At 36.9% G+C, this 72,089-nt stretch overlaps 1 protein-coding gene and 1 long non-coding RNA gene across 3 annotated transcripts; one reads left to right on the top strand and one right to left on the bottom strand.

The window, feature by feature from the left end:
- Positions 1-37,196: 37,196 nt before the first annotated feature.
- LOC107782379 (uncharacterized) lies at positions 37,197-46,146 on the bottom strand. Its single transcript, XR_001647226.2, has 2 exons — positions 46,005-46,146; positions 37,197-37,434 (listed from the first exon to the last, which is right to left on the bottom strand). It is a non-coding gene; the product is annotated as an uncharacterized LOC107782379 (long non-coding RNA).
- A 709-nt stretch (positions 46,147-46,855) lies between these two features.
- On the top strand, positions 46,856-61,299 carry LOC107782380 (LRR receptor-like serine/threonine-protein kinase FEI 1). 2 transcript variants are annotated; one of them, XM_016603260.2, is made up of 14 exons: positions 46,856-47,169; positions 47,738-47,970; positions 48,680-48,815; positions 50,517-50,588; positions 50,659-50,730; positions 53,802-53,873; positions 54,963-55,034; positions 55,137-55,208; positions 55,779-55,870; positions 56,873-57,037; positions 57,151-57,483; positions 58,571-58,816; positions 59,441-59,574; positions 60,590-61,299. In XM_016603260.2, exons 2-14 carry the CDS (start codon positions 47,874-47,876, stop codon positions 60,806-60,808), a joined length of 1,782 nt encoding a protein of 593 aa, XP_016458746.1. In that variant the 5' UTR covers positions 46,856-47,169; positions 47,738-47,873; the 3' UTR covers positions 60,809-61,299. The 2 variants fall into 2 exon arrangements, with proteins under 2 accessions (XP_016458746.1, XP_075086723.1); XM_075230622.1 differs by lacking the exon at positions 50,659-50,730 and having other exon boundaries at positions 46,858-47,169.
- Positions 61,300-72,089: the final 10,790 nt, after the last annotated feature.

The following is a 72,089-nucleotide window of genomic DNA, read 5'->3' as shown; positions in this document are numbered from 1 at the left end:
TGTCATGACTTGGGAGATTGCATCAGGTGCTAGGTTCGATGAGGTGGTTGATATTGCTAGACGCCTAGAGCAGGTTCGTAGTCAGGAGCGTGGAGAGAGGGAGTCCAAGAGGCCTCGTGGTTCGGGTAGTTTCAGTAGTGCCTCATCTGGAGGAAAGTCCTATCACAGTAAGGGTCATCCTTGTATGCCCGCTCAGATGGCTTATCCGGTTCATCGTGGTGCATCATCTATCCATGGTTCATACAGTTCTCGTCCGAGTCAGTCATCTCTCAGTGCCTTCCCAGCTCAGAGTTCATCTCGTGCTCCATTAGTTCAGGGTTCATCTGTACCAGGTCCTTCTAGTAGTTATTCTGGTTCTCGGGGTACAATTCAGTCCTCGCCGCTATTGATGGATCGTAGTTGCTTCGAGTGTGGAGAGTTTGGACATGTGAAAAGGTATTGTCCCTATCTTTTGGGAGGTCTAGTTCAGTAGAGGAGTTAGGTTGAGACTTCCGCTCTAGTTACTTCACCACCCACTTAGTCAGCTCGGGGAGGGGCTCAGGCAGCTAGAGGTCACCCTAGAGGGGAGGACAATCAGATGAAGGTCAAGTTCGATGTTATGCCTTCTTTGCCAGGCCGGAGGTTGTTGCTTTAGATGCACTAATCACAAGTATTGTTTCAGTGTTCCACATGGATGCTTCCTTATTATTTGACCCTAGTTCCAATTATATTTATCATCGTATTTTGCTCGTTATTTGGATATGCCCCGTGAGTCCTTAGTTTTATATCTATGCCGGTGGGCGATTCTATTATTATGGACTGTATGTATCGGTCATGTATGGTGACCATTGGAGGATTGCAGACGAGAGTTGATCTCTTATTACTTAGTATGGTTGATTTTGACGTGATTCTGGGCATGAATTGGTTGTCCCCATGTCATACTATTATGAATTGTAACGCTAAGACCGTGACCGTGGCGATGCTGGGGTTGCCTAGGATCGAGTGGAGAGGTTCTTTGGACTATGTTCCTAGTAGAGTGATTTCATATCTGAAGGCCCAACGGATGGTTGGGAAGGGGTGTTTGGCATATTTGGCTTTTGTGAGAGATGTTGGTGCTGATACTCCTACCATTGATTCTGTTCTGGTAGTGCGAGACTTTTTGGATGTGTTTCTTGTAGACCTGCCGGGCATGCCACCTGACAGGGACATTGATTTTGGTATTGATTTGGTGCCGGGCACTTAGCCCATTTCTATTCCTCTATATCGTATGGCACCAGAAGAGTTGAAGGAATTGAAAGAGCAACTTCAGGAGCTTCTTGATAAGGGGTTCATTAGGCCTATTGTGTCGCCTTAGGGTGCATCGATTCTGTTTGGGAAGAAGAAGGATAGTACTATGGTGATGTGCATTGATTATAGGCAGTTGAACAAAGTTACAATTAAGAACAAATATCCTTTGCCGCGCATTGATGACTTATTTGACCAGCTTCACGGAGCTAGAGTGTTCTCTAAGATTGATTGAGGTCTAGGCTCACCAGTTGAAGATTTTGGACTCTGATATTCAAAAGACGGCATTCAGGACCCGTTATGGTCATTATAAGTTCCTTGTGATGTCTTATGGGCTGACCAATGCCCCAGTAGCATTTATGCATCTGATGAACAGTGTATTCCATCCATATCTTGATTCGTTTGTCATAGTATTTATTGATAATATACTAGTGTACTGTCGTAGCCAGGAGGAGCATGCACATCATTTGAGGATTGTACTACAGATGTTAAGGGAGAAGAAACTTTATGCTAAATTCTCCAAGTGTGAGTTTTGGCTCGGTTATGTGGCATTCTTGGGGCACATGGTGTCCAGTGAGGGGATCAAGGTATATCCTAAGAAGATTGAGGCGGTTCAGAGTTGGCCAAAACCGTCTTCAACTACTGAGATTCTGAGTTTTCTTGGCTTGGACAGATATTATTGTCGCTTCGTGGAGTGTTTCTCGTCCATTGCAGTGCCTTTGACTAGGTTGACCTAGAAGGGTGTCCCATTCAGGTTGTCTGATGAGTGTGAGGAGAGCTTTCAGAAGCTCAAGACTGCCTTGACCACATCTCCAGTTCTAGTTTTGCCTTCAACATCGGGTTTATATACAATGTATTGTGATGCTTCTCAGATTGGTATTGGGTATGTCTTGATGTAGGAGGATAGAGTTATTGCTTATGCTTCATGCCAGTTGAAGCCCCATGAGAAGAACTATGGTAGCCATTGTCCATGCATTGAAATTTGGAGGCATTATCTCTTCGGCGTCTCTTGTGAGGTATTTATAGATCGTGAGAGTCTACGGCAATTGTTCAAGCAAAAGAATCTAAATCTGAGGCAACGTAGATGGTTGGAGTTGTTAAAAGACTATGATATTACCATTTTGTATCATCCCAAGAACGCCAATGTGGTGGCCGATGCCTTGAATAGAAAGGCGGTGAGTATGGGTATCCTTGCTTATATTCCTATTGGTGAGAGACCGCTTGCATCAGATGTTCAGGCCTTGGCCAATCAGTTTGTGAGGTTAGGTGTTTCGGAGCCTAGTCGGGTTCTAGCTTGCGTGATTTGTCGGTATTTTTTATATGATCGCATCAGAGAGCGTCAGTATGACGACCCCTATTTGCTTGTCCTTAAGGACACGGTTCAGCACGGTGATGACAAAGAGGTTTCTATTGGAGATGATGGAGTGTTGCAGATGCAGGGTCAGTTTTTTGTGCCCAATATGGATGGGTTGGGTGAGTTCATTCTTGAGGAGGCCCACAGTTCGCAATATTCCATTCATTTGGGTGCTGCTAAGATGTATCAGGATTTGAGGAAGCACTATTGGTGGAGGAAAATGAAAAATGATATAGTGGAGTTTGTAGCTCTGTGCTTGAATTGTCAGTAGGTGAAGTACGGGCATCAGAGGACAGGCGTCTTTCTTCAAAGGCTTGATATTCCTGAGTGGAAATGGGAGCGTATAACCATGGACTTCGTTGTTGGACTCCCACAGACCTTGAAGAAATTTGATGTTATTTGGGTGATTGTCGACCGGTTAACTAAGTCCGCGCATTTTATTCCAATTGGGACTACCTATTCTTTGAAGTGGTTGGCTAAGATCTATATCCGTGAGATTGTTTGCCTTCATTGTGGGTTGGTGTCCATTATATCTAATCGGGGCACATAGTTCACATCGTAATTTTAGAGAGCAGTGCAGCAAGAGTTAGGCACATGGGTTGAGCTGAGTACAATATTTCACCCTCAGACGAACAGATAGTCCGAGCGCACCATTCAGATATTGGAGGATATGTTACGCGCTTATGTCATGGATTTCGGGGGTTCTTGGGATCAGTTTCTCACTTGTAGAGTTTGCCTACAACAACAACTATCAACTGAACATTCAAATGGCTCCGTATGAGGTCTTATATGGGAGGTGGTGTCGATCTCCAGTTGGGTGGTTTGAGCGGGGGGAGGCTAGGTTGTTGGGCATGGATCTGGTTCAGGATGCCTTGGAAAAGGTCAAGTTGATTCGGATCGGCTTCGCATGACACAGTCTAGACAGAAGGGTTACGCCGATCAGAAGGTTTGTGATGTTGCCTACATGGTGGAAGAGAAGGTATTGCTCAGAGTTTCACCCATGAAGGGTGTTATAAGGTTCGGGAATAAGGGAAAGTTGAGTCCTCGGTATATTATCCCTCTTGAGGTGCTTGAGAGGATTGGAGAGGTGGCCTACAAGCTTGCATTGCCACCTAGTCTATCGAGTGTTCAACTGATGTTTCCTGTTTCCATGCTCCGAAAGTATTTTAGTGATTCGTCTCATGTTTTGGATTTCAGCATGGTTCAATTAGATGGGGATTTGACTTATGATGTGGAGCCGGTGGCCATTTTGTATCGGCAGGTTCGAAAGTTGAGGTCAAAGAATATAGCTTCAGTGAAGGTGTAGTGAAGTGGCCAGCCAGTCAAGGAGGCTACTTGGGAGACCGAGCAGGAGATGCAAAGTAGATATTCACACCTATTTGAGACTCCGGTATGATTCTAGTCCCATTCAAGGATGAACGTTTGTTTTAGAGGGGAGAATGTAATGACCCGACCTGTCATTTTGAGTATTGTAGCTACGTTCCCCTATTTGTTGCTTGTTCTATGTTCAATTGTGGTTATGTGACTTGTCAAGGTGGTTGATTTGGTTCCGGGGATACTTCGTAATGAATAGGGACACTTAGTCCCAAGGTAGGAAGCCTAAGTTGAAAGAGTTGATCGGATGTTGACTTATGAGTAAACGATACCGGAATGGAGTTTTGAGGGTTCTGATAGATTTGTATGGTAATTTTGAACTTAGGAGTATGTCCGGAGTTTGATTTGGAGGTCCGTAAGTTGTTTTGGATTGAATTCGCGAACGTTGGAAAGTTAAAGGTTTGAAAAAGTTGAGAAGTTTGACCGAGAGTTGACTTTGTTATTACCGGGCTCGGAGTTTGATTTCAGGAGTTGGAATAGGTCCCTTGTATTATTTATGGCTTGTGTGTAAAATTTGAGATCAATCAGAGTTAATTTGGTGTGTTTCGGCATTGGTTTTAGAAGTTGGAAGTTCAATAGTTTATTAGGTATGAATTGGGATGCGATTCGTACTTTCGATGTTATTTGATGTGATTTGAGGCTTTGACTAAGTTCGTATGATGTTTTAGGATATGTTGGTATGTTTGGATGGGGTCCCGAGGGCCTCAGGTGTGTGTAACAACCCAGCCGATCATTTTGAGTATTATAGCCTTGTTCTTATTTTGTGTTCATTTGTTGTTATATGACTAGCCGGGTGGTTGGTTTGGTTCCGGCGATATTTTGGAATGAGTTGGGACACTTAGTCCCAAGGTTAGAAGCCTAAGTTGGAAGAGTTGACCAGATGTTGACTTATATGTTAATGTCTCCGAAATGGAGTTTTGATAGTTCTGATAGCTGCGTATGGTGATTTTGGACTTAGGAGTGTGTCCGGATGTTGATTTGGAGGTCCGTAGATGATTTTAGCTTGAGTTGGCGAAAGTTGAAAAAGTTGAAGTTTAGAGAGTTGAGAAGTTTGACCGAAAGTTGACTTTGTGGTTACAGGGCTCGGATTTCGGTTTCGAAAGTTGGAATAGGTCTGTTGTGTAATTTATCACTTGTGTGCAGAATTTGAGATCAATCAGAGTTGGTTTGATAGGTTTCGGCATCGATTGTAGAAGTTAAAAATTCATTAGTCTCATTAGGCTTGAATTGGGATGTGATTCATATTTTTGATGTTGTTTGATTTGATTTGAGGTTTCAACTAAGTTCGTATTGTGTTTTAGGACTTGTTGGTATGTTTAGATGGAGTCCTGGGGGACTCGGGTGAGATTCAGATTGAAATTTATACTTACAGGGATGATGTTATTGCTGAAGTCTGGTGTCATCGCATCTGCAGAGGGAGTGGCCATAAGTGCGGTGAGTCGTCGCAGGTGCAAGATTTGGGGAGAAGGCCTGGGAGTGCAGGTGCGAGGAATACCTGCGAGGTCGCAGATGCGGAGGAGAGGCCGTAGAAGCGGAATTGGCCAGGATGGCCTAAGGGCGCAGAAGCGGATTTTGTCCGCAGGTGTGTGTGCGCAGAAGCGCTCGTTGCCCGCAGAGGCGGAAGCACATGTGCGCTATTTGGACCGTAGAAGTGGAGACTGTTGGCTTGAGTTGAAGCTGCACATGCGATGGAGTTTTTGCAGGTGGGGAGCCACAAAAGCAGTTGTTGGTCCGCAAAAGCGAAGACCGTTGGGCAACAATAGAAAGTTCGAGGGTTTTTGATTCATTCTTTATCTTTTGACCTAAAGAGCTTGGTTTGTGGAAAATTTTAAAGGGGTTTTCAAGTAAATTATCCACGTAATGATTCTAACTCAGATTTGGCTAATATATATGAATCCATCGTTATTTTTGTCATTTAATTAGTGATTTGAGTTGAAAAATTTGGGGAAAAATTGTGAAACTTCATAGACCGAATTTTGGGGATTTGAAAGGCGATTTGAGGTTCGATTTGAATAATTTTAGTATGGTTGGACTCATTATTGAATGTGTGTTCGGATTTTATAAATTTTATTGGATTCCGAGACATGGGCCCGGGGTTGAATTTTGGGTTGACTTTTTGACTTTGGTTAAAGATCTTAGCTTTTTTCATTTGGAATCAATTCATATATCTTATATTGATAGTATTATGTTAATTTTGGCTAGATTCAAGCCTTCCGGAGATCGATACACATGGGAAGGGCTTGCTAGCGGAGTGATATTTTTGCTTAAGGTAAATATCTTACCTAAACTCGGTTGAGGTACTAGTTGTCTGAATTTTTGTGGTAACTACGTTCTATTGGGTGTGCATATACGTGGGGATGGACCCATGTGCGGGCACCGTGATTGTTTATTCATGTTCGAGTTGTGCTCGGGCTCTTATAAGCCCGTAATTTGACTGTTAAACCTTAAGCTATGATGCTTCGCACATTTGTGACATTGTTGTGAATTATTTGAGGCATATTTGAGGCTATATAGGGGCTTGATCCCTAAATGAACTTATAAATGCTATTCTTTGATGAAATTGCCGGTTTGAGTTATGATAGTACACTTTCACATGCCTACACTTTAGCATGCCTTTTATACCAGTCCAGGAGCATGAGATTTGTTATTCACTCGTTTCATACATGTATACCTGTTTATTTTCTCCGGTATGATATGATTGGACTGGGTGCCTGTGACCCCGCCAAACGGATTGTGTTGTTGTGCTTGTGATCATGTCGGGCGAATTGTGTTGTTGTTCCTGTGACCACACCTGGCTGATTGTGCTGTTGTGCCTGTGACCACACAAGGCGGATTGTGTTGTTGGTACTTGAGTTGTCTGTGCGGATCCAGATATCGATATTATTAGCACATGAGTTGTCCGTGCGGGTTCTATTATTAGCACGTGAGCTATCCGTACAACACATGAGTTGTCCGTGCATCGATTTAAATTACTTATACATATTAATTTTATTTGCATAATATGTAACTCAATTACTTAATTATGTAAATCATCATTATATAATAAATTTAATATACTTAATGTAATGATCCAAACCATGATTTAAAAGTGAATTTAAATGTGTAATTCATTATATATGTCATATTTGATCAAATATAAGATGGTTGATCTCGAGTGATCGCGTATTTTATTCTTTAGCGGTAGACCAATACTTATGTGATCCACTACTCAGTGTAATTATCCAAACTATGACTTAAAAGTGATTTTAAATATTTAATTCATTATATATGTCACATTTGATCAAATTTAATATGGTTGATCTCGAGTTATCGCGTATTTGACTCTTCAGCGCTAGACCATTGAGGAAGTGCTTATGTGATCTACTGCTTAACATAATTATCCAAACCATAACTTAAAAGTTATTTTAAATTTGTAATTCATTAGATATGCCATATTTAATCAAATTTAACATGGTTGATCTCGAGTAATCGCATATTTAACTCTTAAGCGGTAGACCAACACTTATGTAAAAATTCACTACTTAATGTAATTATCTAAACCATGACTTAAAAATAATTATCCAAACCATGACTTAAAAGTTATTTTAAATATATAATTCATTATATATATCCCATTTGATTAAATTTAACATGGTTGATCTCGAGTGATCGCGTATTTAACTCTTCAACGGTATACCAATACTTATGTGATACACTACTTGATGTAATTATCCAAACCATGACTTAAAAATAATTTTAAATATGTAATTTATTATATAAGTCTCATTTGATCAAATTTAACATGTATATATATATATATATATATATATATATATCTTATGTTCAATCACTACTTAAAATAATTATCCAAACCATGACTTAAAAGTAGTTTTGAATATGTAATTTATTATATATGTCACATTTGATAAAATTTAATGTCACGACCCAAAATCCATCTAGCCGTGATGGCACCTAACTCAACTCGCTAGGTAAGCCAGTTAACAACAAACCAGTTCAAATGATATTTATTAAGAGAAGAAATGATAATACAACTGAACTGTTATACAAGAATTCCCAAGGACTAGTAGTACAAATCATGAACTTCTAAGATATAGAGTTTACAAAGTTGGTTTACAAATACACCATCTGTTTGAAATATACATGAATAGATCTGAAATACTAAAGCTACCAAGATCAAGAGGCAGCTATGACTGGAACGCAGGTACATCTTCAGATCCAGCTCCCGCTGTACACAGCTACATCAGCATCTAACATCTGCACGTAAGGTGCAGAAGTGCAGTATAAGTACAACTGACCCCATGTACTCAATAAGTAACAAACCTAACCTTAGGTTGAAAGTAGTGACGAGTTGGGATAAGGGTCAGGGTCCAACTACAATAACCAGCAAGAGTTCATAACAATATAATAAAGATGGTACAAGAAATAGCTCAGCTCATTCACAGTTACAAAAAATAGGCATGCTTTTCAAGTACAACTGTAAATCTCAAATCTTTCACCAAAAACACCAAAGATATGTGTACATTTGAAAACTGTGATTTTTTCCCAAAAACTTTCAACAACAATTAAGAAGTCTCATCATCAGGTGGCATAAGGGAAGTACATCTCTATGCCTACATGTCCATATGCATGTGAATGTCATAAATATCACAAAACCGTGTAACATGAGAGAATACATGTCTATGCCTGTGTGCCAAGTATACATGTCAATGCAATGCACCACAGTGATGAACTCATGTACCCACACTCTCAGAGTACTCCATCTAAATATCTCACACTCCCACTCATCACATTCAATCACTCAACACACTCGGTCACTCAGCACTGTATGGTACCTGCTGCGGTACGCAACCCGATCCCATCATGAATCAATAGAACCTGCGCTCACTGTGGGTGTGTAGATTCCGGAGGGTCGGATCCTACCTAAGCGCTAATATAACCTGTTGCGGCGTGCAACCCGATCCACATATATCCATAAGGCCTGTTGCGGCATGCAACCCGTTCCACATATAGCCATAAGGCTTGTTGCAGCGTGCAACCCGATCCTCATATATATAGCCATAAGGCTTGTTGCGGCGTGCAACCCGATCCTATATATATAGTCCTGTTGCGGAGTGCACTCCGATCCCACAATATCACTCACAATTAGGTCTTCAGGTTCCAACTCAGTCATCAATCTCTCTAGTCTCTCGGGCTCACAAATCTCATGCCAATCAGCCCAAACAATGATAATATGTTGTGACAACAAATGATAATAGAGACTGAGATATGATACTCAAATGAATGAATATGACTAAGTATGTAACTGCAATTTAAGTAAATATCTCAACAACATAAATGACCTCAGTGGGACCTAACAGAATAAGCATATAGCCTAAACATGATTTCTAACATGGATCACAGTTCAATTAATCTATCACGTAGAAACTTCATGGATAAAGACAAGATTAATTAACTACAAAGTACCACGGAATTAACCAAGCAATAATTCACACGGTGCACGTCCACACGCCCGTCACCTAGCATATGCATCACCTCACACTAAATACATATATTTAGGGATTCATACCCTCAACACCAAGTTTAGAAGTGTTACTTACCTCGAACAAGTCAAATCCAACACCAAACAAGCCAAGCAATGCTCCAAAAATATCATCCCGTGCGTACCGACCTACGAACAGCTCGAAACTAGCCAAAAGCAAATCAAATACGTCAAATAAAGCCTAAGGAAATAATTCCAATTGATAAAGGTCGAATTTTTACTCAAAAGCCCAAAATCAACCAAAAAGTCCAACCCAGGCCCGCGCCTCAGAACTCGACGAACTTTATAAAATCCGACAACCCATCCAATAACGAGTTCAACTATACTAGTTTCACTCAAATCCGACTCCAAAATGATGTTCAAAACTCAAAAAATCACTTTATGAAATTTTAGACAAACCCCCAAATCTCACTTTTGAAATCATCAACTAATTACCAAAAACGAAGATAGATTCATAAAATTTAATAGAAAATGAGTATAGAACACTTACCCCAATCCATGTGGTAAAAATCACTTCAAAAACCGTCCAAATCTGAGCTCCCCAACTCAAAATATGACCAAATGAACAAACTCTTGATTTATATGCTTCTGCTCAGCTGTTCTGCAATCCCAAAATTCACATTTTATGCCTCCAATGGATTCCTTGTGAAATTCCAGTTAAGTTAGGCTTTTGAATCACTCCATTTTACCTTATAATGAAGGAGATATGTTGGTTTCAATATTTGTAAATAGTGAAATTTTTTAAATACGAATTCAATGGCAATTGCGTAACTAATGTGAACAATCTAACAACCCAATTCTTAGTAAAATTATCATAAATTTCCCATACGATGTCGAAACTTGATGATTCTAGTTGCTATAGTTCCAAAATTACGATATGGATCTAATGCTTCAATCAAAATAAAAATTGGAGCTTATTTGCTTAATGTAGTACCATTTATGCTTGAAGAAACGATGTCGAAATATAAAATAGCGCAACACAACTCGGAATGAACCCAAATTTTGCATAACGAAGATATTCCAATTCCCGAAACCACAATTCAAATCCGATATCATCAAAGTCAACTCTCAGTCAAACTTATGAACTTTCCAAACCTTCAAATTTCCAACTTTCGCCAATTTGCACCGAAACCTTCTAGAAACATACAAATGCAAATCCGGGCATACGCCCAAGTCCAAAATCACCATCCGGACCTAATTAAACCATTAAAACTCCAATCCGAGATCAAATACTAAAAAAGTCAAACTTGATCAACTCGTCTAACTTAAAGCTTCAATCATGAAATTCATTCTTTCAAATCAATTTCGAATAACCTGAAAACGAAAACCGGCGATTCACACAAGTCATAATATATCATACGGAACTACTCATGCCCTCAAATAACCAAGCGAAGTGAAAATGCTCAAAACGACCGGTCGGGTCGTTACATCTTCCCCCACTTAAATATACGTTCGTCCTCGAACGTGCCGAGAGTCGTTCCAAAGCCATTAACCACCGTGTAACCTTACCATGCACTTACCCGGGGGTGATCCCACGTCACCCTATTCCATATAGGCCCGACAACACAACATAACTGAAGATCATTACTTCAACCTTAGCCCGTAAACCACAGAATCCAATTTCTAACATTCAAAATTTTCCTACAAGACCCGAACCTCCCATCTACACACTGTAAAAGTCTGAACAAGTTGTATTAAGCAATAACCATAACCCAAGAGATAATCACATGACATACCCCATGACTCGCATACTCGTAGCAAAATCTCCGATCATAGTAGTTGTTCAAAACAACCCAAAATTGATAATAAACCTCGTATCAAACAAAACCTCGTTCTAAAACCTTCGTACACTACCGATGATGAAAGAAACATGTAGAAACTCATAATCATTCATAAGATCAACAAGTCATGGAGCCCCCTCTCCTTCGATAGGAACTAAAGCCAATTCCTAGGCCGATCAACGACATTATCCTTTCTATACAGCAATCAAATCTGATAGCACCTATTCTAGGTCCGACGACCTCCTCTTATCAAATACAAGCTACTCTACTGACACGCGACACCAATACTACACAGAGCCACAAACCGTGCATTTCGTGCACCAATACGCAATAATTCAGATATACTCAATCGTGGAAAATGACTCAAATGAGAGAACCATCCCATAAGTTCAACAAATACTACCACAACCACAATGCCATGAGTCCATCATACAAAGTTGAACCACGACACACGAATCTGACACAAAGGATCATATCTCAACTTAACTTTTTTGCAATGCATGACCCCGTCTAAACACTGTCCATATGGAATACCTCAAGCCACCATTCCCAAAATCAACAGCCACGCGCAATTCGACGTCAAGTACCCAAGGTGCATGATCATAACCACGGAGGAACCAATAACACAATACCACAGTCCAGAAAGAACATAACCAAATGTGCAATTAATCATTCAACACAAAACGATCACCCACAAACAGTCCAGAAAGAACATAACCAATGTACAAATTGGGCCTGCCAATGGGCCCCAAATCCACTCCGATCACCCACAAATAGATATATAACCCTTCGAAACTCCACATCGACTTAACCATAACACTACTATCACCTGGCTAGCTTTGGCCACATCTTCACATTCCGCAATCACGAAACGATCTGTTTCTGAGAACTTCTGGTCTCCAAGTCTATAGAACATATGAATCACCATATCCGATCCCAACTCCACCGCCCGAATGTCTAACACATCTCTCATACACGATTATCCCATGAGGAATACTTCTATAATTTTTCCGTGCCACATAGCAAAATCTGAATATCAACAGTCGATTAACTAAGCGAGTACCTTACCAATGAAGCATCCGTAAGTCTGAACACAGTGCACCTTCTAAAATGTGCACCCTTCCCAAGAATTACCAAATAGTTATAGCATTCATCTAAACTTTGGAAATCATCCATACTGTCTAAAAATTTATGATCTTCCCTTCAAAATTGACCCGTGACCTTGCACATACAAATCTCAATCCCACACAACACGCCACATCTATCATGCCATCATAGGAAAAGAATGAGAATCTCATAATCAACTCTGAGTCGCAAGCAAACTACATACTCAATTGGCCAGGAACCTTCCATTTGATCTCATCCAAGAGAAAATCACAACACACAACATGATCCTTACACCAACAGGAAATATACACCTCGAATTGTGGTAGAAACCATTAAGAACACTTTGAAATCCATTTGCACAAAACCCAACTATCCAAACCGAATCCCTCTAACTCAACTAAGCCATGCAGGTTGCCAAAACCCAAGAGCATTTTCACAAAATACCTGTAGAGACTCACCACATCATAGGTACCCCAAGGAACCAATCGTATCTATTACCTTGATGATCCAACCTAATACCAAGCTGTATTATTCCTCTGAGTTCCTTCTAAATTACCCTCAAGGTGACACTTTTTATTGCCAGAACACCATGATCCTTAACTAAAACTCACCGCGCGAGATCCTAAAATAAAACCGCACCGCCCTAAGGCCCATAAGCCATTGTATTCCCTCTTAAGTATCCCAAAAGTACCACAACCGAGATACCCATTTTGAAGAGACCTTCTGTGAATCTAAAGTTGTTTTCCTCCACCTTCCTGATACCAAAATGTAAAATCCATAATGACATAGAAATACCGTGAGTCTCGACACCATCCAATGTAAATCTCAGATCCTAGCCATATGCTAATCCGGAAAAATTCACAATTGCTACATAAAAATCTTGAATCCATTAGAACTTTCTCGAGAGTAATCTATTCTGCTCAAATCACAATTGTGCCACCCAAACGGGCCAAACGACATGTGCCCTATTAGAACCCAAGGAAGTAACCTTGCCTTAACACAACCGATCAAATTCATACTCCATGCACACTACATCCTTTACACATAACAACTCAATCATTTCCACGATTTTCATATACCCATAAAGTGTAATATAATCTGTATTCAGAAATTCCCTAACTCGAGTCATCCTCGATCTCGACCTCTGCAAGTCATAACTGATTCATAAGTATGCTTCAAACCGAAACCAGCACAATACATAACCATGCAATCAAAGAGTCGATACTAGACTCCCCCACTTGGCTTAAAGCCATAGATCAAAACACTCGATAACTCGCAATATCCATATTCTATTACTACCATAATACCGCAGGGAGATTCAACTAGATCCTTCATAAGCTCACATAACACAAACCATATAGTACCTCAAATCATCTACTAAGCTCACATACATCCACTTGACGATCAGATCAACTTTCTCAACCAAATTCAAATTCAAATTCAAATATCAATAAATATACCCCGCTGGTAGAAAGGAAACTCTCCACATGACATTATAAGGATCACACCTCCGTAGATTACTCTGTAGGTGATAACCCACCTGCTTAGCCTCAAATTGGCATCTTTCTATACTCTTGCAACCGCGATTACTACTCCATTACTTAATCTTCCTGAGTCTAAACTCACCACAAGATATGAAAATTTACTTCGTTCCACAATTTAACAACATGAAAAATCTTTCAACACACTCAACTCGAGATTATATATCACATCAAGACAGAAATCAAGTATCTGATAGTCCTTTTTACATCCCAAGCAAACTCTTCCCGTCACATTCAAACCATATGAACATATTCTGCAGTCACATCATGCTCATCATATAGCCATCCAGCCACTCATCGAGTTACAAATTCCACTCATAGGGACGCTACTGGACATATAAGTCTAAAATCATGTGCTCACACAACCGAAATCGCCGTTCTCAAGCTACAGTCATAACCCGGCCTCAAGTCCTCCAAACAGGCCCATCATCGGCACATAAAAATCACATCTCACACCTCATCCATGGAATTACAAGCCGACAATGCACGACTGATACAGAGCGCTCACATGCGGACACAAATGAGTGGAGGGAATTCAAATAGTTATGTTTCAAGTAGAATCAATGCCGCACGTTAAGGAAAGAAAGATGGGAAGTTTATCCTAAATGCCCTGTAGCCTCTCAAAGATAGGTATGGACGTCACCATACCGATCCGCAAGACTCTACTAGACACTTGCTCATGACTTGTAGAACCTATGAACCTAGAGCTCTGATACCAACTTGTCACGACCCAAAATCCATCTAGCCGTGATGGCACCTAACCCAACCCGCTAGGTAAGCCAGTTAACAACAAACCAGCTCAAATGATATTTATTAAGAGAAGAAATGATAATACAACTGAACTGTTATACAAGAATTCTCAAGGATTGGTAGTACAAATCATGAGCTTCTAAGATATAGAGTTTACAAAGCTGGTTTGAAATAAAATACACAATCTGTTTGAAATATACATGAACATATCTGAAATACTAAACCTACGAAGATCAAGAGGCAGCTATGACTGGAACGCAGGTACATTTTCAGATCCAGCTCCTTCCGTACGCAACTACATCCAACATCTGCACGCAAGGTGCAGAAGTGCAGTATGAGTACAACCGACCCCATGTACTCAATAAGTAACAAACCTAACCTTATGTTGAAAGTAGTGATGAGCTGGAACAAGGGTCAGGGTCCAACTCCAATAACTATCAAGAGTTCATAACAATATAATAAAGATGGTACAAAAAATAGCTCAACTCGTTCACAGTTACGAAAAATAGGCATGATTTTCAAGTACAACAGTAAATCTCAAATCTTTCACCAAAAATACCAAAGATATGTGTAAGATTGAAAACTGTGATTTTTTCCCAAAAACTTTTAACAACAATTAAGAAGTCTCATTATCAAGTGGCATGAGGAAAGTACATCTCTATGCCTACATATCCATGTGCATGTGAATGTCATAAATATCACAAAACCGTGTAACATGAGGGAATTCATCTCTATGCCTGTGTGCCAAGTATACATGTCAATGCAATGCACCACAATGATGAACTCATATACCCACACTCTAAGAGTACTCTATCTCACTGTCTCATGCTCCCACTCATCATACTCAATCACTCAACATACTCAGTCACTAAGCACTGTACAGTACCTGCTGCGGCGTGCATCCCGATCCTATCATGAATCAATAGAACCTGTGCTCACTATGGGTGTGCAGACTCCGGAGGGGCGGATCCTGCCCAATCGCTAATATAACCTGCTGCGGCGTGCAACCCGATCCACATATATATCATAAAGGCCTATTGCGGCGTGAAACCCGATCCATATATAGCCATAAGGCTTGTTGCGGCGTGCAACCTAATCTACATATATATAGCCATAAGGCTTGTTGCGGTGTGCAACCCGATCTACATATATAAATATAATAGGTGTTGCGACGTGTAGCCCGATCCCATCAATATCACTTACAATCTGGCCCTCATGCCTTAACTCAGTCATCAATCTCTCCAGTCTGTCGGGATCACAAATCTCATGCCAATCAGCCCAAACAATGATAACATGTTGTGACAACAAATGATAATAGAGACTGATATATGATATGCAAATGAATGAATATGACTGAGTATGTAACTGCAATTTAAGCAAATATCTCAACAAAAGAAATGAACTCAGTGTGCCCCAACAGAATAAGCGTATAGCCTTAACATGGTTTCTAACATGGATCACAGTTCAATTAATCTATCACGTAGAAATTTCATGGATAAAGACGAGATTAAATAACTACAAAGTACCATGGAATTAACCGAGCTATAATTCACACGGTGCATGCCCACACGCCCGCCATCTAGCATGTGCGTCACCTCACACCAAACACATAACATGTATATTCAGGGATTCATACCCTCGGCACCAAGTTTAGAAGTGTTACTTACCTCGAACAAGCCAAATCTAACACATAGCAACCTAAACGATGCTCCAAAAATGTCATCCCGCGCGTACCGACCTTTGAACAGTTCGAAACTAGCCAAAACAACTCAAAGCCTAAGGAAATAATTTCAATTAATAAAGATCAAATCTTTACTCAAAAGCCTAAAATCAACCAAAAGGTCCAACCCGGGCCCGTGCCTCAGAACTCAACGAAACTTATAAAATCCGATAACCCATTCAATTACGAGTCCTACCATACTAGTTTCACTCAAATACGACTCCAAACCAATGTTCAAAACTCAAAAATTCACTTTATGAAATTTTAAACAAAACCCCCCAAATCTCACTTTTGAAATCATCAACCAATTGCCAAAAATGAAGATAGATTCATGAAATATATTTAAAAAAATGAATAGAGCACACTTACCCCAATTCATATGGTGAAAATAACTTCAAATATCGTCCAAATCCGAGCTCCCCAACTCAAAATATGACCAAATAAACAAACCCTTGATTTACTTGCTTGCGCCCAGCTGTTCTGCCTCATTTCTTGTGCCAAACGATCCCGAAACTCAATTTTGATGCCTCCAATGGATTCCTTGTGAAATTCTAGTCAAGTTAGGCTTTTGAATCACTACCTTATAATGAAGGAGATATGTTAGTTTCAATATTTATAAATAGTGCAGATTTTTAAATATGAATTTAGTGGAAATTTCGTAATTAATGTGAAACATCTAGCAATCCAATTCTTAGTAAAATGACCATAAATTCCTCATACAATGTCGAAACTTGATGATTCCAGCTGCTATAATTCTAAAATTATGATACGGATCTAATGCTTTAATCAAAAAAAAATTAGAGCTCATTTGCTTAATGTGGTACCATTTATGCTTGAAGAAACGATGTCGAAACATAAAAAGACGAGTGCAACACAACCCGGAATGAACCCAAATGTTGCATAGAAGTCCCAAATGATATAGCGAAACTATTCCATTTCCCTAAACCACAGTTCGAATCCGATATCATCAAAGTCAACTCTCAGTCAAACTTATGAACTTTCCAAACCTTTAAATTTTCAACTTTCGCCAATTTGCGCCGAAACCTTCTAGAAATATCCAAATACAAATACGGGCATACACTCGAATCCAAAATTACCATCCGGACCTAACTAAACCATCAAACCTCTAATACGGGGTCAAATACTAAAAAAAGTCAAACTTGGTCAACTCTTCTAACTTAAAGTTTCAATCATGAAATTCATTCTTTCAAATCGATTCTGAATAACCTAAAAACCAAAACTAACGATTCACACAAGTCGTAATACATCATACGGAGCTACTCATGCCCTCAAACTACCGAGCGAAGTGTAAATACTCAAAACGACTAGTCGGATCGTCACATTTAACATGTTTGATCTCAAGTGATCGCGTATTTAACTCTTCAGCGGTAGACCAATACTTATTTGGTCCACTACTTAATGTAATTATCCAAACCATGACTTAAAAGTTATTTTAAATATATAATTCATTATATATATCCCATTTGATTAAATTTAACATGGTTGATCTCGAGTGATCGCGTATTTAACTCTTCAACGGTATACCAATACTTATGTGATACACTACTTGATGTAATTATCCAAACCATGACTTAAAAATAATTTTAAATATGTAATTTATTATATAAGTCTCATTTGATCAAATTTAACATGGTTGATCTTGAATGATCGCGTATTAACTCTTCAGCGGTAGACAATTACTTATGTGATCTACTACTTTACGTAATTAACCAAAAAACGACGTAAAAATAATTTTAAATATATAATTTATTGTATATGTCACATTTGATTAAATTAAACATGGTTAATCTCGAGTAATCACATATTTAACTCTTCAGTGGTAGACCACTCAGGCAGTGCTTATGTGATTCACTGCTTAATATAATTATGACTTAGAAGTGATTTTAAATATGTAACTTATTATATATGTCACATTTTATCAAATTTAACTAGTCTATATATTTATCTACTTAATTACATGTATTAAACTTAGTAGATAATTACCAAAACAAAACTGGATAAATATTGCTTGAGATAACAATTCAATACTAGTCAAATAAGTTAGGTGAATTAATAAAGTACCAACCTACTAATTTGACTTTCAACCACCAATTTATTGGTGGAAGAAGGAATTTTTAAATGAGAGGGAATTTTAAAAGATTTTCTAATTTCGAAAACCCACTATTTATAGTTGTTCGACTCTAACCCTAAGTTCATTCATCAAATTTGCATAAATAAATCTCACTTACTATAATGACCCGACCGGTCGTTTTGAGCTCTAGTATGTCATTCGGCGGTTTGAGACCATGAGTAGCTTCATTTCATGTTTTATGACTTGTATGTGTGGTCGGAATTGAATTTCGGAAAGTTCGGAGTTGTTTCGGAACAAAAATTCTAAATTCGAAAGCTTTAAGTTGGAAGAGTTGACTAAGGTTTGACTTTTAAGTAAACAACCTCGAAATGAGGATTTGAAGGTTCCAATGGGTTCGTATGATGATTTAATAGTTGGACGTATGTTTGGGTCGAGTATTGGGTGGTCCGTGAGCATTTCGACGCTTATTATGGAAATTTGGCATTTTGAAAGTTTAAGAATTTCTTAAGTTTGATTTGAAGTGGACTTTGGTGTTATCGATGTCCGTTTGAGCTTCCGAGCCTTGGAATAGGTTCATATCATGATTTATAACTTGTACGTAAAGTTTGGCGTTATTCTGGAATGTTTAAGTATGAATCGGACGCGTTCGTCGAAGTTTGAATGTTTGAAAGTTGAATGAAGGTTTCGATCGTCGATTCATAGTTTTAATGTTATTTTGTGAGATTTGAGGCCTCGAGCAGGTTCGTGTTATATTTTGGGACTTGTTGGTGTGATTGGACCGGGTCCCGAGGGCCTCGGGTGTGTTTTGAGATGGTTTCGGGTCATTTCTCCCTGTTTTGCTGCTGTTGTTGCTAGTTCTGGTTTTGTTCTTCGCAAACGCGAAGGGAGTCACTCGTTCGCGAAGAAGGAAAATTTGTGGCTGCCTTTTTGTGCTTCGCGAACGCGAAGGAGAGCTGGGGGTTAGGGGGACTTTACCCTACGCGAACGTGACAAGGTAGTCGCGAACGCGGTGAGTTGGTGGGCTTGCAGTGTTCCCTTCGCAAACGCGGAAGGATAACCGCGAACGCGAAGGAGGAGTTCTAGGATGGGGGCAAGTTAGCCATCACAAACATGTGGGCTTGGACGTGAACGCGATGTTGTGGACTGTCACGCCTTCGCGAACGCGGCCATGGGAACGCGAACGCGATGAAGGACGGGCATGGGCATAATTATTTTGAATCAGGATTTTTGCTCATTTCACTCATTCCCCTCTTGGTTAGGCGATTTTTGGGGCGATTTGGAGGATCCATTTTCATCATCAATCTTGAGGTAAGATATTTCTACACATTGTGAGTTAAATACATGGTTTATATATGGATTTAAAGATGAAATTTTTGAAAAATTGTGGGATTTGGAGGAAAACCTAGAATTTATTATTTTTGGATTTTGACCACGAAATTAGACATGGAATTAGGAATAAACTATATGTTCGAGTTCTTTGGGCTATGAGTAATGATTATCTTCAAGAGTTTTCGGAATCCGTACACGTGGGCCCGAGGGTTAACTTTGTTGACTTTTCAAGCGGAGTTGAGAATTATTATAAATTGTTAAATTATACGCATTGGAGTATATTTTGATTGATTTGCACCTTATTTGACTAGTTTCGGATCGATGGGCATTGGTTTGAGGTGTTAGAGAGGCGTTGGAGTCGGTTATGGAACTTCGGATGTAGGTAAGTCTCTTGTCTAACCTTGTGAGGGGGAAACTACCTCTAGGTGATGTAATTATTATGTGCTAGTTGTGGATTCTATGTACGCCAAAAGGTGATGAGAGTCTGTACGTAGCTGAAACATGTTTATGCCCGGGTAGACTTAAGACTTTATCATGTAATATTTGAATTGTTTGGACTCATTTTGCTAGCTTAATTAATTGGAATTAATTGAAATTGATTTAGAAACATATTTATATTAGGCCGAGTTTTATCACCTTGAGTTGTTACCAAGATATTTGATAAACGTAAAGGGCTGGATTCACTACTATGCACCTGTATCTGTGTTGTAACATGTGACTCGTAATTTGATAAGTTTTTTCCTTTCTAGTAGAGCGGGCCGAACGCCTCGCCAGTATAGTAGATGCATCTATGGTTCGTGCCGCTCGACCCTCGGCAGTGTACACATTATTCTGGATCGGTCTGTATGATCTTGGCATAATCGTGCGTTATATCGCTAGACGTCCGAATATTCACATGATTTTCCTTCCACTGATGCTTGGCATTTTATATGGTATTCCTTATCCGTTTGATACTGACACTTGATACCTTTGAGCTATTGAGATAGAATACGAGACTGAGAAATTTATATCTTTAAAAGAAAATTTTGGAAGGTTATGTAACTAACAGTTTTGCCCCATTATTGTTGTTGTGCTTCATATCTGCTTATGATTTGTCATATTACTTTATTGGACCTCTAGTAAGTGTCGATGTCGACCCCTCGTCACTACTTCTCCGGGGTTAGGCTAGATACTTACTGGATAAGCGTTGATTTACGTACTCATGCTGCACTTCTGCACTAAATATGCAGGACCTGACATGTTCAATTGGTGGTCATCTTGGTGCGTAGGCACAACTGTTGAGGAGACTTTATGGTGAGCTACATTCCATGGTATGTACCACAGCCCATAGAATCTCTATCGTATTATTTACTTTATCCTGTCTTATTTATATTTCGAACAATTATTGTATTGGTATTGTACTCCTTAGTAAATGCTCATGCACTTGTGACACTGGGTTTTGGGATGATTCTAGAATTTGTTTATGGTTTGTTTAACCTCGATACACTTTTACAAGTATAATATTTAAATTGTATTAATCTACGACTTTAACGCATTTATGTCTCCACCTATCAAGATTCATGATTTCATAATTAATAAAATGAATAATTAAGTTGTTAGTTCACTGTTGGTTTGCCTAACGGCGACATTGGGTGCCATCACGTCCTATAGTGGGTTTTGGGTCGTGACAACTTGGTATCAGATCTCTAGGTTTATTTGGGTCTCACGAGTCTTGAGCAAGTCTAGTAGAGTCTTGCAGATCAGTAGAGAGACGTCTGTACTTATCTTCGAGAGGCTACATGGCATTTAGGAGCACTTCCCTTCTTGATTCCTCTTCGTGCGATTTGATTCCATTGAAGCTTATGCCTTCAAATCCTTCATACTCAATCTTATGCGACGTGGAGCGCTTGTTACAAATTGGGCATCGAAGAGTTGTAATGGTACTGTAGATGTGGTGCAGGATGTTTCTCCCTACATATTTGATTGGGCTATTGTTGTCGCCTCATGGAGGGATGTTCTTTCATTTCAGCGCAATGTTAGTGTTACCTACGGTTTCGCAGCTATGCGCAGTGCATTATGATGTTCATGAGTAGTTATCGCACGATGTTGGTGTAAATGGTAAGGTTCTTATTTATGTGCCGCGGCAATGAATGACTCGAAAGAAGGACTACTCGCTTCATGGTTTAGAGGTTCGGCATTTAATTCCAGCGGAGGAGAGGCATTTGGACTATAGATGTTCAGGCCTTGGTTGACGGAGTAGCGAGATCGGATATTTTTGAACTTGGTGGAAATTCTCATTTGTGACGTGGTGTAGTCGTCCTTGTTGGAATGCATTGAGTCTCCTCAGTGTTATGGTTTCCTTTGAATTTCCTTCGGGGTAGGGTAATTCGGTATGGGGCCTGAGGAGCGATTATTAGATATGACAGTGTAAGGTGGCTTCAGGGACGAATCAGTGTTTCTAGTGTTGATGGCTCGGAAAGATGATCTTTGAGGAGGCTTAGAGTTGGTAGCAATTTATCCGTTCGTGTGCTACAAAGACGAATTATGATTTGAGGTAGTATTTTTGGCAGCAAAGGAGGAGGAAAGACATGGTGGGAGGTGTATCGCGGTGATTGAATTGCTAGCAGGTCAAGTATGAATAGCAGAGGCCGAGGAGTTGCTTAAGGGGATAGTTTAACCGAAGTGAGAGTAGAAGAGTAGCGTATGGATTTTGTGGTAGGATAGCCACGTGCCTTGAGAAAGTTTAGAGCGATTTGGGACTCATGGTGGAAAGTGACTAGGTTTACGGATTCTATTTCGGATGGTGGCTACTGTACTGAGGAAGATTGAATATGGCAGTGAGGAGTTTGCTTGAAATGAAGAGCGGTGTGAAAACTTGATTATCATTTTTGGATGCAACGTGACTTAGAGTTTGGTGCGTATTGTCGGACTTTCAGTTGATGTCAATGGGGAATGAACAGACTTTTACAGCTGGTGGACGAGCATGGGCTCAGGAGGGTTTACTGATTTCGTGGTAGTTGTACCCAGTGCAACGTCATTGGGAGATGTCAGTTTGGGATTCCACATGTGGGCTATCTCCTGTGAGTAGGTTAGCTATTGCGTGATTCTTGATGAAGTTTCTACAAAGTGTTCTACTTAATACCAAGCAGGAGGTCTAATATGCGATTGTGGCTGATAATTCGAATGCTCATGAAAAGTTTAACAAGAGATTATAAGAAATTTGGCGGGTTAACGGTGCGAGATCATGGTGATTGAGAAAGAGGAATCTTTGTGGGTTCAAGATTTATGTTCTTGTAGCTTAAAGCTAAGTGGGGGAGCCCACCGTCTACAATTGGATCATGTGGTTGTCTGCTTGTGCGGTTTCTGGTTATCAGTTCATTAGTGGATTAATTATAACTAAGAAAAGCAAATATCAGGGGTAATTCGAGAAAAGAACTTGATGAATGTATGATATATTTCTCCTTATCGATTCATGTACAGGTTTTGGGAAGGCCTAGAATTTATGCTTCTTGTGGATGTGATGTACAATGAAAAGAATCCATCAGGTTGCTTCCTTGGGAGTGTTCATGTGTTAACAGAGCATTAAAGTTTGGTTATATTTGGGACCAGGTCATGGTGTGTAACTCTCAACAGTGGTTCTAATGGGTTCAAGAATGTAAGCGCTATGTCTAAGGATTTTTGGGTTTGTTATATGACTAAAGAACGGGATTTAACAGCAGAGTGTGAAGAATACTTGGGAAATATTCTATGTTACCATCATTGGGGGTGCAGTATTGGGGAAATGGGAGAAAACAACTTTGAATTCGCGAAAGGTCTTTCAGAATGGGTGTACCAGTTGGAGATGTCATTGTGCGCACGAGGAGGGTATGAGATGGTTCATGGGTATTGAGACGATGTGGTTTTGGGATTTGGGTTACTCGGGATGAGTGTTGGTTGAGTTTCGTTATGTTTTTGAATGGAGCTATTATTATTTCTAAGGCAAGTAAAAAGTAAATTGGAAGAAGTGGGGTCGGTTAGTAATCGTTTGAATCAGCATGATTGTGGCAATGATCAGTTCCTTTGACGTGTTAAGTTATATAGGTGATTTGTGGTTGTACCTGCGGGGTTGACAACCACCATAATTTGATTGATTTGGGATTTATTTAATTCAAATAGCCTTGTTATGTGTAAATGGTTCCTGAAAGAGTTATGGCGCTTTAAACCACGACTGGAGGTTTGTATTTTCTACGGTTATGGGAATTCAGTTGCGTGTTGTGATGGTTCTTCTTAAATGAGTTAACTGAAAGGTTTCTAGCCAATGAAGTGTTTATTCTACTAGTAGTTCAGGGGTTATGATGAATTTTTGTACTCTTAAGTAGCGGCATGATAGGTGCAGTGAGCGGCATGGTGATTGGAAGTTGAGGATCAAAGTCGCAGCTCGGTGTTGATAAGAATGTCACGAGCTCGGAGGGGTAGGGAAGAATTCAGATACTTAGAGTAAGATGGCATTATCTTAGTGTCGCCTGAGAATGGTATTCTATGGAAGAGGCGTTGTGTATTGATTTGCGGATCCTTGATTCGCTTTACAAAATTTGTACGGTTGGAGGTATGGATGTACAAGCCTTGCTACCTGGTGCGGAAGGTCGTGGGAGTATAACCCATGGGAAGATCGTATGTTCGTGACATGTTAGTCACTTGATTGTTAAGGATTGAAACCAAGTATGGAGATTCTGGTACTATTGCTAATGTGAGAGTTTATTCCTGAAAGGTGCTCTATTCATTTGGTTGTGGACTGTGGGAGTTTGTTCCAGATTGGACGGCTGCTCGTGTGTGTCATGAATAGGGCCATTGTGGATCCTTGAAAGGTTGTTGGCCTAGTATGGTATGATCAGAATCAGTTTGAGGGCCGTTTGTGGGTCTAATGTGAATATGTGCTCTACGTCAGGTCGGATGTGTTCATTCGGCATGGCATTACTTATAGAGGAGTCTTCGGGCGTTGGATGTTATTCTCGTCGTCAGCTATTCCATGTAATACTGTATTGTGCCAGGTGGCTTGTGAGACGGCTTGATTATTCGCACATGTTTTGGGATCCCGTGTAGCTTATGGTGTTATATGAGCAAGATGGCTCTCGAGATGCAGGTCATTTATTGCACCTTGGTCATGGTTGGGTTTTGTAGTGTATGGCACTATCCGTCTCCCTAGGGGTCGTATTATGCACTTGGCGTGCTTGGGGTCGATATTCAAGCATTTCGTAACTATAAGCGTTATGACTCGATGGGTGTTTCTTTATAGATTGTTATGTGTGGATCGGGTGGCACGCCGCCACGGGTGCATTATTTAGATCGGGTGGCATGCCGCCACAGGGATGTTGTGTGGATCATGTTGCATGCCGCAACAGTGCCATGTTTGGATCAGGTTATATGCCGCAATAGTGCCATGTTTGGATCAGGTTGTATGCCGCAGTAGTGCCATGTTTGAACCAGGTTGCACGCCGCAACAATGTCATGTTTGGATCGGGTTGCACGCCGCAACAATGAGGTGTTAAGTACATTTTCTTATTTTTATTTTGAGTACCTTGTTTCCCCTCTCTAAGATAAAGCCATAATATCGTTTTAGCCATTTTATTAGTTACGCGGGCTGGATGATGCTTTGCCAAAGTTCGTTCTTCCCTATGGGTCATATTCGAGTTGTAGCTTGTTAGCTCTTTGACGGGGCTGTATGATATTTTAGACGGTGTTTGAGGTGGCTTATTGCCCGAGAATCTTGTACTGGGTGAGACGAGGTTATTGGACCTGAGATCAACGCGATCAAATTTATGTAGGGTTTATTAAAGAGAAAATATCGTTATTCAGTTCAAAATAAGGTAATGGTTCTTGTCAGGCGAAGGGACTCCATGATTTATTGATTTGGTTAGGTGGTTATGAGTTTCTACACATCGCTTTCGTCATGGCAATATTGCGAGAGTTGGAACAAGGCTTATATGTATTATGAGGTGTATTACGGGCATCAGATTCGTGAAATTGCAGCTATTGTGGTCGGAGGATGTTATTATGGGCAAAAGACTTATGTGGTGCATCGTGTGATTTCAATATAGGTGCATGGTCATGTTTTGGTACAGTGTGTAGTGATTGATGCGGTGTTCGTATGTTAAAAATCGGGTCTCGTGGAGAATTCAGGATGTTGGAATTTGGTTCTAAGGCTTGTTAGCTAAGATTATAGGGAGGATCTTCAGTCTGGCTCGAGCTAATATTCTCACATGGGTTGTGGTGGCACTGGTAGGTGCATGAGGTGTTAAACAATGATTTTGGACAATTCCAAAATGGTTCTTGGCACGTTCGGGGACGAACGTATGTTTAAGTGGGGGAGAATGTAACGACCCAACTGGTCATTTTGAGCTCTAGCACGTCGTTCGGCGGTTTGAGGCCGTGAGTATCTTCACTTCATGTTTTATGACTTGTACGTGTTGTCGGAATTGAATTTCAGGAAGTTCAGAGTTGTTTCGGAACGAAAATTATAAATTCAAAAGCTTTAAGTTAGAAGAGTTGACTAAGGTTTGACTTTTGAGTAAACAACCTCGGAATCGGGATTTGAAGGTTCCAATAGTTTCGTATGATGATTTCAGACTTGGACGTATATTCAGGTTGAGTATCGGGTGGTCTGGGAGCATTTCAGCGCTTATTATGGAAATTTGGCATTTTTAAAGTTTAGGAATTTCTTATGTTTGATTTGAAGTGGACTTTGCTGTTACTGATGTCCGTTTCAGGTTCCGAGCCTTGGACTAGGTTCATATCATGATTTATAACTTGTACGTAAAGTTTGGCTTTATTCCGAAATGTTTAAGTATGAATCGGATGCGTTCGTCGAAGTTTGAATGTTTGAAAGTTGAAAGAAGGTTTCAATCATCGATTCGCAGTTTTGATCTTGTTTGGTGCGATTTGAGGCCTCGAGCAGGTCCGTGTTATGTTTTGGGACTTGTTGGTGTGATTAGACGGGGTCCCGAGGGCCTCGGGTGTGTTTCGGGATGGTTTCGAGTCATTTCTCCTTGTTTTGGTGTTGTTCTTACTGGTTCTGATTTTGTTCTTCGCGAACACGAAGGGAGTCACACATTCTCGAAGAAGGAAAATTGGTGGCTGCCTTTTTATGCTTCGCGAATACGAAGGAGAGCTGGGGGTCAGGGGGACTTTACCCTACGCGAACGCGATAAGGTAGTCGCGAATGCGGTGAGTTGCTGGGCTTGCAGTGTTCCTTTCGCGAACGCGGGAGGACAACCACGAACGCGAAGGAGGAGTTCCAGGCAGTGGCAAGTAGGCCATCACAAACGCGTGGGATTGGACATGAACGCGATGCTATGGACTGTCAGGCCTTCACGAACGCGATCATGGGCACGTGAACGCGATGAAAGACCGGCCTGGGCAGAATTGTTTTAAATCAGGATTTTTGCTCATTTCACTCATTCTTCTCTTGCTTGGGCGATTTTGGGGCGATTTGGAGGAGCCATTTTCATCATCAATCTTGAGGTAAGAGATTCCTACATATTATGAGTTAATTACAGGGATTATAAATGGATTTAAACATGAAAATTGTGGGAAATTGTGGGATTTGGAGGAAAACCTAGAATTTAGTATTTTTGGATTTTGACCACGAAATTGGACATGGAATTAGGAATAAACTATATATTCGAGTTCATGGCGCTATGAGTAGTGATTATCTTCAAGCATTTTCAAAATCTGGATACGTGAGCCCGAGGGATAACTTTGTTGACTTTTCGAGCGGAGTTGAGAATTATTATAAATTGTTAAATTATACGTATTGGAGTATATTTTGATTGATTTGCACCTTGTTTGACTAGTTTTGGATCGATGGGAATTGGTTTGAGGTGTTAGAGAGGCGTTGAAGCCAGTTATGGAAATTCGGAGCGAGGTAAGTCTCCTGTCTAACCTTGTGAGAAGGAAACTACCCTCTAGCTGATGTAATTATTATGTGCTAGTTGTGGGTACTACGTACGCACAAGGTGATGAGAGTCCGTATGTAGATGAAGCATGTTTATGTCCGGGTAGACTTAGGACTTTATCATGTAATATTTGAATTGTTTGGACTCATTTTGCTAGCTTAATTAATTGAAATTAACCGAAATTTGATTTAGAAACATATTTATATTAGGCCGAGCTTTATCACCTTGAGTTGTTGCGAAGATATTTGATAAACGTAAATGGGTGTATTCACTACTATGCACCTGTATCTATGTTGTACATGTGATTCGTAATTCGATAAGTTTCTTCCTTTCTTGTGAAGCGGGCCGAACACCTCGGCAGTATAATAGATACATCTATAGTTCGTGTCGCTCGATCCTCAGCAGTGTACACATTATTCTAGATAGGGTCGTACGACCTCGACATAATCGTGCATTATATCGCTAGCCGTCCGAATATTCACGAGATTATCCTTCCACTGATGCTTGTTATTTTATATGGTATTCCGTATCCATTTGTTACTGGCACTTGATACTCTGAGCTATTGTTATAGAATACGAGACTGAGAAATTTATGTCGTTAAAAGAAATTTTTGGAAGGTTATTAACTTACAGTTTTACCCTATTATTGTTGTTGTGCTTCATATTTGCTTATGATTTATCATATTGCTTTATTTGACCTCTAGTAAATGTCGATGTCGACCCCTCATCACTACTTCTCCGGGGTTAGGCTAGATACTTACTGGGTACGGGTTGATATACGTACTCATGCTGCACTTCTGCACTAAATGTGCAGGATCTGACATGTTCAATTGGTGGTTATCTTGGCGCGTAGGCGCAACTGTTGAGGAGACTTTATGGTGAGCAGCATTCCATGGTACATACCGCAACCCACAAAGTCTACATCGTACTATTTACTTTATCCCGTCTTATTTATATTTCAGACAATTATTGTATTAGTATTGTACTCCTTAGTAAATGCTCATGCACTTGTGACACCGGATTTTGGGATGATTCTAGAATTTGTTAATCGTTTGTTTAACCTCGATACACTTTTACTAGTATAATATTTAAATTGTATTAATCTATAACTTTAACGTATTTATGTCTCCACCTATCAAGATTTATGATTTTATAAATAATAAAATGAATAACTAAATTGTTAGTTCACTGCTGGCTTGCCTAACGGCAACGTTGAATGTCATCAAGTCCTATAGTGGGTTTTGGATAGTGACACTTACATGTGGCGGCTCCCTTTGATCCTCATTCATTGCATAACCCTCATTTCACCATTACTCTCACTAAATTCGATGTTACTCATGATAACTATGTATTATTTATGAACTCTTACTTCTTTTCATAATGAATCTTGTAATTTGCTTTTTATTTTATTTAAGTAGATTAACAATTTTGTTATCTTTTTATAGAATTTGCCAACACATGTTTATCAGTATCTTCCGGATGTAGAGTTGCCCGATACTATATTATGTGAAGGTCATGCTTATCACATAACTATGAAAATGGGGACAAATAAGAGGTTGAACAAAGGATGGAAAGATTTTATTGATTACAACAATCTTGTAGAGGGTGATCGTCTTGCGTTTGAAAGAATTCAAGATTATGAGGTAGAGACCCTTAATCCACAAGGGCGAAGGCACATCACAGAATCCGGTTGAGATTGATTAGGGAATTATGTAGTTTTCCTTACTTTTATTTATCTTTCGTCATTAGAGATTGCCGGTATTGGTAATCTCCTTTTCTTTTTCTTTTAGTCTCTTCTATGTCTATGTACTTCCCAAGCTAAAATACTTGTCACGACCCAAAATTTAGCCCGTCGTGATGGCGCCTAACATGGTATTAGGCAAGCCGACACCTCAAAATATTTTCAACACTTTTAAATAAAAAATGAACCGGACAGAAGATCAAAACTTAATACGGAAGTTCTCAAAACCAGGGTGTCGCTGAGTACATGAGCGTCTATACAACACAAGTATAAAATATTGTCTATGAAAAATTAAAACTAAATATATAAAGCTAAAAGATAAGGAAGCAGGGTCAAGGTCTGCAGACACCGGGAAGCTACCTTGAAATCTCAGAATGACTAAGTTGCTAAGATAATCAGCACCCACCGTGTCCGAAAATACCTGGATCTGCACACGAAGTGAAGGGTGTAGCGTAAGTACAACCGACTCAGAAAGTAACAAAACTAACTATTGTATTGAAAGTAGTGACGAGCTTCACGACTACATTTTGATTACAGAATTACAGTACAGAATAAGTAGGCATGCTTTCAAGTTCGACAATTCAAGCTAAAATAGTTAAATCATGTCAAGTTCAATTGAAATAGGATATTGCACATCTCAGCAACAACATGCCAGTTATATATGCTAACTGATGTACAAACAATAATGTAATCATGTGCATACTCCCAGAGTATCAGTCACTCAGGCCTCACAGTCACTCCATCCTCACAACCACTCAATCCTCCCAATCGCTCGACACTCGCGCTCGTCACTCGCACTCCCACTCAATAGGTACTTGCGCTTACTATGGATGTGCAGACTCCGGAGGGGCAATTTCAGCCCAAGCGCTAATATAAGCCAATCATGGCATGAATTAATAAACATGTTGTGGCGTGCAACCCGATCCCATAACTATCCTCACAATCAAGCCCTCGGCCTCATTCAGTCATCAATCTCTCTAGTCTCTTGGGCTCACAAGATTTATGATAATCATGCCAAACAATGATGATATAATGTATGAATAAAGGATAACAAAGACAGATATAATATGCAAGTAAAAGTTGTGACTGAGTACAAAATAGTAATTTAGCAAATAATTCAACATGTATCACAACCTCTGTTGGTTCCTACGGTACCAACACATAGCCTAAGTATGATTTCTAACATGACTCGCAGCTCAATTTCTCTAACACGTAGTAAAAATACGGGTAACAACACAATTATTCAACTACAGTCACACATCTCTATAACAACATCCCTATATAACATCCATTCACTATAAAAGTCAAGTTTTTCTTAGAACCGATTTTTAAGTTTGTAAAATTACCCCTCTATAACAGCCATATGGTATCATTAAGATTACTAATGATAAATTTTAAAATATGCACACAATCTTTTCCATTAAACAAAGTTTCTATCTTGCATAAGATATACGTAAGATTTAAAGATTTGTACATGATATCTTTTCCAATGGATAAATTTTAAAAAATATTTAGATAGAAAATTTAATTGCTAAGGTCTTAAATTGTCTTCAAGGAAAAGCTATTGGATACCCTTTTGCTGAAAATTTGGATACGAATCTTCGCCAATTCAAGTGTTATATCGCTAGTAAGAGAAATAAATCTACAAAACAAGCTATAATTATAAATTCTTTCATTAATCTTGAAAGAATTTATTTTTCTAGGTAGTTTTAAAATGTCTGCCTTAATGTTTAAATCTTTATACGTTTAGTTATGAATTTATTAATAATGTATTAGTTTTCTTCAATATTTAACTAGTGAAATATGCATATCTTTTATGATTTTAAATTTAATAATATATTTATCTTTTATATGTAACATTAAAAAAGAAAAAATAATTGATTTTTGGATAAATTTTATCTATAATAGCCAAAACATATTTACACGTCAATTGTTGTTATAGGTGTCTAACATCCATTCACTATAAAGGTCAAAACATATCGGAACAAACGAGGTTGTTATGGAGAGGGTTGACTGTATACAGTTCCACGAAAATAATTATGTCAAAATTTCTATGGTGCACGCCCACACACCCGTCACCTAGCATGTGCATCACCTCAACTCCAATCACATAATACGTAATTTGGGGTTTCATACCCTCAGAACCAAGTTTAGAAGTGTTACTTATCTCAAACCGTGCAAATCCCTACTCCAACAAGCCTTTGCCTCGCGAATCGGCCTCTGAATGCCTCGAATCTAGCCACAAACAATTCGATACAATCAACACGAGCTAAAGGAATCAATTCCATATGAAATTAATACGTTCTTAATCAAAATCAAACAACCAACTCAAAAGCCACCCCCATGACCACGTCTCTGAATCCAATAAAAGTCACAAAATCCCGAAACCCATTCAATCACGAGTCTAACCATACAAACAACAACAACAACAACAATAACAACCCAGTAAAATTTCATTAATGGGATCTGGGGAGGGTAGTGTGTACGTAGACCTTACCCTTACCCCGAAGGAGTAGAGAGGCTGTTTCCGAAAGACTCTCGGCTCAAAAAAACAAAAAGACAAAAGGATAAAAAAGAGACAATATTAGTATCACAACAGCAATCATAGGAAAAATAGGAACACCATGAAATCCAGAAGAAAGATGCAAAGCAAAAGGAGATAATATTAGTATCACCACAACAACCATAAGAAAAATAAGAACACCATAAAATCTAGAAGAAAGATGAAAAGCAAAAGCGATAGCTAGTAAATAGGACCTGCACTGAAAAGCGAAAGAGTCTAACCATACCAAATTTATCAAAATCCTACATCAAATCGTTACTCAAATTAAACTCTCCAAATCCCTAGCCTCAAACTCCCAAATTTCACCTCAAAAACACACAAACTAGGTGGGTAATTCAATGGGAAAACATAATTATAGAATAAAAATAAGCACACGTGACTTACCTCAAGAATCCCTTCGAAATCCTTCTCAAAAATCGCCCAAAATCCGAGTTTGCAAAGTCAAGAAATGATAAAACCCTCGGAACCCAACGTTTATATTTTGTCCAGGCTTTTTCGCACTTGCGACAACTTACCCGCACCTGCGGCTTCGCGGAAGCGACAACTCTCCCGCTTCTGCAGTAATTCACTGGGGACAGACCTTCGTACCTGCGGAACATTCTCCGCTTCTGCGCAAATGCATGTGTGACTTACTTTCCGCTCCTGCGCTGCCCCGTCGCTTCTGCGCTCAACCTCACCACATCTGCGACCACACAGGTGCGGACAATTCTTTGCACTTGCGACCACTGCACTCCTCTCTCTTGGCCGCACCTGCGCTCCACTGCTCACACTTGCGAGCTCGCACCTGCGATCACGCTCCGTAGGTGCGATTGCACAAGAAGACTCCCAGCTTCAGCAACCCTCTAACTCCAAACCTTGATCCGTTAACCACTCAAACTCCACCTGAGGCCCCAGAAACCTCAACCAAATATACCAACAAGTCCTAAAATATGATACGAACTTAGTTGAGCCTTCAAATCAAATCAAACAATGCTAAAACCACGAATCGCGCATCGATTCAAGCATAATGAACTTTTGAACTTCTAACTTCTACATTCGATGCCGAAATGGCGAAACCTATCAAATCACGTCCGATTGACCCCAAATTTTGCATACAAGACACAAACGATACAACAGACCTACTCCAACTCCTGGAACCCCAATCCGAGCCCGGTAACCACAAAGTTAACTCTCGGTCGAACTTCTAAATTTTCAACTTTCACCATTTCAAGCCTAATTCAACTACAAACCTCCTAATCAAAAATCCGGACACACTCCTAAGTCCAAAATCACCCAACGGAACTAACGGAACCATCAAAACTCCATTCCGGAACCATTTACATACAAGTCAACATCCGATCAACCATTTCAACTTAAGCTTCCAACCTTGAGACTAAGTGTCTCAGCTCATTCCAAAACCTTTCCGGACCTGAACCAATTGCTCCGGAAAGTCACATAACAACAATTAAGCAGGGAATAAGCAGTAAATGAAAAAAACGGTGCTACAACTCTCAAACGACCGGTCGGATCATTACAAATATTATCTTGTTTTCATCACTTTTTTTCTATGCAAAAGTGTGCTTTGTTATTTTTAATCCATTTTGTTGTATAAAATATAATTGTTAACATAACCATCAATTCCAATTAAGAACACAAACCACTCACATACATCGTAACATTAATGACAAATGTTATGTCCAAAGCATAAAACATCACTTCAATTTAATATACACCATTATCAACCGAGTCATATTCCCCCTATATTAACACATCACACCACTCAACATCCCCTCATATTCTCAAGACAGTTTCTTTTCTAAAATTTATTATTTCTCCTAAAGCAAAGAAAATACCTCCAAGAAGAGAAAACCCTCCCTCGTTGAATCAGATTGCTCAAGAACTACACACTTAACGTTTGATGCTCGATGAGGCCTTTATGGAACCTTCAACAAAATATTTCTTCAAATGAGGACGATAAACATCCTTTCACCATCGTCTCAAAATGTACTTTTCTAGAACCTGTTGAATCTCTATGTGGCACCTTACTTTCATTATGTGACAACAAATAATGCACGGTGACTCAAAGGACATGCAATTGCAATTAAGTTATGTACGTTGTGGTCTATTGTCACGATCCAAAATTCATAATAGGTCGCGATGACACTTAACGCCGCTGTTAGGCAAGCCTACAATTGAAACTACTATTTATTTATCCCTTTTTAGCATTTAAAACAAAAGTTTTCCTTTTAAAAGAACAAAACAATTAAGATTTCATGCAACCGTAACTGCTCTTTTCTTAACAAAATACCAGCATAATAAGTACATCCACTATAGTGATAGAAAGGATAAGTACAACAGTACATAAATGTTAAAAATTTCCAAAATCCGGCGTCACAAGTACATGAGCAATTTAGAGAATATAAAAAACTAACACAACAATTGTCTGAAAGTAATAGATAGAAATAATAAACAAGGCAGAGGGAAACTCTGGTGATGTAGATCGTAGCAAGGCAAGCAGTTCACCACTAAGTCTCCGTAGATGATCGGCTGCGCGCCCGTGTGACCACTGGTAGTACCTGTCTCAATACCTGCACATTCAGTGCAGAAGTGTAGCGTGAGTACGGAAAATAACGCGTACCCAATAAGTATCTAGTATACCCTCGAAGAAGTAGTGACGAATGGTCGACTTGACACTTACTGTGGGACAAGGACTTTTATGGGACAAGATTTCTTCCTTTATTAAACTAGTTAAAAGGAATCAATATTCAAAAAAATTAGGAACTTACACTTTTTTCTTTAATTTTTACTTTATATTTCAAAAATATTGTTTGATAATGTTTATGTAATTTTCTAAAATTATTTAATCATTGACAGGGGATTGCGCCTAAGTTTGTGCATGTATGTGTTTGTGTGTATGTGCATGTAATCTATATGTACATATAAAGTTCCTTTTGACAGTATAAACTTAATAATAAGAATATATCAAAACGAATTAAATTAACACAGAAGAGCGAGATTAACGGAATTTTATACACTTGATCGAATGACCTTGATATTGGACTAAAACGATCCAAACACATTCTTAACATGGTGTGATATTATCCGTTTTGCGCTAAGCTCGTATGGTTTTAATCGAAATGTCTCGCACCATTAAGAGTATCCAACTCCTTATAAGTAAATTATTTTCCTTTTTACTTTTCATGTGGGGCTTTGTACACACACTCATCAATCTCCTCATTGAACTAAGTTTCACATGACCCATCAATCTTATGGGCTAATTTGGAGATTAATTGTGTGTCACGTGAGTATTTACGGTCACTGCCAAAGCCCAAAGATTGTGCATGCGTCGTCAAAGCTACGGGTAAAAGTTATAAACCCTGTAGATGGGCAAAGGTATTGAGCCGAGCCACCACACTACACTCCACCATCTCAATAGTTCCGCCAACCATTGGCTTTGATACCAGTTGTTGGGCTAAAACGGCCTAAATATACTATTAGCATGGTATAATTTTGTCCGCTTTAGGTCAAACCCGCACGTTTTTTCCCAAAAGGCCTCACACCCATTAAGAGTATCAAATTCCTTATAAGTAGATTATTTTTCATTCTACTTCCATATGGAGCTTTGTTCACACACACCTAACATTTTGACGAAGTCAATAAAATGAATTTCTAAATCAATTAAGAACATCTAGCAATGAGATCGTGATCGAAAATAGAGAATTACTCACTGAATATCCATTTAGCTCAAAAACGAAATTTAATGCATATTCTATAAACGAAATTAATAGTCAAATTGAACGAAACATGAACCAATTAAATAAGCAATGCTGAATGACTTCGATTAATGTGCTATCAAATCTTATCTTATTCACATATACTGTATATGCTTAATATATAGTCGGATAAACTCATCGAGATATGTCATCAAAAAAGAAATCGCTTGTGTTACCATACACAATATGAGATTTTAAAACTCAGAAATTATTAGTTTTGAATTCAAATCATCAAATTTTGAAATAAAAAAGTTTAATGCTACGTAGAATCGAAAAACTTATACTCCAAAAAACTTTGATCTATAAATTCCCATAGTTAAACATACTAATTGATTATTAAACTTAAAACTATTGACGGTAAAGGAACTAACCAAATCGTGTCAATAGCGTTATTTATACCTCAATTTTAATTTAAGTTACGAAAGAACATGACGTAGTTCAATCCAAAAAAGAAGAAATGATGATAGGATGGGGAAGGAAGGTTTTTAGGTTGTTACTTAATTCGCAAAAAAGCTTATTTGTATTTTTCGGTTAAAATTCATAAAAGGTGAAAATTATCTACGCCCCAACTTTATTTAATAATTAAATTCCCCTCCAAACTTTAAACAATAGACATTTTCTTCCCACATCTCAATCGACCTTTTTTAAATACTTATTTTACTCTCTAGAATATCAACATTTGTCTCTTTTTTCTTTTTTTTTTTTACATCTTTAATATCATGCCTTTTTTTAATCTAAGTTACGGACTTATCTATAAACAAATAAATATTATATCCAAAACGAAAATGAGTATTAGTTCAATCATGATTTTCTCATGTGATTCAATCAAGTGAAACAATCCCAGTTCTTAACCAACTGGGAAATAGGCTAAATTGTTTTACATTGCATAGCCGTCCATCCGTAAAATATACATATATTATACTTAATTAGTATATACTCCATCCGTTTCAATTTATGTGAAACCCATTTGACTGGGCACAGAATTTAAAAAAAGAAAGAAGACTTTTAAACATGTGTAAAATGACGCACATATATTTTGTATGGCTATAAATCATTGCATAAAGGCAAATTGTTTCCAAATAGGGAAAGATGTCATTCTCTTTGGCACGGACTAAAAAAGAAATATGTTCACATAAATTGAAACGGAGGGAGTAATATATGTATATTGACTAGGGGCTATAATTATATTTGGGAAATAGGCTAAATTGTTTTACACTGTATAGCCGTCCATCCGTAAAATATACATATATTATACATAATTAATATATAATATATGTATATTGACTAGGGGCTATAATTATATTTGGTCGAGCGGCCAAATGTGGTAAAAACCCTTTCCTTTATGCAGGGTTACAGGGGTTATCAAGAAAGAGAGAGAAATAAGACTCCATCAGTTTAATATTTTATTTGTATTCTGCTTGATCTATTCACAAACAAGATCCACTCTTTATAATTCACAAAGTTTTTAACAGTCCTCACTCATTTTCAAGATTGAAGAACACAAGCAAGAAGCTCTCAAAAGCAATTGATATTATTGCCCTGAGTTGCTTGGAGGCTTTTCCTTTGGATGCTTAGAGCCATAGTGATCCACAAGTTGATTTTGATTTGCTAGCTGCGCCTGAATATTAAAAAAAAGAAAGTAGTTAAGACAAAACTGCCCAAAAATGAAGTTCTAAAACCAGAACTGTGATTTCTATAATACTTGTACACTGCAAACTGCAACAGACTTCATCAGTTAAACATAAGAACAAGACGCGATATCAACGTGCCTTGAGAAACGCTGCTGCAGTTTAGTTTCCAACCTCAGTAAGAGAGTAAGTAAAAATTTGATGATCATGTAACACAGAACTAGTAATACTAACAAAGTACTGTGTTAGTATAAACCCGTGTTGTCTAAACGGCGCATAAAAAATACGAACAACAATTTTTCTTCAAAACCTTTCTCAGTCTAGGTATAATGGAATTTTCAAGGTTGAACTTAATAAAACATGTAAAAAGGTAAATATTTGGTCAAGTTACCCTGGAGCTCCAATTTTCCAGAGTAACGTTTACCTTTGTAAGCTTCTTGAGCCACTGCTGAGATCAGGTTTTTCTAGTAATGTATATTAGACATGACTTAGCAGTGGGGTCTGGGGAAGGTAGTGTGTACGCAGCCTTCCTTGAAATTACTTGAAACTCAAATCTCTCTGTGGCTACTCCTCTCAAAGAGAACCAATCACTGTGAAGACACGTTAATCTTTTAAAGATAAACAGCTTGTAGGAAAGCAAGCCGAGTATGTTTGTTACTGGGTGATAGTAGTTAGATTCAACAGTTTCTTACCGACAGTGGTGGAGCCACCTTAGACTACGGATGTCACCCCTTCGCCAAAAAGTTATAGTGTAGCTAGGTCAAAATTTATTTTAATGTATATATACTATATGTTGAATCACCTTATAACTTCTTCAGGTTTACTTTTTTATATTCTAACACCTTTTGGCGAAGTTCTTGGCTCTGTCTAATCCAACTTCCTCTTAATATTAAAAGAGGCATCCTACCCTGATTAAAAAAAGATTCTACTTCCTAGCAGAAAAGAAAATCCAAGAGAGGAGGAAAACAATTTAAGATAAGGCATTAATCTGATCTCCTTGTTTCGTTGTTCTTCCGGTGAAAAAGTAGACTGTCTAAAATTTTGTAGCTCTCTGGAACTCACAGAAGACCAAGGCAAGTCCACTCTCAATTCAGCATAAGCTTGGGATCTTTCTTTCCTAAAGCATTTCCCTTGAAGCCAGGTCTTTCTTCTCTTCTTTAAAGCCTGGAGATGGACTTCTTTTTCCTGACTCGATTCACAGTTTAATCACACTAAGCCAGAGCGCAACCAGGGTGAGAAAGATAGGAGAGTAGGGACAGGGAACCAATATCACCAACTTAACTAGCAGTCTCGGATCTTTGAATAGACAGAGAGAGATGCTCTTCCTGCGGCCCAAGAGCGTATTCGTTCAAAGAGCTGGCAATGACTTTCTTCCCACCAAGGCCGCACCTCAGAAAAACATGATAACGGAAGGATGCACATTCCAACTTTTGAGTAGAATGCCAACTTAGCATATTCCAACTTTTGATAAGTTAGCATATTCCAACTTGCCACAATTAATTTTTCTGATGAATACGAAATGGTATGAAACAAGATCAATTAGAACACGTAAATACCCAGGTATACATTAGCTAAGACTACATTTTCTTTTGTGGCACATCTCAGTCAAAAGTTACTAATCTCAAAGTATATCTTTTTTTATAAGCGTGGAGTCCAAGACAGCTTGAGTGCACCTCTAATTCCATGGGATACATGTCACCTCCCACCAGCAATAGGTACCAGGTAATTCTGTCCACCAAGACTTGAACAAATGAGAAGAAATCACCTAGTGTTTTTGCCTCCGGTGGGATTTGAACCTGAGACCTCATGGTTCTCAACCTACTTCATTGAGCACCCTTGAGTGCTCTCAAAGTATGTTTTATAGGTTATAGTTTATTTCGTTTCATCTCAAGCAAGATTTATGGATATTAATTTCAATTCATCAGCCACCACTAGGCACAATTCTAGTGGTTTCATTTGTTTTGTTGATGACATTTTATTTTTGGTCAAGTATATGTTGAGGTAAGCACCCTCCACTTTCAACCAATAGGTTGTGAGTTCGAGTCACCCCAAAAGCAAGGTGGGGAGTTCTTGGAGGGAAGGATGCCGAGGGTCATTTGGAAACAGCCTCTCTACCCCAGGGTAGGGGTAAGGTCTGCGTACACACAACCCTCCCCATATCCCACTAGTGGGATTATACTGGGTTGTTGTTGTTGTTGTTGTTGTTGTTGTATATGTTGATGACTTATCAATGACTAAGTGGAAAATCCGAAAGATACATTAAAACCTAAAACATAGAATGACAAAAATACTCGCAACATCATAAATACGAACACATACTCCTGATGCTTCTGAGAGAACACATGAACCTAAATTCAGCTACCCCTCACATTTGTAATATTCTTCCAAGTTTCTAGATGATATCTGCATTAACTTTAACATGTGATTCCTAAAACTACAGACAAGATGAAAGACAAACAACGTCAACTTGACAACACCACGCCAAGCTAGTAACAAAACACTGCAAAAGGCAAAACATGAAACATCTTTAGATAATTATGCATAACAAAAGCAAACTCGGGTGTCCCCAAGGGATGGTTGAATGATTGGGGCTTAGCGGAAAACCCTACAAATACCATGTTTGAATCCCACTACAACACTCACCTCAATTCCATCTATCCCAACCTTGGTGGGCAGTTTACCTGGCACTTGTGCTAAGTAACAGGTTGGTTCGAACACCACCATTATTGTCTCAAAAACAACATGGGTATGGTCCTAGTTGTCTACACAATCTTAAGAAAATACCAACTTATAATGGGGAGGCCTTCCATCCTTAGCTGAAGAAACTTTAGAAGGACCTTGATTTCCTCTACCATTTTTAATTACAGGTACTAATTAATGACATGACAGAAGAAGAGAAGAACAAGGACAAAACACTCTTAGCAGTCTGTATTAAACAAACTACATATTAAAACAAGCTCAGGCACATATAGAATGTTGCTTCGAGACTTATTATTCTCCACCTAATTATAGAAATCAGACAAAGAAGAACTATGCGCAACATGTCCCCAAATGGATTGTCGTAAATTACTGATGTTATAGCTCATTGAATTTACCAGGACCTACCTCGATACAAAGTAGTAACTACTGGAACATAAATTATCGTTTATTGAATCCAACAGGCCCTAGGTCGTAAATTACGGTCATATTACCTGTAGTAATAAGCAACCACATCAATTCGTAAATTACTGTTGTTATAGCTCATTGAATTTATCAGGACCTAGGTCATAATTTATCAACAAAATAATATTCTTTTTTGTAGAGAATAAGTTGAAGAACAAAATTTTCTTCTTCTCTCAACTCTCTTTACCCTCCACTTCCAACCAGGAGGTTGTGAGTTCGAGTCACCCCAAGAGCAAGGTGGGGAGTTCTTGGAGAGAGGGAGTAGAGGGTCTATCGGAAACAACCTCTCTACCCCAGGGTAGGGGTAAGGTCTGCGTACACACTACCCTCCCCAGACCCCACTAGTGGGATTATACTGGGTTGTTGTTCTCAACTCTCTTTTTTCACGGCACCAACCTCACTTTTTTCATACATACTACAACACTTTTCCCATACTCAACGCAAGGAAAAAAACATAACTATTTATAAGTGTAATCTCTTTCATGAAACAAATCATAAGGTAGTGGAATAATAAAATAGTAGAACATGGACATGTAGTTACAAAATATAAGCTTTAGTGGTAGATCATGGCATTAGTGGTTTCATGAGTTACACCAAGGATAATGACCATTTTCTTGCAAATTTATAGCCACTATCTCACAAGAAATAATGCACGTTAATATTAAAAGGCACATAACACCAACAATTGTAACTCGAAGTAGTCTCAATTTTGGAATTTTACTTGAACATATTTGATTGGTTGAAATTTTTACACTCTAATAAAGTGGTTAATGAAAAAATTTAGATTTTACCTTTCAAAAATAAATTTTACATTGAAAAAAATGATAATTTAATTATCTTTTTAATATTTAGGACTTTCAAAATCAACTAAAATTCTCTAATAAAATGTGAGATCGACTTTTTTATCCTTTGAACATAGAATTCAAACTGAGAACCCTATTTGTTACTATATAAATGAATAAAGTGAAAAGACACTACTTTATAGTAATGTAATAATTTAATAAGTTGTCATTGTGACAATCTGTCGCAGACACCGCTGAAGTGTAAGCAACTCTCTCTTGCCATAATTCCTTCTTGGGAAGGAAAATCTAGAAAAGTTTAACTATTCAAAACATGGAGTTAAAGAACAAGAAATAAGAGAAAGTGTGAAAATAAATTTGTGGAGTAATCAAAATTTATGGGACCCACTAGTTTTTCTTCTTTACAAAATACCCTCACTTGACTTTGTCAGACGTACAAGTCTAATGACTAAAACTATCTTTTGCGTATAACAAAGTCAAGTGAGAAAATTTTGTAAAGAAGAAAAACTAGTGGGCCCCATAATCTTTGATTGCTCCACAAATTTATTTTCACACTTATTGCTCCACAAATTTATTTTCACACTTTACAAAATACCCTCACTTGACTTTGTCAGACGTACAAGTCTAATGACTAAAACTATCTTTTGCGTATAACAAAGTCAAGTGAGAAAATTTTGTAAAGAAGAAAAACTAGTGGGCCCCATAATCTTTGATTGCTCCACAAATTTATTTTCACACTTTCTCTTGTTTCTTCTTCTATAACTCCATGTTTTGAATAGTTAAACTTTTCTAGCCTTTTCTTCCCAAGAAGGAATTATGGCAAAAGATAGTTGCTTACACTTCGGCGGTGCCAGTGACAGATTGTCACAATGACAACGCAGTGACAACTTATTAAATTATTATATTACTATAAAGTAATGTCTTTTCACTTCATTTTTATAGTAATAAATAAGTAGGGTTCTCAATTTGAATTCTATGTTCAAAGGATAAAAAATATTCTAAAAATATAAGAAATGCTAATGACAGAATCTCCTTTAAGCCAACAAAACATATTCTAAAAACATCTAAACTTAAAACAACATTTAGCTCTTTTCTTCTTTGAAAGCATCTTTTGTTCCTTCAAGACTTGTTATTCTCCATCTAGGTCTATACAAATCAGTCAAAGAAGAACTATGCTCAACAGTCAACACGTCCCCAAATGGATGGCTAAGTGGTTGAAGCATAAGAGTAATACCAGGAGATTCAGGTTCAAATCCTAGCAACAACTTACGTAGCTCCTAAGAGAATTTCGCTAACTTTAAACTCAACTTAATGTTTGAGTGGCTCTCCTATTTTGATGAGTTACACGTATATGTATGTTATGGGTTATGCAGATTAAGAAAATGAATTTTTAATATAATGAGGGGAGCTACCGGATCCATTTTTCATGACCAATAAGATTGGAGTTCTTATAACAGGTTGAGTAAATAGATGTCAATTTATAGGATGGAAGACCCAGAGTCTTAAATAGTACTTTTAAGTGATAATTAAGCTCATTATATATTCTGAAATAGGCAGCTGCAGTTAAGATTATTGGAGAGAAATTGGAATGATAAAATGGGTCAGAATCCATATGATTAGAATGATGCCTAGAGGGTGATTGGGAATAATTGCAAAAGGAGAACATCCAAGATTTTTTTGGCTTTGTCTAAGAGAACGTACAACATGCATGTATATTGTTGCCCCACTATCCATTACTTGGCTTTAAAAATTGTTACTTTATGTATTATATAAAAAGGATAAATAGGACAATTCCAAAAAATTCAAGGACGGCTCAAATGAGTCATTTTTAGTCCTTTAAAATTAAATTCCAAATTCCTTTTTTGGGTCATGTTGGAGAAACCCCGCAGTTATATGTTGTTCCAACTCTTTTGCAGTGTCGAAATGGGGGAAGATAACACAACTTCTATGAACAAAAAATCAGGAAATGAAAAAATCACTATTAGCTCTTCTTTGAGGTAACTCATATAATTTCTTTGTGAGTTTTACTACTATTGATATATTGATATATAAGTAGTTATATCTAATGTTTAAGATAAAATATTGAGTTTAGACGGTGATTCTGAGTAAAGAAAACACCATTGGATTAAAGTATTACACAAACCTATAAAACCTGAGATTTGAATCAAGAGGATGATGAATAGTGTTTTCAAAATTTAGAGATGAATTGTTTCAAAATAATGTACGCTCACTCGTCCCCTTGAACATACAAATACATAGTCAAATTCATTTCAATATACTTGAGATCATTCTTTAATTCAAAAGCCTTAAAGTGGAGTGAGTCTCAGCACGCTCAACCCTTCCAATACCTGAAACAATGTCGAATGTCTCCAACGACAATCAATCGACAAAAATTCTTGCTTACTTAAAATCAACTTAACTCATTTGGGTTCATCCCTTGGCTATAAGTCCTTTAAAACTCAACTTCTTCATTTTCGACACGAGTCACTCCATAAATCTATTTAATACTCCCTCCGTTTCAATTTATGTGAACCCATTTGACTGGGCACAGAGTTTAAGAAAAGAGAGAAGACTTTTAAACTCGTGGTGTAAAATGAGGCACATATATTTTGTGTGGCTATAAATCATTGCATAAAGGTAAATTGTTTCTAAATAGGGAAAGTGGTCATTCTTTTTGGCACGGACTAAAAAAGAAATAGGTTCACATAAATTGAAACGGAGGGAGTAGTATTTATCCATTCATTTGAGTCGTTAATATCATTAAACAACTCATATCTAAATTTTGGAAACACTATTCATCATCTTTTTATTCAAACTTTAACTTCGAAGACCCAAGTTTCATAAGTTTGTGTAATACTTCAATCTAATGGTATTTTCTACTCAAAATCATCTGTAAACTGAATCTTCATCTTAAACTTTACATATAATTATTCATATTTCAAATAATAATAAAAAACACAAAAAACATTATATACGCTACTTCAAAGAAGCAATAATGATGATTTTCCATTTGCTGATTTGGCAAAACCTTTGCTCGATTCAAGCTCTATTATATTCCCCCCCAAGCCACCATTTTGACATTGCAAAGAAAGAGTTGGAGCAGCACCTAACTACTGCATTTCTCTCCAACCAAGTGACCCAAAGGAGAGATTTGGGGTTCCAATTTTAAAGGACTAGAATGACCCCTTTCGACCGTCCTTGAATTCCCTAGAGTCCCACTTATCCTTCTCTATATAACACATAATGTAACAATTTCAAGTAAAGGATAGTGGGCCAGCAATATAAATATATATGCTTTTTGTACGTTTTTAGACAAAGACCAAGTAAGTTTGGAATTTTCTTCCTTTATGGACACTAAATAGAGCTCCTTTCCCAGCCATCACTTGTATAATCCTTCAGACTTTGACCAATAATTTATATATGCCCATTATAATTAGTATTTTGTAGGCTCATGGCTACCACATAAGAAAAATTGAGCATATGTTGTGTTCAAAATTCTTTGACCAAGGCAAAAGTTTAGTTTTTCTTTTGCACTCAAAGAGATCTTTTAAGACACCCTTAGGTCTAGCAGTCACGCCATTATGGGTCTTGTCCCATGAATTCAATATATGTCGAATTAATATTTAATCCCTTTTGAACCTCAATTTCTCCTTTGAACAAAGCTTCAGTACAGTGTTTGTATTTATCCTCGAGTCGTTGCATAAAGTGTCATTTATCACTACTATTTGACGTCTTAAGCACAAGTTTAAAAATTTACCTATAGCTACTTATTATCGTAGAGTTCCATTTCTCAATTGGTGAATCAATTGGTGTATCCATATACACATATATACACATAACATTAAAATAATAATCACCCCACCTTATGTGGGTTCCTACGCATCCTGGGAGTACCTTAAACTCATCATTAGGCACATAATTAACCCAAATAAATATTTAAAAGCTACAGAGCTTTACGGTGTGAGCCTATCTCTTTCATCCTTGGTGGACAAGTTTACCATACTCCCGTGTCTATCCATCAAGGCAATGACCGAGCTTGGATTCAATCGAACCCGCTTTGCCGAAAAATTACACCGTATAAAAACCAATTTTTTTTTGTAATACATAAAAACTATTAAGGAAGCAGCCTCTCTATCCTTACAAGGTAGGGGTAAGGTCTGCGTAGATGCTACCCTCCCCAAACCCCCACAGTGTGGGATAATACCCTTGACATAGGTTCATACATTAGGTCTTACGTTTTATACATTCTTTTTTGGAATTCCCTTACTAAATTCCTGGCATCGCTACTGCATCGAGGTGCACTCAAGCTGATTCGGAACACCATCGTTCTCCTTACGATAAAAAAAAAAAATACTCAACACCAATTTAACTATGGGATATGTAAATTCATCATGAATCCCTTCGCACACCCGCACCCCCAACCACAAAACAATTAAAGAAGAACATTTAAATTTAGGTCTATCACAGCCTGATTTAATCATTTTATTAAGAAGTAGGATTAACATATTAAATCTACTGATCTACATAAAAAAAATATCATGCCCAAAAAAGAATCTTAAAGGAAAATGAAAAAATAGAGGTAAAGATAGAAACTTTACTTTACAAATGGGGCATACGACTTTGAGACCAACGGCTCGGGCTTCAAGTTGAGACCCTTTTGATTTCTGATTCTTCTCCGCATTTTTTTTCTGTGCTTCGATCTTCTGCTTCCCCCTTGTCATCTCTCTCTCCGTCTGCTGTTGTGAGAATCGAGAGAAACGTATTTATTTTGAATTTATTTGTGGAGCATTTTTTAATATTATACTATTCTTTTTTAATAATATGGATTAAAAGAAATATTTTTAACATGCAATTGTTTTTTTTACTAAAAACGATTGTTCATACATGGATTTTTGACCGAGACAATAGGTATTAATAGTTTGGTGTGATTGGTTATTTTAAGAAATATATACTATAGTTATTGTATTATGTATATGATCGTCTCGATATTTCTTTAATGTCAATATATTTTGATTAATTTTGATATTTTTTAAAATCACGTAAAATCACATTGTTATTAGGATATCTTATCACATTGTTATTAGGATATCTTATTTGATAAGTAAAATAATAGCTACATATTTTAGTGTTTTAGATTGGTTTGTACCTAAAGAAAATCAAACAAACTAAGTTGAATTTTAATAAAATATTTAAGACGAATCAAATTATTTTAACTAATGAGTTTGGAATAACTAATATTTATAAAAAAAAAAGAAAGAAAAGAGAAACCAATTACTATTATTATTCTAACAAACCAGCAACTCGTGGTTTCACAGCTGTGTTGTGTACAAGCACAAGCGTCGGTCGCTCGTGTGGAGAGGTCAGACTCACACGTGCGAACCCACTTCCACTGTCATTGGCTCACACTGATACCCCACTTTTAGTTCCCATCATCTCACTCTCTATTTTCTCTCTCTAAAAACCATTTGTGTTTCTCAATCTCAAATCTACAAATAGCGAATAATTAGCAAAGCAAAGAGAAGCTTTTAGAGAGAGAGGAAAAAAACCAATTTCTTTTTCTCTTTCTCTCTTTGTTGTGTTTTTTTCTTTTTGGTTCTTTCTATTTCTGTACTACACTTCCAACTTTACAGCTCACAACACTTACATTTCTCTCTCTCTCTCTCACACACACACACACACACACTCTCTCTCTCTTTATGTGTTTTGTGCTGAAATGAGCCAAGGATACTCACTTGTAGATCGAATCTAAGATTGTTTTCACAGGTACTACTGGCTCTGTTTATTTGCTTCGATATTTCTGTTAAATTTATTTTTTAATTTTTTTAAGTTGTACTGTGTGCATCAACAGTTGCACATTCTTTTGGGGTTTGATATTTGTAGGTTCTTTTGTATTTTTATTTATTTAGTGGAATTGGATGTTGTACTGAGTTCTTCAGCAGTTGTACATTGTTCTGCTTGCATACTTATAAAAGAAGAAGAAAAAGTTTGGTTTCAATTTTTTCCTGGTGGGGAGTTGGAATAGAGCTAATAAAGCTTCAGAATTTCACTATTATAACACTTTGAAATGTTAAGTATGAGTTAGAAGGGTTTCTCTTTTCTGAAATTAATGGAAGTGAGGGATTTAAAGAAGGTAACTTTAGTGCACAAGTGTGGATCAGACAACTATTTAGTTTATGAAGTGGCCAGCAGCGATAGCTGAATGAATTGCTTTGAGAATTATCTCTGGTTTTGTTACTCCATTTATTTAAAAATTATGTTTTTCCCCTTCAGTTCAACACTTGAAATGTTTCCTTGATCATAACGGGATGTTTGTGACTTTGTGTTTTGCCAGGGAACATTCCTTATCTTTTTCTGCTGCCTTATTTGTGGTGTCATCAACTTGTCAACTGTATGTCCAAAGGAGGCGCAGCGCAGCTTTGTGTATCAGATGATTTTTAGTAACATTATTATGCTTGACCAGTGCCGAGATGGGCAGCTTCTATCTGAAATTGCAGGAGCTGTTGCTTTTAAGCGTACTGTTATTTTTCATTGTTGTAGAAGTTGCACAAGCTCTCAGTCCTGATGGTATAGTTATTACTCTTGTCTTCGGTTTCCTGCCTCGGTTGTTCATGTTGTTTATAGTCTAGGTTCTAAGTCGTAATATGATACTCTTTCCGTTTCAATTTATGCGACACACTTCCCTTATTAGTCTGTTCCAAAAAGAATGATACATTTATATATTTGGAAACAATATTTTAACTTTAAACTTTCCATTTTACTCATTTTACCCTTAATGAGAAGTTTTTATAGCAAGATAAATTGAAAGCCTCACTAGAGCTTTACCCTTTAAGATTTTAAGACCACAAGTTTAAAAGTCTTCCTTTTTTCCCTTAAACTCTATGCCAAGTCAAACTGCGTCACATAAAATGAAAGTATGTGAATATCGGAGTTTGTGATAATTTATGGCATACTTGATGAAGATGATATATGATTTCCAGTTCTCTGGTTGAGTTTCTTATTCAATGAGTGTTACTTGTAAAAATTTCAGTGGAAGTTTTGTGAGGCGAATTCCCATTTAAACTTGTTTACGATATTCTTCTGGTAATAGAAATAAGATTTTGCCAAGCCTTTAGTTCTTATACGAATAAGTTGGTTTTTCAGTTGTTTAAAATCGAAAGAGCATAGTCAATATGTTATGGAACTATAAGGTGCCTCAGCTTTGACATTGTTACCCATCCCATCTTGTAAGCATTACAGGTAAATCCATAAATGACACAGTTTTCTATGTTTACAGGTCAAGCACTTGTTAATTTTAGGACCGCAATACCAAGTTCAGACGGTGTTCTTACGCATTGGAGACCAGAAGATGCTGATCCATGTGGCTGGAAAGGCGTGAAGTGTGACCTGAAGTCTAAGAGAGTTATATCCTTGTAAGTATCTGTTGAAATATTATTGAAATCATCTGTAATTGTGGTGATATTGTCTTGGCTCTAGCTATTGGGCAAATTAAATATTTTGGAAACAAATGTGTTTATCTGCATTGGTAGGATATCATGTGCTAGTAACTCCATTAGTTCTTTATCTCTGTTAATTTTGACTGCTATAGGGGGTTATGTAGATTCTATCTCGCTATAGGATTTTTGTTATCTTGTAGAACTGATGTTCTTGTTCCGAAAATGAATATAGTGCTGAATTTGAGATTTGGATTTTCTTTATCTTGCTTTTTTACTGCACTTTTTGGTAGGTATCTTGCTTCTGCACTGGGCTGACGTTTTAACAACCATTTGATTGCTATACTTGTCAAATGCTGACCTCATTATCTTCACGCCAATATTTCTTATGAACATTTCCACAATGCGAATTTTAAATGATTTTTACTTAAAAAATTGCCAAAGTTGAATATTTTAAGTAGCCAATTCCTTCCCAGGGCTTCTAACACTGTTTGAACTGTGTACAGCTATTGAAGTTGCAAAGACTTGTGGAAAAGCTAAAGGATATTTTGTAACTCCACATGTTGTTTTCCTTTACATCATCTCAATTAATTCTCTTCAAATGAACGGCGGATCATACAAGAAGCCTAGTAGTTTCCCTTTAAAAGAACACCAACTGTCTTGTCAACAGAATAGAAGAAGAATGAGTAACCATCATTGGGAGTTTGTCAACATATGAGAGAAGTCTATTCTTTATATATATCTGAAAAAAGATCCTTATAATGTTTATTGGGGAAAGTATAGCTTTCTGAACTAGAATGTTCGAAATTCAGCTTGGTTTTGGGTAGGTGTTAAATCATCTTTGGGTTCATCTGCTGTAGTTGAAAACATGTTGTTGCATAGTGTACCTAGTTGAAGCTTGTGGTGAGATAGCAATGTCTTGGTTGAATACATCTGGACCTCTTATTCTTCTCTGTCCAACTTTGGATAGGTGTAGAGGAACCACACCTATCCATCCTGAACTTGGTGGTTAAACTCTACTGTGGTGACAAATACTGTATGGGAGTTCCTAGGAAATAATAAAGGAAAAATCAACAATCAACAAGCCCAACATAATTTCAAACAAAATTACTCAAGTTATTGACTAAGTTGGCTCAATGTCATATCATATTCTGTAGTTTCAGTCCATGTGTGTTATCCTGTTTGGTGGTATCCTTATTGCAGAATTCTGGATTATCTCCAAACTGAGAAGTTATTTTGATTTTATCTTTCAATTCTCCTTAGGAAAAAAAGTTATTTTGATTTCCTATAGTGGCTTATTCTGAAGTACCTTCAGTTGCTTTCCTTGTGGTTTGACATTATTAATCGTAATGTCGTCTTGCAGATTCTTTTACCTTTCTCTCAGATACTTCTGGCCATTTAAGCTGGAAGTTAATACATTTAATTTTCAAGATAATTCTATTTAACTTGCCATTCCTTCTTCTGAAGGAGCTTCATTTGCTTTCATTGTGCATTGACATTATTAATTGCAGATTCATTTTACCTCTCTTCTCTGCTACTCCTTGCCATTTAAGTAGAAAGTTAATAGATTTAATTTTCATCAAACTTTTATTTCACTTGCCATTCCAAATGTTGCTAATTGCATTCGGAAGTTTATCTCATTTGAACTGCTAAAGGTGATTGTTGTCTTGAATCATCCAGGATCCTCTCCAATCACAAGCTAAGTGGACCTATTTCATCAGATATTGGGAAGCTAGACAGTTTGCAGATTCTGTATGTTTCCCTTCCTGTTCTCTTATACGTTGATTTTAGTATTTCTACATTAACATGTATGAAAATGCAGAGCTCTTCATGGGAACAACCTCTATGGGAGTATACCCCCTGAATTAGGAAATTGTACAGGGCTGAAATCTTTGTAAGTGTGCAATGTAGTTGTTTGATGTAACCTGCATATTTATTTATCATCTATCGAGATTCTGAAGTTTATCACTATTAAGCACTTGGATGAAAAGGAGGATCCCAACTTGTTTACATGATATACTGCATTTGATAGGCTTGTCTGAAAATTAGATAGGGCCTATTATGAGTCTATGAGAGATTGGAGGTATGTTGAACCCAAAATATTGAAAGGCAATTGAAAAAGGAAAGGACTTGATGTTGCATGTGCAGTGTTGTGAAGAGCGTGAAGCGAGGAAAAGCGACAAGCCCCTTTTTGCTTAAAGCGAGAAGCGAAGCGCTCTCTTTTTTGAAGTGAAGCGGAATTTTAAAAAAAATATTAAAATAAATACTGCATAGACAATGAAGAAGAAGAGGAGAATGATAATAAAATAAATACTGAAAAAGGTTACCCAACCAAAAACTCAAGGGGGGTTGGGAATCAAAGATCTAGCAGCACACAATAAAAGCATGATGATGAAGTGGTTGTGGAGATACAATATGGAGGATTCTGGGTTCTGGAAAGTTGTCATCAAAGCCAAGCATGGAGAAATGAATCACTGGTGTTCAAAAGTCTCAAGTGCTCCATACGGTGTGGGATTATGGAAAGGCATCAACAAATTATGGAGTACTTTTGCTCAGAACATCCACTTTGAAGTTGGGAATGGTACATACATCAGATTCTGGAAGGATAAATGGCTTGGAAACTCTACCCTCCAAGTTGCATTCCCTAACTTGTTCACCATAGTCCAAGATCCTAATGCGGTTATTGCTGCATACAGGGAAGGAGTCAATTGGGACTTGAAGTTCAGAAGGGACATGCATGATTGGGAAATAAACGAGCTGCTAGACCTTTATGCAAGACTACAACAAAGCAATGTTAACTCCCAAGCTGTGGATAGACTTAAATGGGGGAATCATGGTGGAGGCATCTACACAGTCAAGGTGGGATATCAACAGATGTGTTCTAGTAATCCCATGATAGATAACTGGCCCTGGAAACTTATTTGGAGAATCAAGCTGTCACTAAAGGTTATCTGTTACACCAGGAAAGTATTATATGAGGTATGCCTCACACAAGATAACCTAATGAAAAGGAACTTCCAGTTTCCTAACAGATGCTACATGTGTCAAAAGAAAGCTAAAAGTACCTGCCACTTGCTCCTACACTGTGAGGTGGCTTCAGACATATGGTACATGTTTTTTTGACTTTTTGGTCTCAAATGGGTCATCCCTTACACAGTCAAGGACGCTTATAAGAGCTGGAGTTTATAGAGAGTTGATGAAGCCATCAGGAAATCTGGTCAATGGTCCCTGCTTGTATTTTCTGGTGCATTTGGACAGAGAGAAACAAGAGATGTTTTGATGGAAACTCAACTCCTATAGGTTCTTTAAAGGCTATGTGTATTGCCAATTTGTTTTGTTGGTCTAGACAGTACCCTATCAGTAATATTGATCATCTTTTGGATTTCATTAGCTCCTTAGCTCTGGCTTAGCCTATTATGTATAGGAGCCGGAATATTTTTGTAAGCTCAAATGCCAAATCATGTACTTCTTGCATCTTCTTGATGCCATCTATTGAAATCACTTACTTTATCAAAAAAAAATAAAAAAATACTGCATAGACAACTAAGAATAAATGATATGAAAAAAATGACACTAAGTATGCCAAAAAATGGCAGTATAACTGAAACGAAAAATGGGCAGCATTTCGCTGCAATTTATCACTGAAACAGTGAAAGAAAATGAAGAATAAGAGGAGAATAAGAAAAAGAACTGAAGGGGAAAAAAAATTTCACTAGCATTTCGCTGCTATTTGGACACTGAAACAGTGAAAGAAAAAGAAGAGGAGAATGACAATAAAATATTTTTTTTTATTTTAAAAAAAATATTAAAATAAATACTGCATAGACAATGAAGAAGAAGAAGAGGAGAATGACAATAAAATAAATACTGCATAGACAACTAAGAATAAATGATATGAAAAAATGGCAGTAAGTATGCCAAAAAATGGCAGTATAACTGAAACGAAAAAATGGGCAGCATTTCGCTGCAACTTATCACTGAAACAGTGAAAGAAAATGAAGAAGAAGAGGAGAATGAGAAAAAGAAGAATTGAAGGGGAAAAAAAAAATTCGCTAGCATTTCGCTGTTATTTGGATACTGAAATAGTGAAAGAAAAAGAAAAAGAAGAAGATGAGGAGGAGGAGGAGGACCAAACTTTGATGATCTTGAAGTTAAAAAAAAGAGAGCCTTTTTAATTAATTAACATTTGGCAGCCCAGTTATAAAGAGAAGCGCTCCCTTCTGTCGCTTTGTTCACTTCCTCGCTTCTCGCTTTTTCAGGGGAAGCGATCGCTTTTGTGTACCTGATACGCTTCAGATCAGAGAAGCGCCACCAGATGCCTCGCTTCGCATCGCTTCTCGCTTTAAGCGAGGAAACGGTCGCTTTTAACAACACTGGGTTGTGTAATAGCTTAATATACTGTTACTTTTTTATTAGAAGAACTAAATTCTACTTAAAATATGTTCTAGGATTGCTCAAAATGACTATTGTGTTTGGCTACTCTGCAATGCTTGAATGTCCATGTATAATTAGATGGTTAAGGAGTAGCCTCTTTTCCCTTGTTTCTTTTGGTGCACCCATGAAGTTCCTTGTCATATGGGTGTATTTCGTAGAGAAACATAGCTTTTCTATTTTTTGGTATACTTCTTGTATACGGGTGCTTTTGTTTTGGCCCATTCATTAATGAAAATTTGCTAACTTGACTAAAAAAAATTAGATGATTAAAATTAAACATGACAACTTCAATCTATAAAAATATTGAGCGCTTCAACTGAAGAAGGCATACAATTTTCAACAATACTAGATTATATGGTCTTTGGTATAAGTACTAACCTTGATGTTAAAAATCTGAAGCCGTTGTTTCAGTTCTGATATGCTCACGAAAATTCAAGGGATTATTTCTTTTGCATTTGCATACATTTTGCTCTAAATCTTTATCAGTATACTGCCGACTAATTTCAGGCACTTCCAATCTCTTTAATGCAGATTTCTGCAGGGCAATTATTTAAGCGGATCGATTCCCGATGAGTTGGGGAACCTTTCTAAGCTTGAGAACCTGTAAGCTTCTTTTTCTAAGCATGCCCAAAAACATTAGTCAAATCAACTTTATAAAGTGGGAGCTTGTAAAAAAACTCTCCTTCATCTATTCTTAATTTCAACATTTTATATTAGTATTGGATAGTACTTCCTTCCTTTCATTTTATGTGGCACTTTTATTGGGCTCAGAGTTCAAGCATAAAAGGTACATTTGGATCTTCTGGTTTTAAACGCTCAATGACATTTATATAAAAGTATGTCATTAAGTAGTTGAGGTGTATTTGGATAGCTAGCTGTGATAGCTCAGCTATTTTTCTGTATTTCCCATTTGGTGATTAATAAGAAAAGTTAGTTACCAAAATAAAAGCATGTCATTAAGGGTAAAATGAGAAGTTTAAAATTAAACTGTTCTCATATATATTAAGGTGTAGTTTTTTTTGGAACAGACTAAAAGGTAAAGAGTGCAACATAAAATGGAATATCTAGATTTGATGAGAAAACATAGCAGGTCAGGCATCTTGTACAAATTGGACATTGAGAACATACGACCATGTCCATTGTGCTTTCTTAATTATTCTCAAGGATATGGGTTGTGGAGATAAGTGGGACAGATAGGACAATTTTTCATCACAAAAGTAGGACTTCAGTTTTGGTCCATGATCTTAGTCTCCGAGGAAAGGGACAGGAAACTTGATTTAGCTATCCAAAAAATATCAAGACAAAGAAAAGTATTCCTTTCGCCTTGAGTTTTCATTGTTTTAGAAAGTGCTCAGTTCATAAACTTATTGCTGGAAATCAATAAACTTACCCTTTATTTATCACAATAAAGGTGCTCAGTGTATTGTTGACTTGTTGCACTTCTATTAGACATTATATGGTATGAGCTATGTCAAACGATAATAATCAAACTTACTTAGTGCCCTAACAGTTTAACCAAATTGATGTAGAAACGATCTCTAATTCTTTTTTTAATCATTTTGGGAACTTTTATTTATCTGTTGCATATTGTATGTTATGACTTATGAGCTGTCTCAATTGGCATAAGATAACAATCGAACTTAGTGCTCCTACAGCTTAACCCAGTTGATGCTGGTTTATTAACTTTGGCAGAGATCTTTCAAGCAACTCGCTCAGCGGAAACATCCCTGCATCACTTGGGAAGCTGACAAATCTTGCCTCTTTGTGAGTGCCCTAGAAATTATTTATCTTAACTATGAGTCTAGATCTTCTTTAGGTGGGGTGTTTGGCAACTCATATTAATGTTCTCATATATAATGTTTACAGCAATGTATCAACTAATTTTCTGGTTGGGCAAATACCTAGTGATGGGCGCCTTGCCAACTTTGGAAATGAATCGTAAGTCCCAACGTTCTAAGTTCCTTCATGCTGAGTTGATTTTAATTGTCAAAGCTTCTAGATCTGTTCTTCTTGATCATTCTTTTCCTGATGAAACGCTGCCTGATCATCTATTTAGTAGATACCATAATAGTACCTGTATATGCTGTTGTTTATCTTTGTTTTCTAAAGTTTCTAATTCTTTTTATTGGTAAGACCTGTTTAAATACTCTCTGCATTGGTTTTTCTATTATCTTAAGCATGTTACTTTTATCAAATACCAGTATCTTGCTTTACTTTCCAACTATTTGTATTCAAAATACATAGAAGGAAATTGTAGTCAATGCTCAGGTAATCTTGAGGACTTTGGTGACCAGTTCATTCTTCTTACATCTGATCCATCAGTTCTGAAGGTCCATGACTGACTGGCAAGTGAATAGTAGGGGTAGCATTTAGTGTAGACCCTGTTCTTTATTTCATGTGCATAGAATGACCACCTTGATATGAATTATGACCTTACAATGGTAATTGACAACTTAAGCACTTGTCACTTTGTTAATACATCATTTTCCAATTTTTAACTTATGACAGCTTTCTCGGAAATCGTAAATTGTGCGGCCATCAAGTTAATGTGGTGTGCGATGCCGGAGGTCCTACATCATTTTCTCAGCCCCCCATTTCAGGTAAATATTATATGTGAGATGGTTCGTTATAAAATTGTCGTTAGATATTAAGTTGACTTGCTTGTTACCATTCTCAAAAAAAAGATATTAAGTTGACTTCATGTTTTATCTGTAAGAGGCCATAAACCTGTATCTACATAGATGTTGTTTTCTCATATGGTCAAGGGTACCTTCTAGTGTTTTTGCTGCTGAAATATCAGAACTCATCTTTCTGTTATTCCTATGTCAAGAAAAGCAGCACACATCATTACTATTTAACCCTCATCTGCATAACATTGTACATTCAAAATAGCAGTTTTTCTCCTTAAATTTTGAGTTTTATCTAGGTTATATTTTTGTATACCCACTCTCACCTGAAATTGACTGAAATATTTAAGAGAACATTGCTTAGGAATATTCTCCTCCCTGTACCAAGACAAAACCTTGTACTTCAAATGGTTGAATCAGATAATTTATATGTGCTTGTAGTATTATGTATGTATATAATGTGTGAAGAGCATTACATTATGGCTGCTCGCATGGGTGTGGCCTAGTGGTCTGGGAGGAGAACCATGTGGTCTCAGGTTTAAATCCTAGCGGAGGCAAAATATTACTAGGTGATTTCTTTTAATCTGCTTAAGATTGGTGGGAGGTAGTAGGTACCCGATGGAATAGTCGAGGATTTAAACTCAGGTTTAAATCCTAGCGGAGGCAAAATATTACTAGGTGATTTCTTTTAATCTGCTTAAGATTGGTGGGAGGTAGTAGGTACCCGATGGAATAGTCGAGGTGCACACGCTGATCTCCGAACACTTCCGTCAATGAAAATAAGAGCATTACATTATAGCTTGATTATTTTTCTTATACCTGTGCTTCAAGCATTAAGTAGGTGTGTGATTTGTTGAGTGTATAACTTTATGACATGTTCAGTTGAATCTGTATCTCGTCTTTTCCTTCTCTACTCTTCCTAGTTTCCTTTTTTTGTTGTGTTTCATGGTAACATCTGATCCGCAATCTTTTCAGCCGAAAACCAAAATAAGAAGAAGTATTCTGGTCGACTACTCATAAGTGCCTCTGCAACTGTTGGGGCACTGCTACTGGTGGCGCTGATGTGTTTCTGGGGCTGTTTCCTCTACAAGAGACTGGGTAAAAATGACGGCAGAGGCCTTGCAGTGGATGTTGGTGCAGGTCCTGAACCCGTGCAGAAACTACTATTTTGATGTTCTTATTATTTGTTTCGTCCTTTTTAGTTCCTTACATCAAATCCTTTTGTTTAGTTATCGAAATTCTTAATCCTTTAGGTGCATCCATTGTGATGTTTCATGGAGATTTGCCTTACTCTTCGAAAGATATCATCAAAAAGTTGGAGGCTTTGAATGAAGAACACATAATTGGTTCTGGGGGATTTGGTACCGTTTACAAGCTTGCAATGGACGATGGCAATGTGTTTGCTTTAAAAAGAATTGTTAAGATGAATGAGGGATTTGATAGATTTTTTGAAAGAGAGCTTGAAATTCTCGGAAGCATTAAACACCGTTATCTGGTTAATTTGCGAGGATATTGCAATTCTCCAACATCAAAGTTGTTGATATATGACTTCTTATCCGGAGGTAGCTTAGATGAAGTTCTGCATGGTAAGATATTCTTCCGCTTTTAATTATTGCTGCTTATGGTAGGTGAGGATGTCCGCTTATTTATGAATTTAGCATGTACACTGGTGTTCAGTGGAAATACTTTGGACATTTTGCCTCATTTTCGCTGCAGTCTTGAGTAATCATAGCGGAATGCTGTTGGCGTCTTCCATGTGCTGCTCTTCATTCTACATTAGGTTATGCTGCTTGATGACAATTAAATATCACTACCACTAGCAATCCAATATATCATTTTGTTATAAGACAATCTAATATATTGTCTCCATAAAATTAGAAATATTGAGTTGAGCTAAAGTAGCAAGTTGGCATTTGAATAGTGGAAAGTAGCGGACACTTAGATGATAGAGTCCTGCTCAATTCTCTCAGGCTGTGATAGGTCTGAAACTTGTGTCTGGAGCTTTCTTTGCTATATACTCTTTTTTTTCTATTTGACAAATTTATTCCCAAAAACTGAAAGGAATAGACAGGGTGAAGCAGTCTAATGTGGAGATAATAGAGTTTAAATTGCATATCATAATGTTGCTATAGAACATTGAATATAGAACGTCAAATGGTGTGGTTTTGCCTTCAGAAGGCAGCCAGCTTGCAGCCGTGTTTGAGTTGGTATATAAAATAGGCACAACAAAAAGGGACTCAAGACATGACAATATAGTTGAGGTTAGCCAATTATATACCATACTAATCAAAATTAAAGAGTAATACGTTGCAAGTCTTCAGAAAAAAACACAAAATATATGTTAACGTAGTATAGTGGCTTCAAAAGAATGACTCATCACAATTAAAAAAAATGTGCTAACTCAATTTCAACCTCGCATTCTTGTGTGAGAAGTGGAAGCCAACGTGAATACCTGAATGTAAGTGTCAATGACATTCTGCAAATGGTTGTTTTGCTGTTAAAAATCAAAAAGAAAAGTGAAAAAAGATGAATAGCCTAAGCACGATCTTCTGACTTGTTAACTTGCTCTTGCTGTTGAGGATTTTCTGTAGTTGCTCTAGCGAATGTTAGAGTCCTGAATTAAAAAGGCTTTCCCAGTTATACATGAAACTTTTTTTTAATGTTTCTATACAGAGAGATCTGAACAACTAGACTGGGATGCACGGTTGACTATTATAATGGGAGCTGCAAAAGGGCTGGCATATTTACATCATGATTGTTCCCCTAGAATAATACACCGAGACATAAAGTCTAGTAACATTTTGCTTGATGGAAATTTTGAGGCTCGGGTATCTGATTTTGGACTGGCCAAGTTGTTGGAGGATGAGGAGTCTCATATCACAACCATTGTGGCTGGCACCTTTGGTTATTTGGCTCCAGGTACATACATGCTTTAACATATATGTTCTTCCTTTAAATTTTGGACACTTGTAAACATTTCATATCTCTAAAGTATGAAGAAATAATTCATGTTTATTGTAATAGCTGGGACCTGCGCGAGTGTTGTCTGGTTTTCCTCTGTTTGTAATCAATAATCATGTTTCAACTCTTCTTTTAAGTACACGACTGTCAGTAGTTTTTCCTCTTTTCATACTTGCTTTCCTTTGTCTCAACTAGAAAATATGAAGTTTAGTTTAATAACAGAGGGACTGAGAGGAAAAATTTTCAATTGTGGAAGCTTCTTATTTTGGTCTTTCGAAGGCACAGTATGAAATCCTTATCAAAAAAAAAAAACCAAAGAAGACGCAGTATGAAATATTGCTTTTTGATGCAATCAGTGTCTTGCTGCATCAGTTTGTATTAAGTAAGCTCTTTTTTATTTCCTACAATAAAAGCAGATGTGTAAGAGCTTGGATCAAAGATTGGTTATTCTTAATGAACCTAGTTCTCGTAGCCATGTATGGAGATGCCTAGTACTGTACTCTGTTTGGTAAATGTTATTTTCTAATCTGTTGCACATTTTCCGTTGTTTATGCGACCTGTTGGTTTTGCTTTATTTTCCAGAGTACATGCAGAGTGGTAGAGCTACAGAAAAGACTGATGTTTATAGTTTTGGAGTTCTGGTTCTTGAAGTAGTAAGTGGGAAGCGGCCCACTGATGCAACATTCATTGAGAAGGGCCTCAACATTGTTGGCTGGGTATGTAATGCCACTAATTTCTTCTTGCCTGAGTTTATTCAAATTTATGGTCTCTTTCTTCTTATTCCTGACATTCCATTGATTGATTAGGCTAACTTGTAGTCTTTAAAATCTATAATTTTATGACAATCTACTGTCAAGGTAAATGTTATTTGGAGTTGAAAGATAAATACTTTAGAAATGTTATTTAATAGGTGAAATAATAGATGGGATGTCTCCACTTTGATGCAAGTTGTGCAACTGAAACTCATCTTTCTAGAAACGAAAGGTTCTGAGTACAGGAAAGGAGTATGATATTATTATAGCTTGAATCACCATGCTACTCATTATTTGAACACTATGAACCACAAATCAGAGATGTAATTTCTCCACATGTATAGAGATTGTAGCTGTTAAACTTAATTCTGGAACTCACTCTAGTATAGATATTTTGGCTCCAGTGGGTAGAAGGGCAGTTGTTGATATGTGAAAATACATGAGGATGAGCAACGAGCATAATGAAATATTGAGGTCAGATATACACTAGAGAGATGATCTATGCAGTTTGCTCAAAAATTTGTATGGCAGATATGGGTTAAGTTTTTCTTTTCTTTAATTTCTTTATAGGTTGGAAGTAGTGCTTGAAGCACAAAACTATGTTGTTGACGAGAAAACAAAAATTAAGTCTTCGAAATAAGCAACTGCCAGTCTAGCAGATGACCCAAATGCAAGTGCTAATCAATTTAAAGACTGAATTTCTGGTTTTCGTGCTAATCAAATCATGTGAAGTGAAAACCATATCGGAGCTTCCACTATATATTTATTTTCCATTTATGTTACACGTTTCTAGTTTCTGCATATCAAAAGCAAACAAGAAGAGTTGCCTATTGCTGAATGGGCAACGGCCCCTCCCCCTAAAGGAAAAAAGGAAGTTTACAACTTGACGTATTCTATCCAAGGCCAGTGGGACCTTCTGTTCATAAACCTGACTTTCTGAGTTATCGTATTGATCTTAAATCTTATATCCATAATGCAGTTGAATTTTCTAGCTACTGAGAGTAGACAACGGGAGATAGTTGATCCACATTGTGAACGGGTACAGACGGAAAGCTTGGATGCCCTGCTTTCAGTTGCCACACAATGCGTCTCTTCGAATCCTGAGGAGAGGCCCACAATGCACAGAGTTGTACAGATTCTTGAATCTGAAGTCATGACACCTTGCCCCAGTGACTTCTATGATTCAAACTCCGATTGAAGGTTGTAGCTAAAATTAGAAGAGAATTTAATGTGGAGTGTGTCTGCTGCGTCATGCAACAATACTGAAGAATGGTACCAGCATAGTCTGGGGATCAAGATCTGCAACAATTAGCAGTCTACTCTGTTTATTCATTCTTTCTGCAGATTTACCACAAGAGAAAAAGGCCTTCTCAAAACCTGAGTTGCCAGTTAGTCACTGCGGCATTCAGTGTGCTTAGTTGTATTTTTTTATGTTTCAATTATTTTTCTCCCCTGGTTTCAAGCTTTTCTTACCCCCCCCCCGGTTGTATGGGGTACCAGTGTTATGGGTAATCGAATCCCTCTTTTCTTGTTGTATCTTCCCTTTGCCTTTTTTGTAGCCTTTCTTGAAAATTTTATTTGTATATGAAATGATTAAATTGATTTGACATCAACCTTGTGCTAGATTGATCTCATCTCATTTTGTATATTGTAATTCACCAGAATAATTGATATATGGGTTGGCTGAAAGTTATGCTTTCTCAGTATACTTTTGTATTTGGTATTCGGGGGGCGGCTCAAAGGGGAGCTAATAAAGCCTTTGCTTTTATTTTGGGGCCTCAAAAATTTTAATAGTAAATTTATGATTTTATTATTAATTAGACAATATCATAATTTGTAGAAAAAGAGATACAAAGTCATTGTAAAACTATTAGAAAAAAAAAGAAGGAAGATTGCATGTTTTTTAATAGTAGAGTTGGAACTTTGAATTGATAAATAAAGTTTTTTACCACAAGATCTAAGGTAATGTATTCCAAACTTGTGGATAATATCTTACTCTCTAAGAATTATATCTTACCAATATAAATAATAATATTAATATAAAACGCATGTTAAGATCTTGAAAGTTTTATGTCTTTTTAGAATATTACACTCATGATTTCAAGAAGAAGAAAGAGCGATTGAATCACGGAATCTGCTTCAAATGAATGTGACAAGATTTGGTGGATGATGTCTAGTACTAGTTATTTCTCTGTAGCAAGTGCCAAAAAATTTAGGTCCAAAAGAAATTCATATACCTTTCATCATCTTCACTGAGCCGTGGTGCTTCTTCTTCTTCTTCTCCATTTCCCGCATCCCGTTTTCGTTTAGACATGTTTTGCTAGTAATGAGAGGTGGACGAGAAAATGATCGAATGGTCCTGAATGTATAAGGGTTGGACTGTTTTGGGGGAAGTGCACAGATAGCCACTGATTAGAGATGTCTTCACTTTTTAGCCACTGTTTTAAATGTATTTATTCTTTGGCCAGTGCTTAATAAATTTTTACCCGCCGGACAAAAATACCCCTGTGCTAGCCATATGTGTTGTGTAAATATTTAGGACAAAGTGTCCTGTATTTGCACCTTTTGCTGCTAAACTTTAGGACATCATGTCGTTAACTTCATATGTGCAGTGTAAATATTTAGGACATGGTGTCCTTAACTTCATTTGTGCAATGTAAATGTTAAGGACATAATATCATTAACTTGTATTTGCAACTTCTGTTGTTAAACTTTAGGACATCATGTCCTTAACTTCATATGTATAGTGTAAATGTTAAGGACATGGTGTCCTTAACTTCATGTATACAATGTAAATGTTAAAGATATCATGTCCTTAACTTCATATGTGCTGTGTAAATGTTAAGGACATCATGTCCTTAACTTCATATGTGCTGTGTAAATATTAAGGACGTGACGTCCTTAACTTCATGTGTTCATTGTAAATGTTAAGGACATAATGTCCTTAACTTCATGAGTGATGTGTAAATATTAAGGACAAAGTGTCCTATATTTGCGCCTTCTGCTGATAAACTTTAGGACATCATGTCCTTAACCTCATATGTGTAGTGTAAATGTTAAGGACATTGTGTCCTTAACTTCATGTGTGTAATGTAAATGTTAAGGACATAATATCATTAACTTGTATTTGCAACTTCTGTTGTTAAACTTTAGGACACCATGTCCTTAACTTCATATGTGCATTGTAAATGTTAAGGACATGGTGTCCTTAACTTCATGTGTGCAATGTAAATGTTAAGGACATAGTGTCCTTAATATTTTACATATCACTCATGAAGTTAAGGACACCATATCCTTAATATTTACACATCATTCATGAAGAAAGGGTAAAAAAGATTTTTCGTATCAATTTTAATAAAGTAGTGACTATTTTTGCTCAACATTAAAACTACTGGCTAAAAAGTAAATACCACTTTAAAAAGTGGTTATACCACGCTATTTCTACACTGTTTTGGTTCTTAATGTATACCACTTAACATAAATAGTCCTCAATGTATACAAAAAGTGGACACTTTTAATCTCTAGCACTAAAACTAACGGTGGAGGTCAAAATCTCAGTTAAATTTAACCATACTTGTCAGATTTAACACAAAATTCACGGCTAAATAAACTTGTCATGCCGAACGGCAACAACTAGCCTCATCCTTAGGAAAATGAGTAAACAATATACTTATAGTTAATTAAAGAAATATTAGAAAATTGTTACTCATAAAAACCTAAAATTGTATGGAAAACTGTTACTCATAAAAACCTTACTTTGGAGTTTACTCAAAACACTTTGTGTGCTATCCTTCTTGAAATCAATGTATCTCCTTTAAAAAAATAAAAAATGACTGCCTGAGAATATAACCCAAAATAAAATTCTTCCTAATTAGCCAAACTCAGAAGAAAGAGATTCAAACAAAAGGAAGAAGAAAAAAAGAAGAAGCAAACATCCAGCAGTATTTGTCACTTAATGTTAAGAAGTCATTTCCAATATTCATCGAACATCCATTTAATCAAACATTGAAGAAACAATATTTTCAAATCTTCATAAATGGAAACAGAGTTTCACTGCAGAAATGTTGACATAAGCTTGAAAATGATATCCAGGACGCCTTTGAATCCGAGAGACGAAGTCAAAGAGGAGATAATCGACTTCTTGAATGTATTTGTGTGTGTATATATATACACACACTACATGATCTTTGCCCATGCTCTTCATGGGCCCAACAATTTGCAGTCTAAAGTTGTCGTTATTTGTAACAAAAGATTATAAATCATACTCATTCTCTAACAATTTACGGTCTAAAGTGATGGTCAATTATAACCTCTATTTTAAAAGGCGTTTATGGGGCGAGCTCCGGGGCGATGGCGTGGGGCGAAAGTCTCAAGAGGCATACGCCCCTTAATTTGGGACGTACACCCGGGCGTTCGGGCACATTTTTTTAATAAGGAGTAAGCCCTAGAGACTTTTTCAAATTAAAACAAAATTTGTTGAATTAGTCCTTCATATAATACTCAAATTCTCAAAAGTCAGTTTGGTAATTACTCAAAAGGTTTAAAAAGGAACTCAAAAGTATTAAATTTAAAAGTAAAAATCTTTTTTTATTGATTTAAGCCCTAATTCATAGTTTTTCCAATTTTTTATCTTATCCGCTAGTCTCCTAATATCTCCCAAAAATAACGAATATTTAATTTTTTTTACAAATATAAAGTGAACTACCTCCTTCTTCATAGCAGCAAATTCAAAGTTCAAATTGCAGGTTAATCATCCTTTTTGTTCCTCCATATAGAAAACTTTATTCTTTGACTCAAATTACTTGTGCTTGTAAATAACGTATAATAGATTATTTTGATTAATATTTTGTGGGGATGTAGCACACATATATATAGTTTTCTTCAATTTTTATGCAATTTTACCTATTTATAAATATTTACTGTCATTATATTATTTTATAAAATATTAAAAACTAAACACCTGTGGGACGCCTCGGGGCTTACGCCCCTCTAAGGCATATGTAAAACACCTCGCCTTACGCCCACGCCTTTTAAAACACTGATTATAACAAAAAATAATCATATTCTGTGATATGAATCCCTTAAAATTTTAAATTATTGGGTAAAGACAGATTTGAGAGCCTTTCAAATTGTCTTATTGGTAAACAGAAGAATAATGGAATAAGATAAGAAATAAAGAAAGATAGATAAGAAATTAAGAAAAATTTCTCTTGTATGCAACCTTAAAGGAGTTCATTACTCAAATGGTCACTCAACTATCCCAAATTATCTGCTAAGTCACTTTTTTTCTTTTGTAATAACAAAGTCACTTGACTATGCCTATAGCACTCATAAGGTCACTCAATTAGATTTTTTAAAATTTGAATTGTCACATACCTATTTCACTCTCTAAATTATAAATATTTATCTTCTTTTTATTTTATTTTTAACTTTTTAATATTATGATTTCCCCCTTTTTATTTATAAATTAACAACAAAAATTTAAAAAATTATTTACACAATTGAGAATGAAAGAAAATACAGGTTGTAAAATATATATTCCATGCACGTAATATAAAAATAATTATTTAAATAAAGGTATGTTTATCATATATACTATTATATATGGTTGAAAATTATGCTCAAGTATATTATTATTCTGTCATTATATGAGTTGAAAATTAATTTTTTATTTTTTCTTTTATAAATAATTTTTCTATAGGTAAGTCCACAATGTAGATTAAAAAGAGAAAAAACATATAATATTTAAAAAATTCAAATAAATTGATAATTTAGAGGGTACAATAGGTATTTGACAATCAAAAATTTGAAAAATCTAGTTGAGTGACCTTCTAAGTGCTATATGCATAGTTAAGTGATTTTGTTGTTACAAACGAAAGAAAAATGACTTTAGCATATAATTTGAAATAGTTGAATCACCATTTGAATAATGTACTCAACCTTAAAGCTTTGAAATAATAGAGGCAAAAACAACACAAGTATCTCACCTTACTATACTGAACCATAAATGTAAACCAATACCACAACAAATAGAAGACAAAAGAGGATACAACATCATTTGTTTTATTTATTAAATCATGTCTACAAAATTATTGCTCTAACTTTTGATTGCATCAATAATTCAAGGGATTTGTTTTGCCCCTATTGATAGGATAACAAAGTCGGAAAAATGAGGTAAAAAGACTTTTGAAGTCTTATGTAAGAATATAGGACATTTGGTTAACAAAAAATGTGTAATTAAAGGGATTTGGGGGTCAAATTAAAAATAATAAAAATTGTGGATAAATATTAAAATTTTCAAAACTTTTAAAAAATCATACTCATTCAAATTATTTCAAATTTTCATTTCCCTCTCATTTCTCCTATTTACTTCTTTCTTCTTTCTTCTTTCTTCTTTCTTCTTTCTCATTCTCTCATTCTTCTCCTTACGTTCTTCTTTCTCTTCAACTTTCGTTGTTGCTGTTGCTGGTTCGTCCCTGCCATCTTCTTCATTTTGTCTTTTCCCTCTTCATCTTATTTTCATCTTCTTCTTCTTTTTTAAGTTTTTTTTTTCTTCTAGTGATTTAAAATATACGAGAAAAAGAGAAAAATATAAAATTTTACAAAGTAAGTATTTTACAAAATAGCCTCGAGATATTTTGAGACATCCCCCATAAATGAGTATTCTGCTGAAACATCCACGGGATATTTGAAACATCCTCGGGTTGTTTGAAACATCCATCGGGATATTTCTTCTGCTTTTTTTTTCTAGTGTTGTTCTCATTGATTTTTTTTTCACAAATGTTTCAAACGTCCCCACAGATGTGTGCAGATGTTTGAAATATTTTTTTAGATATTTGAAACATCTTTTCTAAATGTTTGAGGATTAGGAGTGGCAGAGGATAGAGAGGAGCGTTGCGAGATGGAGGAACAAGGGGAGGAGGAGGAGCAGGAGGAGGAGGAGGACGAGGAGGAGGAGAAGGAGTGGGAGGAGAAGGGGGCTTTTTTGTAATTAAGAAAATATTGGGGGTTTTAAAAATAGTGTCATTAACCCTAATCACATAAGTGTCTCTTTCCCCTTCTTAACACTTTTGTCTTAAAAAGTGATACTCCCTCCGTTTCAATTTAAGTGAACTCATTTGAATGGGCACGAAATTTAAGAAAAAAGAGAAGACTTTTGAACTTGTGGTGTAAAATGAGGCACATATATTTTGTATGGCTATAAATCATTGTATAAAGGTAAATTGTTTCCAAATAAGGAAAGAAGTCATTCTTTTTTGCACGGACTAAAAAGAAAATAGGTTCACATAAATTGAAACGGAGGGAGTATAAGTTTTGAAGTGTATTAAAAATTTAATTCCCCCAACAAAGTCAGTGAGTTCATCCGTTGAGCATATTATCATTATAACATCAACTATAACCATTATCCTTCTTGATGTCCAGCTATTCAAGAACCACTTGATGTCTCCCGTCTTTGAGTGAATGTCCGGAATGCAATTCGATCCAAAGCTAAAAATGAATTGGTCGTATAAGAACTAAATAAGCAATAAATCTAGGACAAAATCACAAATATGACTAAGTTCTATACTAAAAAGAGGGATAAAGAGAAATTATTGATCGCTATTAGATAGAGTAAGTAAACTTATGTTTCTAATTCGCAGAGGCGGATGTAGAGTGTTGGCGACGGGTTCAATTGAACCCATAACTTTGTATGCGGAGCAAAAATTTATATGTAAAAATTTCTTAAAATTATAAAAATAGTAGATATAAACCCATAATTTTAAAAATATAATGGACTCAACGCTAAAACCTTAAAAATTGAACCCATAAAGTATAAATCCTGGATCCGCCTCTGCTGCTTCGTCCACTTAAATGGTAAGAGCAATTTTTGAATATCTTAGTCAGTCAAGCTACTGAATTATATTTTATGAAAAGTATAAAAGAGCAATAGTATGTCCAATCAGATGTTTAAGAAGTCTTCTTACATCTTAATAGCATGTAGATCAATCCTCCAGCAAATAGAATCCGAACACAACTGATGCTAGCGGATGTTGTGTCTTCAAATATGGCAATATGGACAATAACTCTGTCTAAATGTTATTCAATTTCAACTGTGTAAAGAAAGAAATAAGGACATGTTGCCCTAATTTGCAGAGAACGATAACATTTCCCATATTATCCCAACTTGAAGCAGCTTCTGTTTACATATTATTGATGAATATTAATAAGAAAAAGCAAATTCAAGTGGTTCCAATTAACAAGACTTCATTTACGATCAGTGCAGAAATAGTATAATTGTATACTAATTAGAACTTCGAATTTTGGAAAGAACACTAAGAGGAAGCTTTGTCAAATAATTCTGACTCAATGGTTGTTATAAATCTGTATTGTTGTAATAAACAATTAAACTTTCTGAAATATATAAACAAAACAGAAAGTTAGTAATACTTGTTTAACGAAATAAATTCTGAAAAAACAGTATAGGAATAAATCGAGCCCACTGAATACACAGTGTGTCCTTAAGGAAATTATTCCCCTCAAGTACCCGAGGTGCTGGAATATATCCTCCCAGGATAGAACGATTTAACTCACCGGAGTGTTGGTACCAAAACGCCGGTGAACAGCGAGCCACTCGAAAGCTGTAAAACACACTGGAATTTTTGTGCAGAAGAAGAAACTTAGAAATTTTCGTAAGGAAAGATTCTGGAATTCAAACTTTACTTTCATTCCCCTTGAAGCGGCTTACACTTCACACTCACATAGGTGATTTCTAAACGTGTAATCCTATAGATACACTATCTGGTCATATCCTGCCAGACTTAGCAAATCATTAAAAAACCTTTAAGCTTTGTTGACTCATCAAAAAGCCTTAATGCTTTACCTCGATTTCTGAACATTGTCTTCATCACGAGAATGGGTTGAGTTATTTGACAATGTTGAACCGTCATTCATAACTTTGTTTGATCTCTTTGAACCTAACTCGTGGGATCTCTAGTCTGCTAGGTAGAGTTACCGCCATGATGACTTGTCCTAGACCTTAATCACATTCCCTTTGATGATCTTTCAACTGCCTCTCTAGATAGGCCTTTTGTAAGTGGATCCGACACGTTATCTCTTGACTTTACGTAGTCAATTGTAATAACACCACTAGAGAGTAGTTGTCTAACGGTATTGTGTCTCCGTCGTATATGACAAGATTTTTCGTTATACATAACGCTCTCTGCCCTGCCTATTGCCGCTTGACTATCACAATGTATACAAATAGGTGCCAAAGGTTTGGGCAAAAATGGAATATCTTCCAAGAAATTCCGGAGCCATTCAGCTTCTTCACCGGCCTTATTTAAAGCTATGAATTCAGATTCCATTGTGGAACGAGCGATGCATGTTTGTTTGGATGATTTTCAAGACACTGCTCCACCCCCAATTGTGAAAACATATCTACTCGTGGATTTAACTTCAGATGATCCAGTGATCCAATTTGCATCACTATATCCCTCGATCACGGAGGGATATTTGTTATAATGCAAAGCGTAATTTTGGGTATGTTTGAGATACCCCAAAACTCGTTTCATTGCCATCCAATGTATGTGATTGGGATTACTTGTAAACCGACTCAGTTTACTAATAGCACATGCTATATCTGATCGCGTACAATTCATAATATACATCAAACTTCCCAATACTCTTGCATAATCCAGTTGTGAGTCACTTTCACCTTCATTCTTTTGAAGTGTATAACTCACGTCAATTGGAGTCTTGGCAATTTTAAAATCCAAATACTTGTACTTGTCAAGTACCTTTTCAATGTAGTGAGACTGTGATAATGCTAGACCTTGTGGAGTCTTGTGAATTCTGGTTCCTAAGATCACATCAGCAACTCCTAATTTTTTCATATCGAATTTGCTAGCCAACATGCGCTTAATAACATTTATATCTGCCATATTTTTTCTCATTATCAACGTGTCATCAACATATAAACAAACAATGACTTCATGACCTGGAGTGTTTTTAATGTAAATACATTTATCGCACTCGTTGATTTTAAACCCACTTGCCAACATTTTTTGGTCAAATTTGGCATGCCATTGTTTGGGTGCTTGTTTAAGTCCATAAAGCGACTTAACAAGTTTGCACACTTTCTTTTCTTTACCAGTTACCACAAAAACCTCAGGTTGTTCCATGTAAATCTCTTCCTCTAATTCTCCATTTAAGAAAGCTGTTTTAACATTCATTTGATGGTTTTCAAGACCATACACGGCCGCTAGTGCCACTAACACCCTAATAGATGTTATCCTCGTTACTGGCGAGTAAGTGTCAAAGTAATCAAGGCCTTCCTTTTGTCTATAACCTTTGACAACAAATCTTGCCTTATATTTGTCAATAGTGCCATCAGCTTTCACTTTCCGTTTAAAGATCCATTTCGAACCTAAAGGCTTATTTTCCGGAGGAAGATCTACCAATTCCCATGTATGGTTATCCAAAATTGATTGAATCTCACTATTGACTGCCTCTTTCCAAAACGCTGAATCAGAAGATGACATAGCTGCTTTAAAAGTTTGAGTCTCATTTTCAAGCAAGAATGTCATAAAATCTGGTCCAAAGGAAGTAGATGTTCTTTGACGTTTGCTACGCCTTAGATCTTCTATATTTGGAGTATTTTCCTTTGGTTCTTCCCGAGGTCATTTAGGTCTTTCACTTAATGACTCACATTCAGTTTTATACGGATAGATGCTTTCAAAGAATTCAGCATTATCTGATTCTATTACCGCATTAATGTGAATTTCGGGAATATCGGATTTATGAACCAAAAACCGACATGCTTTACTATTTGTAGAATATCCAATGAAAACGCAATCAATAATTTTTGGTATGATTTTAACCCTTTTAGGTAAAGGAACTTGTACCTTTGCTAGACACCCCCACACTTTGAAATATTTCAAGTTGGGTTTTCTTCCTTTCCATTTTTCATATGGAATAGATTGTGTTTTGCTGTGGGGTACTCTGTTGAGTATTCGGTTAGCTGTAAGGATAGCTTCGCCCCACAAACTCTGCGGTAATCCGGAACTTATTAATAAAGAATTCATCATTTTTTTTAATGTCCGATTTTTCCTTTCCGCAATTCCATTGGATTGAGGTGTGTAAGGTGTAGTAGTTTGATGGATAATTCCATATTCCGAACATATTTCTGCAAACGAAAATTCATATTCTCCACCCCTATCACTTCTAATTATTTTGATCTTTTTATTCAATTGATTCTCCACTTCATTGTTGTGTTGCTTAAATGCTTCAATTGCTTCATCCTTACTATTAAGCAAATAAACATAACAATATTGAGTGCAATCGTCAATAAAAGTAATAAAATACTTTTTTTCACCTCGTGATGGTGTCAACTTCATATCACAAATGTCAGTATGAATTAAGTCTAAAGGATTTGAATTTCTTTCAATAGACTTATAAGGATGTTTTACAAATTTAGACTCAACACATATTTGATATTTTGATTTATTACACTCAAATTTAGGCAATACTTCTAAATTAATTAACTTCCGCAAGGTTTTGTAATTGACATGTCCTAAACGAATATGCCATAAATCATTTGACTCCAATAAATAAGAAGAAGCTGAAATTTTATTCATACTGTCAATAACCATTACATTTAGTTTGAAGAGGCCCTCTGTGAGGTAGCCCTTTCCAACATACATTTCATTCTTTCTTACAACAACTTTATCATAAACAAATACACATTTGAATCCATTCTTAATAAGCAAAGAAGTAGAAACTAAATTCTTCCTAATATTAGGAACATGAAGAACGTTGTTGAGCGTTAACATCTTGCCGGAAGTCATCTTCAAGAATATCTTCCCATAACCTTCAATCTTGGTTGTGGCAGTATTTTCCATAGAAAGCTCTTCTTCGGGACTAGCAGTAGAGTAAGTCGCAAATGCTTCCTTGACAGCACAAACATGTCGAGTGGCTCTAGAGTTAATCCACCACTCCTTCGGATTTCCAATTAGGTTGCATTCCGAAAACATTGCACACAGATCATCAATGTAATCATTCTTCTCCACTATGTTGGCTTGTCCCTTCCTCTTATACTTTTTCGGGAGACGACAATCAGGGGCTTTGTGACCGGTTTTTCCACAATTGTAGCAGCTGCCTTTGAATTTCTTTTTGTTCTGCTCCTTAGTCTGTCCAGAAGACCTCTTTCTCTTCTTACTTTTTGGAGCAGTCTCCTCAACTATATTAGCTCCCATGATCGTTGAATTTCCACGAGACTTCTTCTCGGCCGTTTTGTTGTCTTCCTCAATCTTGAGACGAATCACAAGATCTTCCAACTTCATTTATTTGCGCTTGTACTTAAGATAGTTCTTGAAATATCTCCACGAAGGAGGCAATTTTTTAATCATTGTAGCCACTTGAAATGCTTCATTCACGACCATACCTTCAGCAATAAGGTCATGAAAAATAAGTTGAAGCTCCTAAACTTGGGTTCCAACAGT

The sequence above is a fragment of the Nicotiana tabacum genome, chromosome 15 (assembly GCF_000715075.1).
Source record: "Nicotiana tabacum cultivar K326 chromosome 15, ASM71507v2, whole genome shotgun sequence".
NCBI classification, from domain to species: Eukaryota; Viridiplantae; Streptophyta; class Magnoliopsida; order Solanales; family Solanaceae; genus Nicotiana; species Nicotiana tabacum.
This window is presented reverse-complemented; position numbering and strand designations above follow the sequence as displayed.

Coding starts and splice junctions, on each gene's coding strand:
- LOC107782380 (XM_016603260.2), top strand. CDS start 47,874: ATGGGCAGCTTCTATCTGAAATTGCAGGAGCTGTTGCTTTTAAGCGTA. Junction 50,731..53,801: donor TGTACAGGGCTGAAATCTTT/GTAAGTGTGCAA, acceptor TCTTTAATGCAG/ATTTCTGCAGGGCAATTATT. Junction 55,209..55,778: donor GCCAACTTTGGAAATGAATC/GTAAGTCCCAAC, acceptor AACTTATGACAG/CTTTCTCGGAAATCGTAAAT.